The sequence below is a fragment of the Delphinapterus leucas genome, chromosome 13 (assembly GCF_059928025.1).
Source record: "Delphinapterus leucas isolate spDelLeu-1000000601 "Yukka" chromosome 13, BTC_Dleu_Yukka2, whole genome shotgun sequence".
NCBI classification, from domain to species: Eukaryota; Metazoa; Chordata; class Mammalia; order Artiodactyla; family Monodontidae; genus Delphinapterus; species Delphinapterus leucas.
The window spans coordinates 93,805,886-93,877,030 of NC_143141.1; the positions used below are offsets into that span (position 1 = coordinate 93,805,886).

General features: G+C 50.3%; 1 protein-coding gene across 2 annotated transcripts; it reads left to right on the forward strand.

Moving 5' to 3' along the window:
- The first annotated feature begins 12,389 nt into the window (after positions 1 to 12,389).
- Positions 12,390 to 18,161, forward strand: TMEM18 (transmembrane protein 18). Of its 2 annotated transcripts, none has more exons than XM_022561479.3 (5): positions 12,390 to 12,515; positions 13,427 to 13,547; positions 15,849 to 15,903; positions 17,018 to 17,111; positions 17,199 to 18,161. In XM_022561479.3, exons 1-5 carry the CDS (start codon positions 12,459 to 12,461, stop codon positions 17,409 to 17,411), a joined length of 540 nt encoding a protein of 179 aa, XP_022417187.1. In that variant the 5' UTR covers positions 12,390 to 12,458; the 3' UTR covers positions 17,412 to 18,161. The 2 variants fall into 2 exon arrangements, with proteins under 2 accessions (XP_022417187.1, XP_022417188.1); XM_022561480.2 differs by having other exon boundaries at positions 12,394 to 12,515; positions 13,430 to 13,547.
- The last annotated feature ends 52,984 nt before the right edge of the window (positions 18,162 to 71,145 follow it).

Here is a 71,145-nt window from a genome sequence, read left to right on the forward strand (position 1 = left end):
TGTCCTTGATCATTACAACACAATAATCAAGTTGGAAGTTGGCTTGAAAAGGAGAGGAAGAGAGTGTAATGTTTAAATAAGTCCTCAAACTATAGGCTGAATCCATATTGGACAGAAGGAAACACCTTCACCTTGTTTCACATTTGTTTCCTATAAATGGGAAAACATTCTCAACAGCCGTGTTTGTAAGGAAAGCTACAGAAGCAACTGGTGGACGATAGCTACATCATGTCCTTGTGATGTGTGTTCTCGTAGGTGCAGCCCCTGCAGACTTCGCATACAGAGCTTTACAGGCAGGATGGGGTAAGGGAGGGTCAATGCTGGCCCTGCCGTTTCCCCAAGTGCTCAGTGGGTGGTGGGTCCCTAAAGACATAAAGAATATTTTAGGAGATGTAAAGTAGAAAAATAGTTTTGGCCTCAGGGAAAAAATTAAAACACATGAGAAAAAAGGTAAGCTTAACTTCCTAACAGATTGGCTTTCCAAAGGACGACATGCTGCCTGCAGGGGGTGTGGTCCTCTCTCCAGAGAAAGTGCCTGTAGGTTTCCACGGTGATGCCAGAGATGATTCAAGAACTGTGTGTATCCCTGTGACGCACGATTTAATTGAACAACAGCTCATGTTCATCTGACCACTGCCTCTCTCTTCTCTCCCCCCATCCCCTTTTCTCCCCTCTAACCTATGTTACTCTTTTTTGCTGCAGTGACTCTGATTTTTGAAGCAACACATTTTTTAAGACTTGGTTAAATTCCCTCCTCGTATTAAAAAAGCTGTCTGGGTAAAAGAAGTTTCAGAACTAATGTTGCATACATACAATTTCCTTTTAAAATGTCAGACTCTATACCTTCTTAAATGTATACAACACATTAAAATTTAAAAGAGGGCATGAGTGTACTGACAATTAAATTGATTATTCCAAAGTCTCAATTTCTGGTATAATATTCTTTTTTTTTATTTAGAAAAGAGATGATCATTAAATTTGTATACAAAATGTAAGATACCAACATTTTTGCTGAGTCTTGAGAACATGAATGAAGGAACATCAGCTGTCTGAAACTGTGCCTCACGTGGTCTTTAAACTGGTCGGTAATTCCTGGGCCGAGGGAACTCTTAGCAAACATGAGAAATGTGTGTAGCGGCCAGGCGCCATCAGTGTGAGTCAGCTGGCCCTTTTCCACATGGTTTATAATGTGTAGGGATGATGAGACCCCTGATACATTCCCTCGGTGTAAACGTATCGTCTGTAAGTTACTTCAGCTGCATGAGGACCTCCTCCTGGCGGTTTTGGAAATTCCGCTTGTGATGAAGACATGGTTTTCCTTCTTCCAGTACAACAAGCATTACCAAGAATATATAACTTCATGCTTCTCATGGCTGTTTCCAGCAAAGCAGTAACTTTCCAATCAGTGCTAAGCAGCTGGACCCTCATTGACAGAACACGGTACCAGAGACCTGGACGCCCCGCATCCGTCCTGCTCAGCGTGGTTTCCTGACCAGGAATCAGCATGTGTGGAGGCACCTCAGCCTCGCCTGCAGTATCCCGCCCGTGTTTCCATGCTGCTCGCGCCTCCCCAGGCTCCTCAGAAAGGACAGTGGTGTTTGCACCCCGCCCCGGAAGACCAGGCAAGTACGTCCCCCCATCACTCTGATCACAGCCCACCTGAGACAAAGACCCTCCAGGTCACCTAGGGAGTGAGTCTGTGCAGCTTCGAGGGCAGCAACCGGCAGTGTCACTGGGAGTCCAGGCAATTCAGACGCCAGAGGCGCTGGTGCCTACCTTTCCACACTCTGATGGTGCTAGAAAACGGCAAGTAAAAGACCCTATAAGAATGGGTGAGGATTTTTTGTGGTAGATTTCCCAGGGAAAAATGGGAACTATATTAGATTGGACCTGGCAAGAGGGAAGATCTGACCCTTAGGACCTGTCAGAATTCTAAGTTAACCTTCATTTATGCCAGAGTGACTTTTAAATAGGTATATGAACCTCAGTTCACCTCTACTCCTCAATGAAGAGCAAGTATGTAAATGAAATAAAATAAGTACTACTGTTGCGTAAATAATTTGAATTCTATTACAAACTAAGACATAATAGACGATAGAGGAAAAAGAAGCTTGGATCCTCCCTTAAAGTCAATGGGGAGGTTGTAGAGAAGCTAATATCACCTACAAAGAGGAGAAAGTCATTGTCCTCCATCAGGAAAGGAAAATGTGACTTAAGGCTATTGTTGCAGGTAAAGCTTTCGTAAAATGGTTTAATACATCCTTTTTTTAATAAATACTCTCTGTGGCTGTGTGCAGGACGTAGTATTAGGATAGGCTTCACTCTTAAAATGATGAAATTGAGTTCAGTGTAAATTTATAGAGGATAAAGAAAATAAAAATATGCTCTTGTAAGTCATATGGGACAGAGGAATTTTAAAATCAAGAGAAAGAAAGTCTCTAACCTTCTCAGGTCTGAACTGCTCAGTTTCAGACTCTATTGGAAAAGGTGAGTATTAACACTCACTTACATTCAATATCCTGTAAATAAAATATCACACGATAAAAAAGTAAACGCATTCTCTATGGCAGCCACTGGAAAATAATAGATGATTGATAAAAAGATTACTTAACAATAACACTGCTTAAACATCAAACTATCACACATGATTTGGAGTAGATTTATAGATGGTGACTTTTCACGCGAGTGTTTTGTTTTGCTTATTTTTTGAGACTTGTCTCCAGGGAGAACGACACATCTTTCAGCCCAGAACAGAGCAGACATGGAACGGCACCTTTGCAAGCAAAGGAACCTGGCCTTTCTATTTTAATTCTATCCTTGTACCAATGAAATATTAACTGACTCAGTGCATCTAATTCAAAGACCACGAAAGCAGTGAAGGGAACAGACAGTAGCAAGATTCCACGTCTTTTTAACTACAGGATGTAGCCGTGGGCACGTGATAAGGAAGCATCACTTACTAATAGTTACAGGAAAGGAAGAGACCGCTAAGCACCACCTGCAGATTTTCTGTGGAACGAAGTCAGTGTCTGAATGCATGCGATGCGTTTACCCACAGTCCTCATTTCCAAAGCCCTCTATCTGCTGACACAGCTGACCCCTGGTAGGGCTGAAAATCCGTTACCCTATTGCTGCTTCTTCCATGGGGACAGCAAGGGGATTCTGCCTAAACGGGGCATTCATGGGAGACACGGCTGTAGGCAGAGGTGGACCTGGATTTTCAGGCGCGTCCTGTGTCAGATGCACAGAGATTTGAAGAATAAATGGAGGATTGGTGAAGGTGAAGTTTGAGGAAGATTTACCTTGGTCCGTAAAGGATAGGCTGACATGCCAGGCAGTCCTTTCCGCAGAGGAGCCTCCGTGTCAGAGGACATGGGAATTTCAATCAGCACCGTCCCTCCAGCCAGTGGACGGTCACCATGGCCACTCCCTTTCCCCTTTGTGATCTGCCCGTGCAGTTACGACTCGCATGTTCACAGGAAGCAGACAGGTGACAGACCCCCAACGGTCAGCCGCACGAAAATCCCCTCCAAATGGGTGCCTGGGGCTCCCGGTGCTTCTTCCACTGATGCCAACCATGGACGTCTTGACCACTTCATCCACCGTTCACAATTTCACATCAAACATCACTTCTGACAAAATAACTCATTTACAGCAAAACGGTAAAGCAATGTTGGATTCGCTGATCCGATCATGTTCCCAGTAATAGAGTGACTGTATAATTATCATCCCAAACTGGACAGTTCTGCACTCAAAAGGGGGTGCTGTTGATAATCTTATGAGGAAATGTGTGATCCAGGACTTTCCAGCCAGGAGGGTGGCCCTGGCTGTCTCTCACTGGGGATGGTCGAACGCCTAGTGGTGATTCTAGCTGCCAAGACGCGTGGCGCTCCGCTTCGCCTTGAGTGGGCTGACCTTATTCATTTCATTCCTCATTTACACTTCAGCTGTTTTATGAGTGTGGAGGGATGTGTGCCCCTGGGAAAGGCTCCAGCTCACATCACACTAGGAGATGCATCGTAGGGGAAACAACAGAGCAGACAAGTCCAGTATATGTAAGCCCTGGGAACCAGAAAATGGACTGGATTTTCTCCATGGACTCTTTGAGAATTTAACTAAGGATTTAGACATTTTCTGCAGAAAAATTACATGTAAACAGACTGAAGAAGAAACTTGGTTATTTCCAGAGCTTCATGGACCTACTGAGGCCACCATGGATAGCAGCTTCAGAAACCTTGATTTTTGTCAAAAAGGCAAAGATGTATCCAGTTGGCTTTTAGTTAAATGACCAACACATCAAAGTATGTTGTCAATTTTTCCTGCTTCTCAATAGTTAAATTCACTCTGCTGTCAAAGGAGAAAGTGCGTCATCACCATATTATTAATTAATCATTCCATCCATGTCACAACTAACAATCCAGAGACACACTATGCAGAATTACATTTGGACTTGTGTGTGGAGGGAGATTTGTGATTCAAAACAAACTATTACTTCTGTTCACTGTAAATTTGTATTCTAGATTAGGTACTGCATTCACCTTCTTATGATATTCCTTAAGATATTATTGAAATTCAGCTCTAATCACAAAGTTTGTGATAACAAAAATGTCATGCTTCTTGGAAGTTGCATGATTTCAAAGCAATAACTGAAGAAAAGTTACAACGATCACGCACGAATATAGCGACCTGCAAGCCACTAACACGGCCCGGAAGTCGGGTGTAAGGAGGACTCCCCGAGCGAGGCCTCCAGCTGCTGACTCCTGCTGGCCCCCAAGCACCCTCTCCCCTCCTTTGCAGAGCTGTGGAATTTCCATGAGCTGAAGCTGGAGGAGAGGATGACTCAGGACAACCAAAGGGGCCGGGAAGGGACTCTGGGAACCCAGACAGACCCCAACACGGATGCCAGGTGTCGCCAAGTGACAGACACACAACCAGAAGGTGCAGCCCTCTTCCCAAGATTTGTGCACACCCAGTTTGACCTTCAATCGATCACTTCCTTTTCCCTTTTTGGGTTAAAGTCCTTGTTAACACTGCCATTGACCACGTGGAGGCGGGGATAAGCTTGGTGCCCAGGAAGAAGAGGAAAGGGTTTGGTAAAAGCCCAACTCACACCTGCCTCCTGTCACTGGTCAGAAGTGTCTACCTCCTTCCAAGGAGTAACTGTACATCCTATATTCTCGAATAGACTGGAAGCAATTTAGGACAAAGAGAAACATGAACCTGGCAAATTAAAAAATCAAGGAAGCAAAGCTGAACGCTGTTCACATCTTCAATAACAGACCTATTTATTAGGCAACCTAGATCTCCAGCTTCAGAATAGAATATCTGTGTAAATACCTTATGTTTAATGAATGCAGGAATATTTACATTAGAAGCAATAATTTGAATTACAGAGTTACAGTGATTGGATATGAACTGGCTGTAGAGTCTCAGAAAAAAATGTTTCTGACCTTTAAACCTCTTCCAAGATGCACTATTCAATGTGCAATGGAATTCAAAGAAGCAAATAAAATATAATGTTCTATTTAGAGCACCACCGTCCCCAAAATAAAAGAAGCGGCACAGTCATGACGGGAGTAGCTGGTGTATCTCCCTTCACCTCCATCTGCACTGCTTCCCCCATATGCAGAAAAGAGTTGGAAACAGATAGAATATCCATCTTATGCATTAAAAGAAATTTGAAAAGAAGATGCCCTGGGGATAGTTGGGATAAAACAGTATAGAAATAGTAATAGGCATTATTTGGCACAGTGCAAGGCAGTGAAGGCATATCATCACAGTCCACAAAAAATTACATCAGAAAGGCCTTAGTGTGCTCATTTACACAGGAGTAAACTAGTGCTCAGATAATTAAAAAATAATGGTCGCAAGGTCATGCAGCCAACAAGGGAAAAATTCATATTCAAATCGTTTCCTTTGATCTAAAGTCCATTTTCATTCCACTGTTCCCAGTGCTTTATCACATTAGAAAAAAGGACATGAAAGATCCTGTCTCTGCACTGAATGATCCCCCTGGGAGTTGTTATGGGCGGAGTTGTGCCTGCCCAAAATTCACGTGCTGGGGTCCTACCCCCAGAACCTCAGAACGTGATGATATTTGGAAATATGGCCTTTACTTAAGGTAAAATGAGATTACATGGGAGGGCTGTAGTCCAACATGGCTGATGCCCATAAACGAAGAGGAGATTGGGACGCAGACAGGCACAGAGGGATGACCAGGTGAGGACACAAGGAGAAGACAGTGGTCTCCAAGCCAAGGAGAGAGGCCTCGGAGGAAACCAACTTGTGGACACCCTGACCTCAGACTTCCAGCCTCCAGGATTGTAAGATAGTGAATTTCTGTCTTTTAACCCATCTGGTCCGTGGTATTTTGTTACGGCAGCCCACGCAGAATGGCATGCAGAAAATCATCTGGCAGCTCTCACAGAAGGGTTACGATGTCCCACATGAAGGCTATCTTCAGCCTCTCTAAATGTCCCGGGAGACGTCAGTATGAACTGATCACCACGTGTCACGCTGTGATTTTACACCAGTAAGAAGGGTGTAATACTTGGGGAACCCTGCCGCCTCCATAGTGCAGGAGCCCGCAAACCTCCCAACACCAATCTTGGGGTCAGAGCGCCGGCCCTAGCGTTCAAGGACTCCCGAAGGCTTATCCGCGTATCGGAAGCCCAGAAGTGACCACCTGCTGGCTTTTGCTTGAAGTCACAAGCAGCCTTTTCCTGGCTGCACCTCATGCCTTGGGGCTTTTGTCCTTCTGTGGCACCAGGACAATAGCAGTTGCCCCTAAATGAATAAGGTGAGAGATATTCAACAGAATGTCTTTGGCCCATTAATTGGGTAAAAATGAGCCAATGATTGCTTGAAGCAGAGGTGGAAATTTCCTTGTGTTTAACAACTGCATTTAAAATTATATCTTACTTGTCTCAAATGTCTTAAAAATAAGTGAGATGATAAACCCCACGGCCGAGCACAGGAAAGCCCACGTGAATGAATAATGTTGCTGCCGTATCAGTAAACGAATGATGCCGCAGCCATCAAGCCATCCACCGCTACAGCCGCCGGACGCTGAGCCCTGAGGATGCCACTGCCACGCCCTCAGCCCCTGCAGCCGCTCCCTGAAGACGGGGCCCCCTGAGGGCACTCAGGGTTGGAAAGCACAGGACACTGGCCCCAGGTGGCTGAGGTGCGGATCAAAGGAACGATTCCGGTGAGCCCAGGCTCTTGCATCTTCCCATGCCTAGAAAAGGGCTGAATTCATTAACCTGAGATGTCTAGTTTTCTTTAATGAACAGTCATCTTTGATGTTCCGACTGCCTGGTCTCTGTGGCAAAAACCCCTGTAGATCCTGGTTCCTCCCCGACCTCTTCACAGCGGTCCCTCAGCGCTACTGACAGGCTGCGTCCTGGGCTTAAGTCCTCAGTTTTGTCCGCCAAATAAACATCATTCTCAACTTTTAGGTTGTGCATTATTTTTCAGTCGACACCCACAACGCCTTCTCCACTGGCTCTGGACTCTTAGAGGGACTCACCGGTGGCTGCTGTGAAGGCAGCGAGCTCCCTGAGGGGACAGGAGCCCAGAGAGCTGACCCGGTCACTTCCCGGGGCGGGTTGTCATAGGAACAGGAGCAGTGGACAGCGGCTGCTAAGGCATCCGACTTGCCCTGCGTTAGACACAGTCAGCTACTCTAACTCGGCCCTTCTCCAGCGACACTGCCCTGGAGCCGGCGTTGGCAGGAAGCCGAGAACCCTGCTCTTTATGCCCTAGTGTAAGAAGCCATCATTAGCGAGGAGAAAAACTGCCTTTGAAGTCGCTGATTTCTCCAGCCCGTCTCCCTGACAGGTCAGGGTAGTAAATACTGAGTATAAACATCCAACATCAGAGTTGAGAGCAGTCACTGCAGGATGGCAGACTCATTCTCAAACAGCTCTGTCTTCTAACCAAATCCTCACCTGGACAGATGGTTTAACAGTCACAGCATTTCTGGCCCTCATCCCACAACTCCAGCTTTGCCTTAGAGAAGAGCTGAACCTGACCTAAGACTCGAACGTCAGCTCAAGAAAGGCAGGTCGTTGGTCTGCAGAATTGTTGGAGAGTTGCATTCTGAGACAAGGCTGTACTTGCAAAGAGAATCAGGCATTAAACCAACGGTTCACTACTCTGGGGAAGAGCTGTCTCCTATGCAAAGAAGTGTTTTCTAATTAGAGGGGACCATTTAGGAGGAGGCCGATGGGGAAGGCATCTGGCAGAGTCTGTGCCACGGGAGAGTAATAGCCTCTGGAATCAGCTGAGTCTCCCCCAGATCCGGACTGTCTCCCTGGCTGTCACGCTAGGCAGTGTATTTACTTCCCTGAGTCTCAGTTTCCTCACTGCAAAGTGAATCCATAACATCCATCCCATCAATGGTTTAGGAGCATTTAAGTAATAGGTCAACATAGAGGTTTCTGCTTCTGGTAACGGTCAACTATACCCCCATCATGTCAACCTCTTTCAGATGAGGAAGGCTGTGGCCTGTGAAGCAGGACTGAAGTCAATTAAGAGGTCCCAGAAGGAGGTCAGTTTTGAGATGATGCAGGTGTCAGCAGCTTTCGGCAGGAACGAGCTCTCTGCAGGAGGCCCCTTCTGTCTTGTCACTAAACTTAAACCAGTCACCCCCATGCTCTGCTTGTCTCCGACCCAAGCACACCTTTCAAATCTCTTGGTCACACAAAGCCTTGCCTAATCTGTTGTTTCCTTCCGTAGATCAAGGAAGTAAAGATGAAGAATAAGTAATTAACAGATGACCAGATCTTTTCCCCAGCTTCCCCTTTCAGGAATCTTGTGAACAAACTGTGAACAAGACAGCAACTAAAGAAAGAGCCACGGAGTCGACAGCCTGCACACAGTGGGGGATTGCGATGAGTCTGATCTCCTACCTCCACGATTTAACTGAGATTACGTCCCCTCTCTCCCTTTAAAAGCTTGCATGGCCGGGCAGAATCTTCGGGGTTGGTTTTGGGGATACCCAGTCCACCTTCTCCCCAGATTGCTGGCTTTCTGATTAAAAGCAACGTTTCCCATTTCCACCAAAACTTACCTTTTGAATACTGAGTTTTGAGCAGCAAGCAGCTGGACCTGAGTTCCGTAACACAGGTATTATATCCTCGGGGAAGGGAGGACATACATTACTTCCTCCCTAAGGTAGTGGCAATTGAAACCTACATACCTGAGCTCCTACTGAGCTTTCCTTCTTTTTTTCCCATCCACTGTGTTCAGAACCCCTTCTTCCCACTTGCTGTGTCCATTTCCGGAGCAGGCACCCTTGGGTATGGCAGAGCTATCTGTTACACAGGTTGTGGGTTAACTGCGTCCCCCAAAGATATGTTCAAGCTCTAGTCCCCGTGAATGGGAGCCTATTGGAAACAGGGTCTTTGCAGATGTGATCAAGCTAGGATCAGGCTCTACTGGAGGAGGGTGGACCCTGACTCAGTGACCGGTGCCCTGATGAGAAGAGAAGGTGGAGGCACATGTGACAGTGGAATGTAGGGCTTGCCACCCTCCGTGGGAAGCTGGAAAAGGCAGCAGGAACCTTGCCCCCCACCTTGAGGGAGTTTGGCCCTGCTGCCCCTGGGGCTTTGGACCTCCGGCCTCCAGACTGAGAGGGGCTGTCTCCTGCTGTTTTAAGCCCCCTGTCGGGTGTTCCGTCAGTGCAGCCACAGGAAAGAACACAGTGCTGGCTATGCAGCAGGTTGGGCCCCGGAGACGCCCCACGTCCAGGTTCAGTCTGGAGGCACCCTGGGGTGTGAGGTGTGACTCGTATACTGCTGGACGGTCCAGGGCTTCCCGGCTTCACCCCTTGGCCCTTCCTGCAAAATGGTGGAGGGCACGATTTGCTGGGCCAGAAACCCCCCTTTACAGCTGGAGCCGCCTTGCAAAGGCCAAAGCAAACGGTTTTCTGGTTACAATGACTCTAAGACTTGTATAAAATCGAGCCCTTGTTGGGTGTCTCTGATCTGATGGCATCTACTCCAGTCCCTGCCTTTGTAGACCCACATCAGTGACACATGCAAAGGCCAAAGCCCACCTGGCTGAGCCCAGGTCTGCAAACCATCACAGTCGAAACACCTGCTTGCCCCACCTAGGAGCCCACGGCTGACCTGAGTCCACAGCCGGCCCGAGGAGTCCCCAGCCTGGCAGCCCCAATTGTGACACATGAAGGTACAATTGCGACACATGATTTAAACCCTCAACTTCCATTTAAAAAATTCTCAGTATGTCCAGGCAATGCACAAAATGTTGTGAGTTTGACAAAGGTCAATAAACACATCGTCTCCTATGTCTGAGACAGAAACATAAATCAATGGAAACAGCACATGGCGATGTGCCCTGTAATCCATGTAGTTACAAACTCCTCCAAGAGCCCTGAGGTCAGGAGACACTAACAGAATAGTGAAAATATAAATTGAAGATGAGATATTAATTTGTTGTATTTTATCTATAAAGCTTTTATTATCCATAATTATGGACTTTTCACAAGCACATTTCTAAATGACTATAATTTTGTAAAGGCAATCTGTGAAAAAAAGAGTCATAAATAACAGATTTGGCTATTCCATAATTCTCAGAAGAAAAGTATTTCTCCACCTAAAATTAAATGGTATAAATTAAAACCTCTCAATTCAACAACTATGAATATATGAAAATGCATTTGTTGCAAACAACTTTACCTAATTTATGTTTTTAAAGCTGGCTGTGTCTGCGGTATAAAGACTGGACTGTGGGAGAGTGAGGCCAGGAGGACAGAGCCGTCTTATCCAGCGAGGGATGGGCAGGGCGGGGGCGCGATGGGTGGCGGGGGCGCGATGGGTGGCGGCCGCCATAGAGACCTCCCCACACTGGAAGCCGGAGCTGCCAAGTATGGAGTTTCTGGAAAGCTCCTCAGGCAGCAAGGAAGAGAAACCCTGGTGCAGCCTGGCTCACATGTTTGGGTTCAATCCTGGCTTGATTCCCCCAGTCAGGGAGGCCACCTGCCAAGAGCTCACTTTCTCCCTCCCCCCCGCCGCTCTGCAGGTGCCAGGTACCCTCAAGGTGGCGACAGGCTGCAGTCCTTTTCCTCACACCCTCCCCCAGGTCCACCCAGAGAACGGGGTCCGTCTCTTCACCTGACTGAGTGCCTGCGAGCCAGGGGCTTCCCTGTTAGTCTGCAGACACAGGGCAGGATGCCAAGTATTGATTCCATTAATTCTGTGTCTTGAATCAACAGAGAATTCAGGATTCCCTGATTGGTGTGAAAATAAAGGGAACCTCATTTAAGATGGAAACGGGAAGCAGAAGGGGATACGCTCAGGCAGGTACCACTCCGGCCCTCCGCAGACCCAACAGAAGGAATGTCCCTACTTAAGACCGGCAGGGGAGGGAAGATTTTCTCCCCACCTGGCAACAGCCCAGCCAATGAGAGACTGTTACCACTCATCCAATGAGAAACCACCACTGCCCAGCCAATAGGAACCCCTCAGCACCCTTCACTCTCCCTTTCCTCCAATGGACTTTCCTTCAAAGCAGCTCTTTCCACTTCCCCCTTTTTCTTTATAAAATGACACGCTCCTGTCCTTTGTTTGCCCAACTTGCCTGTGGTTTTGCCATAGATTATATGTCCCAAGCTGCAATTCCTTTCTATTCCGGAACAAAGCCATTTAGCTGGTAAAACTACTGGCCGTTTTGTTTTTAAGGTCCATGTGAGCTAGGAGCAATCAGCACCCACTTCTGGAGCTGACGGTAGAGTGAGCATCTGAAGACCCTGATTTCTCAGAGGGGCAGGGGCACTGTCCCCTCTGTCCCACTCCATCCACCGACGTCCAGGTCGCTGTCCCCCTCCGTGCAGGGCACTGTGCCCCTCTCTCTCTGGGGTCCAGGTCACTGTCCCCTTCTGTCTCCCGGAGTCCAGGTCACTGTCCCCCGTTTTCCCCAGTGTCCAGGTCAATTCCCTCTCTGTCCCCCGCCCGAGTCCAGGACACTGTCCCTTTCTGTCCCCGGGATCCAGGTCACTCTCCCCTATGTTCCTAGGCGTCCAGGTCACTCTCCTGAGCGATACCCCCACGCCCCCAGCCCTAGGAGTTGCGGGGGGAAGAAGGCGGGGACGCCCACTAGCCCCCAGTCCTCCGAGCTGCCATTTATGAGAGCCCGCCACATAGGAAGAACTAAAACGTCCCTCTCGCAGCAGCTCGGGGGGGAAAAACAACGCTGGAAGCTCCTCGTAATTCCCTTATATTTATTTTAACACCACGGAATCTCGCGAGATTTGAACCTGGTACCGGGAACTGGAGATATCGCGAGATGGCAGGTTGCCTGCCGCTTCCGGATACAGCAGGCATCGCGATAAGTGGAGATAACGCGAGAGGACACCAGAGGCCTTCTTGACCTATCCGGGCGGGGCGGGGAAGACGAAAAGGTGGTGGTGAGGAAGGGCCTTTCCGGAGGCGATGCCGTCTGCATTCTCAGTCAGCAAGTTCCCCGTCAGCATCCCCGCCGTGATCACGGTAAGTCGTTGCCTCCTTGGCCGTCAGTTCGGTCGCTGTCGGCTGGGGCCTCTCCAAATTTCCCAGCCTCCGCCGGGGACGCCGGCGGCGCCGGAAGGGAGGCGTGGGTGGGGGGTGCAGGGGCGGGGCCTGTACCTGGGTGGGCGCGGCGTGGCGTGGCGGTGGGGCCGGGGCGTCGGGGCGGGACGAGATTGGAGGGCCTTCAGGCTGGTGGGATGCTGAGGTGCAGGGCGGTCGGGGGTCGGGGGTTTGCGGGGAGAGCTGGGACCTCGTGGCGGCGAGGAGCGGGGAGGTGGGCCGTCCTGGGCTGGGATGGGGGGTCCGGGTGGCGTGGACCCGCTGTGGGCAGAGTGGCAGGGCGTGGGCCGCTCCCCCAGCACCCGTGCCCCCGGGGGACCTGAGCCTCAAGGAGGGGGTCCGAGTTCAGGGGTGCGGACGAGCCCACCTCTAGAGTTGAACGGACGTGCGGTCGCAGCACTGTCTGGAGGGCAGGGTGTGTGTCAGAAAGGCGGGAGAAAACCACATCTTCCAAGTTTGGGTGGCCCAGATTTCTGAGGCTTTAATCACTGCTCTGAGGAACTGGTAGCTTTGCCTCTGGGGGCGACCGAGTGCATCCCCGAACCAGGCACCGCTTTCTCATCTCCCCGTGGAGGAGGGTCTTTACATTCTCCCAGCTTGAGGTGCAGTTCTGTTCGACGAGTAGGAAAGCCTTCAGTCCTGTGTGGAGGGACAGCAGGGCACGGCCGGGTGACAGTCCCTGGACGTGGGTGCAGTGGGGGTCCCTGCTCCCCCTCCCCTCCCTGTGTGCTGTGAGGCTTGGCGGGCGCTCGGGACGGGCTCAGAGGAGAGGCAGTGTGAAGCCTGGTCCAGTGCAGGTGGGCCCTGACGAGGTTCTGCTGTGTGTCCTCCAGCAGACGGACTGGACGGAGCCCTGGCTCGTGGGGCTGGCTGCCTTCCACGTGCTCTGCCTGCTGCTCACCTGGTTCTCATCCCGGAGGTACAAGCTACAGGTGGGGCACTTCCTGTGCCTGGGTGAGTACGGTTCTGCGGCTCAATCGCTGTGCGCTGTGGCGGCGCGTGTGCCTGTTCTCTCTGTAGCCTCAGTGATATGTGAATATATTTGTAAGGCCTCCCAACTCTCCTGTCTTGTGTTCTACTTTGATTGCTGGCCACTCCCATATTTCACTTGTGGGTACTATAAAGATAAGGTACATTTTGGATATTGGATTTGAAAGGCGTCTCAAGCACGTGTTGTGTTCCTGGGAGGGTGCTGAATACCAGTTACACAAACGAGAGCTGGGTTAGCTGAAATGCTGACTCTGTACAAGAGGCTCCTCTGGGGGCTTAGCTGCCTTGCGTGCTCTGGGAGGGAGTGCAAACCAGGAAGGAAAGCTCTGTGGTGCAAAAATAACCCATTGCCCGAGTCAGTTTTGAAGGTAAGATCTACAGGGTTTTAGAGAAGACACAGAGCTGTGGGGAATCGTTGAGAAAGATTTCACAGAGAAGGTAAAGTCACGGTAGGGGGTGTAAAGGGTGAGTAAAATCTCTTTTTCTAGGGTAAGGAGCAGATGTCTGGCCCAGGCCTGGCATCTGGGGCGGAGGCAGCCGGTGAGAGCACAGGGGCGACGGACAGAAAGGGTGGGTCAGGTGTCAGAGAAACCACATTCTGATGCTGACTAGTTAGAAGTACGTTCAGCCGGGAAAGCTGGGCCAGGGCCTCAGGCTATGCTGGGCTCTTCATCTTGTGGACGTTGGCAAGATGCTGAAGATCTTGCTTGGTAGTTTAGCAAAGTCCAAAAACTCACCTTAAATGTGATTTTTCAGTTGGCCTTGTGCAAGGTGGGAAATCCAAACAAGAGGTCTTCTTAGGACAGGCGCGAAGCAGCAAGCCTGCACCAGAAACAGTCCTGACGGTCAGGGATGGCTGTCGCTTCATTTCTTTACGTGAGAGCCCTAGTAAGGACCGCGAGGGGCGAACAGGACAGACGGGCTCCCGAGCCTCGTAGAGCTGGGGGGTCCCCGGCGTCCACTGAGTAGCCACAGCCCTGCTGAGCATCATGGCAGGAAAGGCGGGAGCACCGTGAAACCCTGGGAGGGGCCGGACTTGAGTCACTGCCCTGACATTTAAACCGAGGGGAGAAGGATGCGGGGGAACCAGCCAGGCAGCAGGCGTTCGAGGGCCGGAAGGGACACTGCAAGCCCCGGGAATAATGTGTGCAAAGGCCCCGAGGCAGGAAGCACAAAAAAGGTGGTGGCCTCATCCACAGAGCCTCGTGCAAGGAGCCCATACTTGAAAAGCTTTGTGAACCTGGGCGCTACGTTTGGGTTTGTTGTTTTCAAGGACGAACAGAGGGTGACTGTTGTAGCGTGGGGATGATAGATGCTGGTCTAAGTGCGTTTACACATCTGATGGCCCATTTAATTCTCACACCCACAGAAGACTTGGATGTTATTTGCTGCAGTCTTACAAATGAAGCACAGACTGGCTCACTGCTTCCCCAGCTCCTGAGTGGGGTGCATGGTGGATGCATCACGTTGCCCTCTGGGGAGGGGCCCCCCTGGGGAGGGGCCCCCCCTCCTGTGCTCAGGCCTCTTTTCTCCTCTCCCGTCTCTTTTCTTTGGCTTCCTTGATGTGCGCCTCAGGGTCCAGTCGTCGAGGGAGGGGTCAAGGATTGCTCTCCCCCATTTTCACCCCAGGAACCGGGGTTTTGCACATTTTTACAAGGCTGAGGTTCCTGGCGTCCGTCCTCCCCTCCGCCAGCCCCACCCAGGCCCTGAGCAGCTCCTGGTGCTGGGCCAGCCTGCGGTCCTTCTGCCCTGGGCGGGGCTCCCCGCACTCCGGGTGGGACTGCGAGGGCTGACGGGGCTGTCCTGGGCTCCTGTCCCCTCGGGTCGGTGCTCCCTCCATGTCTTTGCCGCCAGCACCACTGGGGGCTCCAGGCAGCCAGAGGGTGTAGGCAGGTGGCCTTCAGCTCTGGTCTCAGGGCCCTCGGGTTCCACTGCCGGCCTTGCACCCGATGTGTGACCTGCGGGGCTGGGAGGTCGGCAGATGGCCCAGTGCGGCCACTGTGGTGTCGGGGCAGGAAGCCTGGCCGTGGCGCCGCTCTGCTGAGGGCTGGCCTGGTCTGACCGAGACCACCGGACTCGTGTGTCACCTCAGGTTTCCTTTCTGTGTAATGTTCCCTCACGTTGTATGTGAAGTAGGAGTTACGTCTCATCCAACGTGGCATTGTTCTGTTACGTCTCTGTTACGTAGCATATTGTGAAGGACGTATAAGGCTGTGGTGGTGGACTGGTCCCCTGGCTTCTCACGTGGGCTTGCTCTCTTCTCAGTGACCTTAGTCTACTGCGCGGAGTACATCAATGAAGTGGCGGCAGTGAACTGGAGGTGAGCGGCCCCGGGCACGTGGACCTTGTGTGAGACCATCCCCGTCAGCAGCAGAACACACCCAGGAAGCCCCCAGCTCTCGCTTGCAAAGCAGCCCCAGCCCCGTCCACATCCCAGCCTCCTTCACGATGAGCCTTGGACGGTGGTCACCGTCGGCCCTGGAGGCCCCCCGAACAGAAGCGCTCTTGTCCGTGACGGGGAGACCGAGATCCACCCACGATTTACTTGGTCCTGAAAACACTGGTCCCTGGTTTCCGGGACACTGGCCATTCTGTCCTCGCCTGCGTGTCCTTTCCTGCTCACACACCTGGGCAACCCACTCCATGTCCAGTGAGCCCCATAAAGTCGACCCTTCCCCTGGCCCCCCCTTCCAGAACCGCCCCAGGTCTTCTGCTCCCTCGGGGCCCACAGCTTCTCCTTCTGGCTTCTCAGGACGGGGTCCTCGCAGGTCAGGCAGGAACCCTCGGGAGGCTGGAACGAGTCGGCAGGGGAGCGCCGCCGTCCCTGTGTCCCCGCAACCCGGGGGATGACGTGGCCCGATCAGCACGCTGCCTCCCGGGTCTGCCCTCGGCACCCTGCCCGCACAGGTCTCAGAGCAGAGTGACAGCCACGCCCCGGCCGCCGCGCCCTCCCGGCGGCTTCAGGCCCCTGTCATTGGGTCAGGAGCCCACCCTCGGCCCCCCCGCACGACCCGTCCCCCCGCTTTGTCTCTTCCGCTTCTAATTAGGACGCGCATCCTGACCACCCCTCGCTGGGCTCTGTTCACTGTGGCCCCAGGGTGATGACGGTGTTGCTGAGTCAGTGACGTAAAGTTCGTGTCCTGCACTGCCACTGAGAGGGACGCTGGGGGCAGCCTGGCCCCGCCACGCTGTGTCCCCCTCTCCAGGGGCTCGGCCTGAGCTTGCATGGGGGCCGCAGTGCCCCTGGAGGGTCTGGGAATCGTCCCCCACGGGGTTAGGAGGGTCGCCTCGTAAAGGGACTGAGGTCGCCATCGTGTGCAGGCGGGGCTCTGCCCGCACCTCGTCCTCGTGTGCGGAGGGGCTCCTGAGACAGAGAGTATCACGAGAACGCCATGTTGTGACACTCCGTGATCTTTAAATCTTTCTTGAAACAGGTTGTTCTCGAAGTACCAGTATTTTGACTCGAGGGGCATGTTCATCTCCATAGTGTTCTCAGCGCCCGTGCTACTGAACGCCCTGGCCATCGTGGTACGTGTGTGCCGGAGCTTCGGGCCTCCGTCCTCCTCACACGGCCCGTGTCCACTTCTGACCGCGTCTCTGCACGGTTCTTTCCAGGTCCTGTGGGTGCGCAAGGCCCTGACCGTGATGACCGACCTGAGGGCCCTGCAGCAGAGGAGGAGGGCCAGGGGCAGGCCCGGGAGGAGTGACGCCTCGGATCCGGCCTCGCGCGCTCCTGGACTGCACTTAGACCAGCCTTTAGGACAGAGTTTGCCGCACGTCCACCAGGGCACTCGCCGGGCCTGCAGGGGGTCCCGTCTCTCCAGTTAAGTTGTAAGCAAACGGAACTGCGCACGTCGCCACACGTCCACGGGACTCCTGTGACCGTGTGAGCTACCAGACATCCGTCCACATGGGGACGGTGACTGAGTGAGGGACAGTGCCATGCACGTGTGGGCACCTCCGTCACCCCCATCAACTCGCATCACCTCCATCACCCCTATCACGCCCGTCACCTCCTGTCACCTCCATCACCCCTGTTACCTCCATCACCCCCTGTCACCTCCACCCCCATCACCTCCATCACTCCTGTCACCTCCGTCACCCCCTGTCACCCCTGTCAACCCCCATCACCCCCGTCACCTCCTATCACCTCCATCACCCCGTCACCCCCGTCACCTCCATCACCCCTGTTACCTCCATCACCCCCTGTCACCTCCATCACCCCCTGTCACCTCCATCACCCCCTGTCAACCCCCATCACCCCTGTCACCCCCATCACCTCCATCACCCCTGTCACCTCCATCACCCCCTGTCACATCTGTCACCCTGGCCTGATCTGCATAGCGGTGGCCTCTCCATGTGGTGCTGCCACAGGACAGAACACGAGGGGCTGCCTTTCCTTTCATCCAGTTAGAGATGTGACGACCCTCGGAGGCCCTGGGTCGGAATCCACAGAAGCAGTGGCTGGATGAGCCCCTTGAGTTGTCTTTAGGAAGGAAAGTTGCCAGTAGAAACAGTCAACATTCACCTGTTTCAACTAACAGATTTTTTTTATAGCAAATACAAAGATTGATTGTATTCCTGTGTTCTACCTTCTTTTTACCCTTTGGGTGTCCTGGGACATGATGCTGTTGGTTTATTGGAGCAGGTGCACTATTTCTTTGTGATGTCCGCTCTGTAAACCAACGTCTGTGCAGGACGCTCGTGGTCTTGTCACACCTGGAGCTGCAGCTGGAGGATGACGGGTGAGCAGAGCACCTGTCTAAACACACAGCGTTCAGTAAAGAGGATGCTGTTGGCTCCTGATTTGGGTTTAAGAAAATAGTTTGTGAATAGTTACCATAATTTTAACAAGATAAGTGAAATACATTCGTCGGATTTCAAAAAGAAAAGAAAATTTGTTCATATGAAAGCTTTAGAAACTCAAAAGGTGACACTTCGACAGATTATGAAATTAAATCTTGAAATCCAGATATATAAAGGTTTTATACGTAGTTATAAACTCTCAGTAGAGAAATTATTTCCTGAATTTTGACATTAGTTGTAGAAGTGAGTAGGTAGAACTTCCTAGATAAATCTACTGGAGATCTTAACCTGAAATTTTTTCCAGTCCCTCCTTGATGTCTTAAACTTCTGTACTGAACATTTTAAAAATTGGCTTAGGGGCTTCCCTGGTGGTGCAGTGGTTGAAAGTCCGCCTGCCGATGCAGGAGACACGGATTTGTGTCCCGGTCTGGGAGGATCCCACATGCCGCGGAGCGGCTGGGCCCGTGAGCCATGGCCGCTGAGCCTGCGCGTCCGGAGCCTGTGCTCTGCAATGGGAGAGGCCACAACAGTGAGAGGCCCGCGTACCGCAAAAAAAAAACAAAAAAAAAATCGTCTTAAAAAACAGCATCTCATGTGAAGTCAGATTTTAAATTTCTTGTACCTGACAGCATGCCTCATTGTGCATTTCTGGAAATTTCCAGTTCAGGGTGTCTAATGGTCTCATGGCTTCAGAAGAGTCCACTGCATCCTGAGTGATTTCCTCGGAGAGCAGGGCCGAGCTGGCTGGTGCCCTGGGAGCGCGGGTATGGTGGGAGGGGCTGAGGGCGGGATGGCTGGTCCCTTCCAGCCGTGCGGTCAGGCCGGGGCCCAGGGGACAGAATACATGGATAGGAACATCCTGGCCTCAGCCACACAAGCCAAGGAGGTTCTGGGGCATTTTCCCTGTCCATAATTATTTGGGCTGTCTTAATATGGGACTATCTGACTGAATCTCAGTTTTCCTGTGATAGTAGTGTAATAGCATTGTTAACTTCGCATAAATTTGGCGTTAATGGCATATCAACCTAAAGACATTACATGGGCCTTTTCGTTCACTGGTGTGTGCAATTTTTTTGGAACAGTTTCTTTTTCACAAACACTATTTTTTAACTGTTTTTAGTAAGTTCACATTCAGTGGCTAATTCAGTGTTAACAGATATTTCTCTGTCCTGCTTGGGGAAATCCTACAAGCCAGAATTGTCCCCAGAGGGTTTGGGATGTATGAGCCTTGCTGTGTGGGACATGACAGGAGAGGTTCACAGGGGGCCTCCTGGCCCGTTGAAGGAAAGCATATCCCCATTCCTGGTTTCCTGCGGTCCCTTCTCACCCCAGAGCTTTAGCAAAAGGGGGTGGATTTGGAGCCAGAGAAGGATGCCCGGTGACGTTGTTTGGGCATCTGATGGAAGTTTGTGTAAGTAAATGAAACAGACCACAAAACACTTACACATCAGCTAACACCTACATGAAATAAATAAGCAAAACTGTAAAGATGACAGTGTGTTTGTGACTGTTTTGCACTAACTGCGTGTCACTTGGCTGTCACCTTCTGCCGGCATCCTTACAGTCTCAGCAGGCGTCCATGAAGGGGTGTCAGGGCCACAGTCTCTTCCTGACGGGTTCACTTGCTGAGAATTGTGGTGTAAACCACAGAAAACAGAAGGTGTTACCGTGAAGTTACTCAAGACAAGCTTTTTGCTCTTTAAATTGCGCTCTGCAGGTTGTTACTGATGTCATAGTTATCAAACCAAAATAGTAAATTCAGTTAATGTGAAATCAGACTTGAGTGTTAAAGTTACATGCATTTAATAGTAAAAGTTGCAAAGTTGAAAAAAGTTGTAAATGCAGACATTTTATATTTTGACAGTATAAAAGTTTATCCAAGAATCTCTCAAAACATACCTGGTATATAATTCAAAGGTCTAAAATTTTGAAATACATTTACTAGAAATTTGTGGGATTTTGTTCCCTTTTCTGCAGCTTAGCAACCAGCCTCAGTCATCACCTCACTTCCTTTCGTGGCTGGTCGCCTGCTTAGGTTGGGCTAGTGACCAGGCGACCTGTCTCTCCAGCCGAGTGGGGGGTGTGTGTGTGTGTGTGTGTGTGTGTGTGTGTGTGTGTGACAGAGGCAGAGTGTCCGCTGCTTATTCCCTGGAGTCTCCATCTGGAGCAGAATAGCTGGCACTGAAAGCGGTCAGAGATGGAAGTTCAGCTGCAGACAGGATGGGTTTGTGTTTGCAGAGCTGTCACATCCGCACCCTGGGTCTTCACACTGTCCTGGGAGTTTTAATACCCCTGTTCCACAGCAAATTAAAATACACAATTATCTTAGATTCCAGAACAGGAGCCACAGAATATTGTTGTGGAGTTCCACGCACTAGTGCACATAATTGTAACGATTAACGTGTTCATGAAAAACTTCTCGGGAGTCGTGTGTGTGTGACGTGGGTCCAGGGAGGGTGCTTCCCGTGCTGAGTCTCAGCCCCGCGGAGGTGCCCTGGGAGTAGCTCCTCTTTGTAAGGTCCCATCTCCTGCGCGAGGAGTTCCCAGGGTCCCAGGGGTTTGCTTAGAAGCGTACAGCGTCACTCCCTGGGAAACAAGAGCCCGGTGGGAAGGGGTCTGCCTTACTTATTTAATAAGATCGCTGTAAGGACCAAAGCATCCGACTCGTGTTAGATCTCCCTGCACTGCTCTTGCTGGGCTGGTGGTAACAGGGGGTTTATCCAACGTCAGAATCGCCTGGAGCCCCCGGGAGCTGTGAAGCCTCGGCTCTCCCCAGGTGCCCAGTAGGAGGACGCGGACAGGTGACCACAGGGCCAGGAGGCTTCTCTGGGCAGGTCGCAGGCGGAGCCCGACCTCCGCCGGTTCCACCGCGCTATGAATCCGTTTCTCAGCCTCCGCTCGTGTTTGCACATGCGACCCCCAGGGGGCGCTAATACACTGTCACCGCCGGAGGCTGAGTCCAGGCCAGGCGGCCTTGCCTCTAGGAGTGTGACGTCTGCCGTCCCGGGCTGAGGGCACCGAGCGGGACCAGCGGCTCTGAGTCCCTTTCTTCACGCGAACTAGGTTAACAGCGTCCAGACTATGTCGTGGCCCACGCACACGTGCACACAGGCACACGCAGACATCTGGAGGTCAGGAACTCGCCCTCCTGTGACACGAGGGGACACCGCCCAGCCGCACCAGCCCGGCCCCCGTCCCTCCCAGTCAGTCAATAAGCACGTTTGCTCGTGAACTGTCTTCTAGTTTCAAGGATGCTCTGCAGACAGATTGAGCCAAGGAAAGGGGTGCTGTGGCTGCTGCAGGGGGGCCTGTGGTTGCCGCCTAGTATCCCTCAGGGATGCAGAAGCAACAAGTTCACTCTTCACCACCCAGCCAGGCCCCGAGGCTGCGAACCGCGGGCTCCAGGCCTGTCTGGTCCCGGGGCGCCGCGGTGGTAGACGTGAGCTGGGAGCTGATGGAGTCCTGGTCATCTGCCTAGCCCGAGGGCCCGACCCCCGTCCTCAGGTAGAGGAGGAGCCCGCCTCAGCCTGGACCCGCCTCCCTCTCCTCAGAATCCCTGTGTCGGTCACAGGCCAGCGCTGAGTCCAGCGCGGCTGGACTCAGAGTCCCAGGGCGTCAGATGGGGACTTCGGCCTTGAATCTCCAGCTCTGAGCGTCCGCTCTGCCCCTAAGTGGGACCAGCCTGCTGTGTGCTTCCATCTCGCAGCTGTTTACACGCGTTCTGCCCGACCTGGCATGCCTGTGTCGTCGCGACACAGCAGGGACAGAGCTTCTGAGAACGCGGCCTCACGTGGCAGCGGGAGGACGGCCGGCAGTCCCGGGTCCCACGAGTTTCTTTTAAGCGTGTTCCAGCAAACGGATGCTTCTGTTTCCACAGTTAACATTTAAGTTTATGTTTCAAAGTACAGTTCTCAGTCTAGAGATGCCAACATTTTTTCCCTACATTTTCTACAATGAAACTAGAAGGAAGGCTAATAACTGGAATTGAATCTACGTGGATTGGAAGCACCAGTGAAGGCTGAGGACAGGGCTGCCAGGACACATTGTACCTGTGACACGTTCATCGGGGGTGCCGGGCATCCAGCGTGAATCGTGATTTTGTGAAACGAGCAGGAATTCAGGGAGAGGGTCCCAGAGCGCAGGCCACAGCCCACTGTTCTAGCAAATGAGAAGCTGAGGTCGTAGGCTCTGGGGCTGCAGAACCGCCAACTCCCCGTCGTCTTAGTTGCCCAGGAGTTTTCACAACAGTGACAGGCCAGGTGATTTATGACCAACCCTAAAAGAGAAGATGTGATCTGGAATTTTCCCAAGATTCAACTCAAAAGCAATAATAAGGTACAGGTTGGTTTGGTTGTTTGTGTCACGATGAAAGGGCTAGAACTTCGGAGTTTACATGTCAGTTGATGTAGGTAACAACCCAAACTGCAATTTTAGGAGAAGACAAAGCTTTTCCATGAGAGCACATGAAAGGTTAGCTTGTCTTTGCTTTCTTCACTTATCGGCTTGCCTGTGTTTTTTTACTTGTTTCCGAGTCTTTGTTGAAAACATCAGCACTTTTAAGAAGACATCTTCATTTATTGCTCAGGCGGCTGGCGCTCCCCAGCCCTTGAAGACGGCCTGCCGTTTCTGGAAGCTCCTGGCCGTTCCACTGCAGCCTCTCCTTCAGCACCACCGGCGGGTCCACGACCACCTCTGGGAGGGCGTGACAGAAAGCCAGCCAGATTGGCGCTGAGCCGGAGGGGACGGCGTTAGGAACGGATGCGTCCTAAGCGTTTCTCCTGCGCACCTTGTAGAGTTTAACAAGGCCCGTGTGCGGAGCCGCCGCCGACCTGGATGAGGTGCCTCTTCCCCACCTGGGGCGCCGCCGTGTGGCCCTCAGAACTGGACAACGGTGTCTCAGGGGGACCCGCAGAGCTGCCCCGCTGGCCCAGCCCCCTCGGACCCCTGGGCCTGTCTACCCATCACCAGGGATATGCTGGAGGCTCCCGGCATCACCTACCTCCGCTGCCAGACCCCGCCCACAGGCCCTGGTCCTCGAACGCCTCCGCTGTCCTGCCCCTCCGGGGCTCCCTGCTTTGTCCTAACCAAGGACGCCCCCCCCCCACGAGGCTGCCCCTCCCAAGAGGGGCACACCCCATCTCAGGAGCCGCTTGCCCTCAGACAGGTAAGTTCCCTCCTCGGACGGTCCGGCTGCCCTAAGATCGTCTCCCTTCAAATACCTGCCTTCTCTGGGCGTGCCATCAAATTGTAGGAATGCTGCCTCCACCCCGTGGGCCCTTCACCCCCGGCCTCACTCTCACGCGAGGCACCAAATCCCGCCACCTGGCCGCCTGGGAGCCTCAGCAGCCGGACTACAAGCGTTTACAACTTTCCCATCCACTTCCTCTCAAGTCCTGGCTGGAGACACACGTGTCCAAGGCTCCAGGGCGAAGCATCAGAGAAGCAGGAGGGCGCCTCCCCGGAGGAGAGGATGCGGTAGCGGCTTGTGCCCTGAGGCCGTCCCGGGGGAATGGTGCCCTCCTCCAAGCAGCTCAGCTGACACACAGCTCTCACTTGTACTGCAACAGTTGTGCAGAATTTTGCAGGGAAATTACAGGAAATAATTCAAGTTTTAGCAACTTAGTTTCTCTGCAGAACAAACACCGCAGTGTAACCACTGAAAACAGGGCCGGGCTCTCCTCTCAGGTCTCAAGGCTGAAGTCGCAGCCCCGCTGCGCCTCGTCCGGGCCACGGGGTCCCCTGCCGAGTGCACGGGGCTGTCAGCAGATTCGGGGTCCCCGGCCTGACCTGCTGCCTCCTCAGGCCTCCCTGGGGCCTCTCCCGAGGAGGTCAGGCCGCCCCGGGGTATCCCCCAGATGGAGCAGGACCCTTCCTTGTTTCTGCAAACCCCTTCACCGGCCCAGGCAGCCTCAGCCCGAGGGCAGTGGGCCGGCCCAGGGAAGGCGCCAGGGCCGGGCCGGGTCCCCCGCCACTGACCCTCCTTCGAGGCAAGTGGAAATCATAACTGTCATTGTATTTGGCTCGCTTTTCAGAAAATTAAATGGCAGTTTTTGGAAACTCTGAAGAAACAATCCCACTTGCAGTCAAGTAAGCCATGGCTTGCAGTAGAACAACTGTAGGGAAGCTCGGCGGCCCTGTAGATAATGTTCCTTCCCTGCAGCACCTAGCTGCAGAGGCTTGGGGGAGGCGGGCGCCTGTCCAGCGCAGTGCCCTGCTGCTCCCGAGAAGCCCGGACGCTCAAGGCCCCGCGTCCAGGAAGGGGAAGAACCAGGGGCTCCTGGCTGAGGACGCTTTCTGGGCAGGATGTGGCCCATGTCCGTGAGAAGGAGGGCGCTGGCGAGAAGGAGGTGCTGAGGGGTCTCGGGCGGGAGAAGCAGCACCAGGGAAGAGGCCACATGAGGAGGCCTGGGGGGAGTTCACCCACAAGTCTGCACGACCCCAGCCGAGGGCACCCTGCGGCACCAGGCTCAGTGCAGGCGTCACCTCATGAGGAGCTCAAACCCTAAGTTCAAGGCCAGAGCGCTGTCCACCCTGAGTCGGGGGTGTGGCCGGGGCTGACCCGTGGCCTAGGAGGTCTGGGACAGTCCCCACGAGGAGAAATGAGGCAGCAGCCCCATTTCCTGCCGGCTCTCGGCTCGGGCCTTTACGTGGCTGTCCCGCCTCCATGGACACCTCACGGAGGCACCCAGGGGCACTGCCTCGGGCCACCCACGCAGGGTCCCAGAGGGCGTTAACAGCCCAGCGGGTTCTGGCTCTGCACCCCACAGGCACTAAGTCTGCATCTTCCAATGGCATCTCTTCACTTCGCCTTGTTTTACATCATTTTGCATGAAATCCCTTTCACAACCTGCAAAGCCTTTCCTTGCACATACAGAAAAAGTCTCACCATCAAAGGCTCATGGGGGGAAGCTCAGGACCTTGGAACCTGAGGGGGTCTCAGGCCCCCTGTGACGTTCCTCATGTATTCTCATCCTGCTTGGCTACAAGCCCGTGGAGAGTCCAGCAGGCCTAGCACGCGGCAGACCCCAAAATGCTTCTTGAACTGAGAAAAGCGTTGGTTGTTTAGTTCAACCCTGGTTTTCCGTAGATGCTGCCGGGTTCTTTGTTGGGAGCAGTTCGAAGGGAACAGAACCAGTTCACGTGGTCCCTTGGTACCAGATGGAGGGGGTAGTGGACCCCTGAGAAGCTAAACCCACTGCAGTCCCAGGGCCAGAGCGTAACCGGGTGTTAAATCTGGACTCTGCAGAGTCATCTTTTCATGTCAGCCCACGGCAGGGGAGCTGGGGAATTCCATCACAGCCTCTCAAAAGGAAAACAGGCCCGTAAGTTCTATTTGTCAACTCCCTTTAAAAGCCGCGGTCTGTTGAGCGGCCCGAACACGCTGTCATGTGGCATTAATTTAGAGCATCGAGCTCTGTAATTGACCTGCACTTTATCGCACGGCCTGACAACGCCCACCCCCCTGAGCTGCAAATGTTTTACAATCCGTTCCAGAGAATCACTCCCCAGACTCTGGGCACAACTGCTAGTGATTTGATTGTGTCACCGGAGTAAACAATAGTCTGAATACTTAATAAGTTTCCCATGGTTTTGGTATCACAGGAACCCCCTAACTGGGCTTGTAGCAGGAAAGGCTGGGAAGAAGCAGTGTTGGGAAACTGTCCTGTCCGCGGTCTCCCCGGACGGTTCCCCAGAAGACGCAGATCTCCTGGGAGCACACGGTCCGTCAGGATGGCCACCAGTCAGGAGCAGAGATGCCTCCAGGCCACGGGGGGCCGGTTGTGCAGGATGACATCCCAGGTGCAGAGTCTGGCCTTTGCGGGAGGGGGTCAAGTCACTCCTCTGGACCGTCTTGAGATCCTGATCTAGAGGGAGAAGGCCCACCCCCACTGCCGAGGCTGGCCCTGAAGCCGGGCTGTCACTCATGGTGACCTCGCCGGACTCGCAGAAGATCCCAGGGCCCCGGCCAGGCGTGGAGCTGCATTTCAGCCCCAGCAGAGCCCTCGTGTGGGCCTGAGTAAGGGCACTGGCCACGCTGCCCCTTGGGGGTCCTTGGGGTCCCTGCAGCTTTGGGGTGTCCGCAGCACCTTCAAGGGCTACCCCCTGCCCCCACCTGCCCTGGGTTAGCTCAGCCATCTCTCCTGGCTTTCGGTCGACCAGGTGTCAAGGGCTCTGCACTTCTGATTTTTAGAGAACATTTCGTTCATTCCTGCCCCCCACCACACTGGCATCTTTCAAGCAAGGCCCTGGCACCCAGGCCACACACTTCAAGGAAGGCCCTGGCACCCAGGCCGCACGCGATTCCTTCGCCTGGAGAACGTGAGCTGAACTTAGCGAAGGGCTTCCAGTGATAAGGACACGGCAGAGCCATGGTGTCACTTCCAAGACTGTGGCCATTTCCTGCTCTGGGGGAACAAGCCACCAGGTTGGAGAGGCCAGTGTAGCGGGAAGCCAAGGGCGACCCCTGACCCGCCACCCTTGAGTCTGAGTCCTGCGAGCGGTTGCTGGGATGACCAGTGAGTGTAGTCCCCGCTGCCCTGTGGCTGCAGCTGAGGACCCACTGAGCCTGCACCCTGAGCACAGAGATGTGGTGGTCAAGGCAGTAACTCCCAGAACAGTGCAGACTGCAGACGGGGGTCACCGAGGCCCCCAAGGAGATGCCCTCTTGTCTCAGGGCCCCTGCAGAGCCCGCAGCGACGACCTGCACTGTCCACCCTTGGATTCTCTGCCACCAGCTCGTCCGTGGCCAGCACCGCTGCCCGTGACAATGGCCTCGATGTCTGGCACGTGGCAGCCGCTCCCACACGTGGAGGGGGGGTCTGGCGGCCCACGGGGGAGGGCGGTGGCACCAACATCCTGGGGTTTGATGCTGGTATTGGCTGTGCAGCCTCTTCTTTCTAAAACGGCCCAAAGTCTACCAGCTATGAGTAAATTCCTGCTTTGTTTTTACTTTACATTTTTTGAAAGGACCCAAGTTATGAAGACACATGACGTCAGCGTGCTGCCATCTGGCTTCTGCCTCGAAGTTCCCAGCAGTTTCACCCTCCAGGGTCACCCCGACGGATTCCAGACCCTCACCTGCCCCCCACCGCACCGTGTTCTGGCTCCACCTCGGCGCTTGGCCCCCGACCCTGTCCCCACTCTCCCTCCGCTTGCCCCTGTCCTCCTTCACGGTCCAGGAGACAGGACAGCGCCTCGGGGTGGCGGCTGCAGCTTGCCGGGCGGCCCTGTAATGACAAGCAGCCCCCAGTTCTCAGGGCCTGAAACAGCCCAGGTCGCCGCTGGGCTCGAGCTGCTCCAGCCTCCTCAGCGCCCCAGGCCTGCCCGGGATCCTGAACCTGCCGACGGGGCTGCCATGTCCCCACACCGTCCCAGCAGAGCCAGGGCCACTGCCCTCGTCACTCGTCACAGGGCAAGCCGTGCCCTGTCCCTCCCGGGGCCAGTCCAGGAGGGGGACCCAGCACCATCCAGTGTCCGCCCGCTACTTCCCTGGAGGCTCGAGTGTGTCTGGTGTGGTGGGAAGAGATGAGCTTGGGTGTGACAACCCGGTTCTGTATCTCAGCTCTGTTTGCTTTTTCTTAAGTTTTGGTAAAACACTCAATCTCTCTGAGTCTCAGTTTCAGTTGGGAAAAGGTATGGCTGATATCTACCCACTGTGTTTCGGCAAAGATTAGGGAAAATCATGGAAAACAGACTTTTATTTGGTGTCCAGAGTATTGACATTACTTAACAAATGCTAGCACATGTTATTTTGGTTTTAACCATCTCTTTAAATGCTTATATATTATCTATCTAACCAGATAATAATTTCCATGAAGGTATAGTCTAGATCATACAAAAAAATCAGATAAAAAATGCTATTAGTTATTTTAAGATTCAGGGCTTATGTCGTTATTTCCGTGTCCTCCCCAGGCACCTGGACTAGTGTCCAGTAAATAGTTACTAAAGAAGTAAAGAGATTCTTCCAATTTGTTTTCTGGATAGTTCTACAGAAGCATGAAGTCTACAGCAAAAAAATGTTTGCACTGAACTATAAATTCAAAAGGGTATTTTAGCAAATGCAATGGCATGAAAATTTGAAATAATGATTTTTTTCCACCAAGACAGACATGCTTGGTACTAAAGCCTGTATTTTGGGAATACAAAACGGCCACGGTATTGACTCCCATGACAACTGAGTGGGTTTTGAGAGCTCGAGGTTGTACCTTAAAGTACGTGTTACTTCAGTCATCTGCAGGTGTGTTGTACTTAATTCATTAAAGATGCATTTCAGAGTCATTTTGAAAATATTACCTCATCGATGTGAGCAAAGTGTTGCCAGGAAGTGTGACCTGCACAGTCATGAACCCACCCGGTCGGTAAGACTCAGGCGTCACCTGTGGTTTCTTCAGGTTCCCCCGAGACCCAGGCGGACTGGCCTTTTGAGTAAAAACCGCCATCAGCTCATCTGTGACCACCTATTTCTGAACTAACTGGTCCCCCATCTCAGCTCTGAGTCCTTCCTTTTTTACTCTTTTTTTTTTTTTTTTTTTGCCAAATCTCTGTTAGAAAAGAATACCACAGTTATAGTTTGTAAATCTGTATTTGTGAATACATAAATATTTTATTCTATTTGGCTATAATTTTCATATAGAGAAAAATAATTCTAAATAAATTTGAATTATGTTTTGATGTTTCTAAGGGATGAATTGGCAGGCAAACTGGAGAGTTTCACTTTTCTCAAGCTTAACTTTTCCGAGACAGATGAGAGCACGGGGAGGTGACTCAGGAAGCAGTGACTCCTTTGCAAAAGGAAAAAGCGATTATTCTGAAAAACTAGAACGCCATCTATGTGAAAAATTTTGGACCAAATTATCTCCTGCACTTCCAGGCTCTAGCTGAAATCTGCTCTACAAATAGAAATGTCTTAATGTTTTTAAAAATTATGAATAAAATGCAAATACTGTTGCATTTCTAATTGTTACTAACCATTCACGCTCAGTGTGAATTTGTTTCACATCAACCCTGCGAGCTCTAGGGCCTGGGAAAGGTTCCTACTGTCTGGAGTAGCGTGTTGCTTTGCTGTGAAGTTAATGCAAAGTTAAGCCCTTCGGTCCATTCCCCTGCGCTGTACTGAGTGTCTGGGAGGACAGCCCCACGCCTATGAGCTGCCCTAACCAACTACACACGGTCCTGCTGTCTTCACGCTAGGAGGCTCTGTCCTGGCTCCGCACCTGGGGGAGGGACCTGCAGGGTCAGTGAGGAGCTGGGGGTGCGCCTGGGAGTGCTGGTGTCTGTCTGCCTGGTCTCGTCAGCCGGAATCGCACACACCTGAGCCCACCTGGGAGCAGGGCCGGGGGTCATCCCCGAGAAGGCGCGGGCCGCCCCTGCCCCATGCAGCGCTGAGCACAGTGACGCAGGTAAACGTGTGTCCTCGTGTCAGATTCATAGTGAAACACACACTGTGTGTACAAGCGCTTGTCACCTGAGCCAGGCGACTTTTCTCTTGGCAAAATCATATTTGTAAAATACATATTATAAAAATATACAAATATATACAGGTATATGTGAACTGAAAAAAATGCACATCTTAAAAGTTGAGAATGATGTTTATTTGGCGGACAAAACTGAGGACTTAAGCCCAGGGCGCAGCCTGTCAGTAGCGCTGAGGGACCGCTGTGCAGAGGTCGGGGAGGAACCAGGATCTACAGGGGTTTTTGCCACAAAGATCAGGTAGTTGGAACATTGAAAGATTACTGTTAATTAAAGAAAACCAGACATCCCAAGTTAAGGAATTTAGTGCTTTTCTATGCATGGGAAGATGCAAGAGTCTGGGCTCACTGGAATCGTTCCTCTGATCCACACCTCAGCTATCTGGGGCCAGGATCCTGTGATTTCCCATCCCGAGTCCCCGCAGGGGGCACCCTCCGGGCGGCTGTAATGGCGGATGGCTTGATGGCCGCAGCATCCTTTGCTTACTGACGTGGCAGCAACGTTTTTCATTCACAAATATAATGGTCAACACTTCCCAGTTATAGTTATCTTTAAAGCTGCAAGGATCTGGTGTAACATTTTAATATTGTGATTTATAGTAAGAAATACATATTTGGTCAAAGTCCCACTCCTTAAACCCTTTGAACTTCCTGTGAGGAGAGCCTTGGGTGTCTTTTGTTACGTGAGTGAGGTGATGTTTGCAAAGCCCCCGAGGGTGGGGGCTGGGAGCGAGGGAATGCCCCCAGCCCCCCGCCCCCCCCCCCAGTCAGTCCCACCCCTGACCTCTGGGAGGTTGAGCTCAATCGCTGACTCAAGTTGGGCGCCTTGCCGAGGCCCCTGCAGCAAGAGCCCTGAAGCACGACCTGGAGGCCCAGGGGGCAGCTGAGGTGGGGCAGTCTTACAGGACTGAGCCCCTCACCTTGGGGTCGGAGGCCGTCTCCAGGCAGACCGTGTCAGGGCTGCGACGAGCTGTAGGGCGCCCCGCGGGCCTCGGAGCCTTGCTTGGTATGAGGAAGAGCCCCAGCCCTCGGAATTTGGTGTCAGAATTGGATGTAGAAGCTAAACGTGTTGTACTTCATCTAGCTCTTCACGCATTCACTCAGAAGTCACCCTTGTGCGGTCAGTGGGTCAGTGCTGCCTGGAGACGCTGACCAGAGAGCGTTCAGAGCAGGCTGGTGTCGCTGACCTCGGTGGGCTGGTGTACGAGCCCGCAGGCCAGTGGAGAGAAGCAGGACCGCAGCTTGCGTTTCTGGGGAAAACAAGAGGGCCCGTGCGTGAGAAATTTAAAGAAAAGAGGTTCGGTGGGGTAAGAAAAATTTCATTGAGCAGTTTCATCATTGAAACTACTGTGATTCATATCGGCACACAATTTCTGTGCTGAAATAACGTGAATGTCAACCATCTTTGATGGTCGGCAACGAGGGAGCACGGACCTGGTGACCCAAGTGCTCTCAGGATGAACCCCCTTAACTCACTGGCTCCAAACCTGGCAGCTGCTGCTGTACTGATAGATGTTCATCCCTGTTTCTCTAAAATCAGGCTTGGAAAGGACATATTTACACTCAGTTTCACACAAACCACCCGTAAAAATAAGCTCTAGTCTAACCCCGTAATGGGAAGCAACAGTCAGGACCGTGATTTCTCCCCAGCTGTGCCACCAGGGGCAGCAGGCCTGGTGCAGACTTGCCTGGGCAGTGAAATCAGCCCCAAGGCGTCCGGCCCTGCCCCAGGGCTCCTGCTTCTCAGACCGCTGCCCCTGGCTTGTTTGGAAGCACAGTCTGTGTTTCCCAATCTCAGCTGCAGGAGGTGTGACGATGCAAGGCCCGGTGGGCCCAGATAAGGGCAAGGGCCCGTTGTTTTGCGGGTTTTGAGGCACTGGTTCTCACAGAGCTCCCCCTGCACCCCGTCCGCCCTGGGGCCACTGCCGTGCTCACAGGCAGATGTCTGGGCCTGAGACTCACCTGAAGGGATTGAGGGGGTCTGGCCACCTGGGAGATTAACCAGGGCTTCGAGTCCGGGGCGGGAGTGTCCGCTGCCTGAGGGGAATCTGAACGTGGGCGATGGGCAAAGACCGTCCACCCAAGCCTCCAGGGGCCGCTCTTCTCACCGAAGGAGCAGGACGTTTCCTGAATACACGACACTTCTGCGGGTCAACCCTCAATCAGAGAGCACACACGCAGCGGCCGGCAAGGTACTTGTTTGGAGCCCGACCTCGCGGTGTCTCTGTGTTAATTCGTGGCCCTGGGTGCACACAGCAGGCTCCCTGGATCTGTCCCCCAGTTAGAGCTGAGCCATTTGTGCCCAGGGCCCAGCAGACCCCCGCTGCCCAGCTGCACACCTCCCACCAGCTGCGTGTGCCCTGCTTCCCGCGGCCTTCAAGTGCCCTCGGGCGACCTGGACTCCCAGCTTGCACTCTTTTCTGTGGGGTGTACCTGCCCCAGTCCCCAGATCTGGGTCCGCCTCTGCTAGGTTGGCTCCAACGATGTCAGAGGTCAGGTCTGGAATAAGATGTGTTTTAAATCCCAGGATTCCATTTGCACGATAATCTCTGACTTTATTTTACTGGTTGGAAAGGCTGATCTTGCAGTGATACTTAGTAATTGATAGAATTAATTAAATACATTTTAGTTTTGTGGGCCTATAGTTCTCAAGTTAGTTAATTTGGGGAATTTCCCCACATTTTGAAGGGTCAGTACCTCACCCAGGTTTGAGAAAAGCTGTCTGCCAGACTCAGCTTGTCTCCTGGACAGGGCCATGCCTGGCTCCTCTGACCGAGTCCTGAGCCACGTCTGGGTGCAGAAGATCCAGTTCTGCCCGAAGCCCACCAGCTACTCAACTCATCTCACTTCCTGTCTGAGAACAAAATAGCCACCCCTCTGCCCCAGGGCCAGCTACAGAAACAAGGCAAGAAAACGTGGAGGTGCCGGGCCCACCTGAACATCCTCACGACCTTCGGCAGGTAAGCTGTGTTCCGGGATCTCTCTCATTCACCCCAAGAAGGTGACCCTTCACTTCAAGGTCGGCCCTCCTCAGGGAGCTCAGGGCAGACTCGGAAAGGGTTAAGGAAACCAGACTCAGGACGTCGCCTGTGGTTGCTATGGTTGGCCCGGGGTGAGCGGCTGCACTTCCGGAAACTCCTCACCCACACACGCCCAGACATTCACACCTTTCGTCCCAGAATTAAACTGAGGCCGCCTGGATGCACGGCCACGAAGGCGGACGGGAGGTTTCTGAGTTCCAGGCCCGCGCACAGCGGATGGCAGGCGAGAAGTGGATTCTGGTCTCACGTCCGGGAACTATGATGGAAGATGCAATAAACAGTGCGGATTTCTCACGTTAGAATGAGTGAAGGGCAAACCCTGGGTGGGTTATGGGCGTGTTCACCCTGAGACCACCCTGCCCTCAGAGAGGGCTGCCGAGGCCCCATGGGGGTGCTCTCCTGATGGGGGCCGTTCCCTGCAAGGCCCTGCCCTGCCCACATGGCTCCCCAGCCCTGCCCACCCCTCCTCAGAAAGGAGGGCCCCCAGGAGGAAGTGGGCTCCACAGAACCCACGTGTGCCCTGTTTTCCTCCCAGGTGCGTGTAGGAAGCAACCTGGTGACACGGACAGCTCCTGCCTCACGTTTCCCCACCTTAGTGAGCGACTTTGGCTCAGACATCTTACTCCGGCGCCTTCAGGAGTCAGGCAGCAGGTGGCACTGCAGGGTTTCTCTTCCTAAGTTGCCCTTGGGGAGCCTGCAGTTCCTCGACGGGCCCAACGCTGCTTCTCCCCGCTGCCCTCCGCTGCTGACCAGACGCCCATCGCCCACATCAGCCTCACCCTCGGCGAGGCTCCAGGCCAGCGTTCCCACCCTGACGGGGTCACAGGGACTTCGTCACCGCTTCAGTGGAAAAGATGGGGTTAGCTTCTAGGATGTCACTTCTGAAGCTAACAAATCCGCGGCTCAGTGGCCCTTGCTGGTGAGCTCCGTGGTTTACCACCTACCGCACGGAGCGCATCTCCTCTTATTTACCTTAAGTTCACATTTTCTTCAGTGTCACATGTTGCGCTAAAATCCCTGAACTTGAATTTGATGATTCAGGCCATTCTGTCTTTTCTCCTCTGTTTGGTGATTTCAGAGTCTTTCTTGGCTGGTCTTTTTAGATGAAGGGACCCTGGGTTTTCGTCGCAGCGAGAAGCGAGGAAAGTCACAGGCGTGAGGACAGCGTGGTGATAACACAGACCCGAGCAGCGGGGAGGCTGGAGAGCCAGCGGGTGGGGGTCCGACGAGTCCGGGCAGCAGGCTGCGTGCAGGCCGGGGATGCCGCAGGGAAGCCCACTCTCTGCAGACACGATGGCGAGGCTGCCCTGTCCCAGGGCTGTAACCACATCCACTCCTGTCTCTCCAGCCACGCGTAGGTCTGTTCTCTTGGGTCCAAGCTTGAAGCCTTTCCTGACTTCCCCCCTTATTCTCTCCATAAACCCTCTGCCCCAAACATCCCTCCTCCCCGGTCCTTCCCTGGCCACTTTGCAGCTCTGCCACCGTCTCCAGGTCTGGTCACTGCCACGTCCTCCATGTTTGTCTCAGTCATCAGTTGTTCAGACCCACAGGGCTCCTCAAGGTTGGGCACTCCCCACCTCCCACTGCTCTGGGGGACCAGCCCCCACACAGCACCTGCCTGGGCTTTCTCATCGTCAGTGTTGGTCACGGAGTTTCCTCCGGATGAAAGGTCCTCCTCGCTGATCTGCACCTACATTGAACCTGCCTCAGCTCTGCTGAGCTCCCACCTGCTGTGGGAAAAGTCTCCGAGTGACGGCAGCCACTGGGTCTCGTGTGGAGGGAGCGAGGATGCTGTGAATACGTCTTGCTGAGCAGCTGCACATCGGCTGCCCGCTCCTCTCCCCGACGGAGGGAGAACAGAACAGCCCCCAGGGCGGCGGGAGCTTCCCACCCAGGAGGGAGGGGTCATTGGGTGGAGGTGTTTGATTTCATCGAAAGCTGGAGCTTCTTCCCATCCCATTACCAGCAAGAGCCCCTCAGAACGTTACACCTGCCGAAACCTGGGAGTCACGTGGCCCCGTCATGAGCTGTTTCCTGAGAGATCGGGCTGAGGACGAAGCCCTGGGTGTGGATGCCTGACCCCGTGTGGTCCTCGGACCAGCAGCTCCTGCCTCTCCCGGGCGCCTGGAAGCTCCCAAATTCCAGCCCAGCCAGGCCCGCAGGTCAGAACCCTGGGTGGCCGGTGTCCCCACCACTTGCTCCCCAAAACCACCTACATCTCATCGTTTTCACTCCTGCGGGAACGGTTGTGTCCCATGGGGCGTTCAGCACCTGCAAACCCCGGGGGCTGTCAGGGCCAGCATCTCACCTCCATTCCAGAGTAAACGTGTCAGCCTTTTCTAGAGAAACACAATAAGCCACATTTTGTTTGAACATTCTTCTGTCTCTCAGACTGTCCATTCTAACAAGATAGCTTGTCCATCAGCTGGTGAGATCATCACTTTGACCCCAACTGTAACATTAATTGTGAAAAGTAGCAACAGGAACTAGTAACAGTAAAACTAGTAACAGTGCTTTCTTTGGATTTATTGCTAAATACGTGTGTACATATTACCTGATACACACAATATTGCACGAATACACATATGTGCAGTATGTAAAGGCCAAATAAGTGGTCGATGTGAGGTAATATTTCTAAGTCCCTTAATTTCGTCCAGCAGGATGCATTCATCTACCGCTAAAATTGTCATTTTAAATAGTAAGCTAAACATACCATTTAAGAATAGGGTTATAAAGCTCTTTTTATTTACAAAATAATTAAAGCCAATTTCATAGTATAAGAGGGATTTTAGTCATTGTGAAATAATACATAAATGTAAAGTTGTGATTTTTAAAAATTCAGTGTCAGTGATAGATATTTAAGGTAGCAGATTTAAAGTCTTAGTAATACAGACATAATTGACTTTAAATGTAATGTTTTATGGTGTTTTCACTTAAATAGGTAATCTCAGTCCTTGGCAGTTATTGTAAGTAGTGAGGTGTATGGTGTGCATTTCTTCTTGTAATACATGTTCAGGACCACCTCGTATATTACAGGAGACCAGGACCCCTCAGGAAGGGACAGGAAGAATGAGAAGGGGACAGGAGCTGATCACAGTCCAGATGTGTGTGTTCGGGGCATCATTATTCCTTAATTAAGGCCGACATAAACCGCACACCACGTTTGCTGGAAAACAGACTCATTCATACAACACTGAGACAGAGACAAGTAGCTTGATATTTAAGTCTTCAGGTTCTAAAAATGTGAGTGGAAGCAAATGCAAAGACTCAAAACTTGGAACGGGCACAAGGCGATATGATCCTGAGGTCAGGCACCCAAAACAGAATGGAATTAAAATAAAAGAAACAAATTAAACTATATGGAGGATATCAGTGTGAAGTATAGTGAGGGAGACGGTTTTATTAGGAAAACACCGAGACCTGAAACTTGACCGCAGGGACTGAGTAGTGGACAAGCAGGACGGCAGGATGGATGGAACCACGTCTCAGCTCCGTTCTTCCCTCCTCCCCTCCTCTCTTCCTCTCACTGGGTCTCACTCTCTACCAGAAGGAACCACAGGCATCTGATGGTCAAAGGCATATAAACAGCCATCGGCGAGCAGGGTGACTGGAGCCACACATTAGGGAAGCTGGTAGAACATCTTGGCTAAGATGCACTTTGGAACTTTTTGGCATTTGAATGGAAAATGAGGAAATACAGGAATACATATAAATATAAGTAAATGCATAGACACGCCCTCTCGTACCCTTTCAAGCGATGCCCCTCCCCTGTCCCTGGAGGCCGGCCTCACCTCCCGCCCACGTCGCCCAGGTCTGACCTCTGAGACTCCTGCGCCATCATGTGCAGCCCCAGTCTTGGGGCTTCTGCAGCTCAGGGACCCCAAGGCAGGGGCAGGCTCTGAAGACCCCAGGAAGCTGACTTAGTGCACATGCGGTTCTGGCGCTATCCTCCCGCCACAGAGACTCCCATCCAGGCGTTTTCTAAGCCTTCACATGAAGTGTTCAATGTAACAAGATTTTTTCAATCAAGAATTCAAAACTCAGAATAAAATCTCTGTTGTCTTAGTTAATAACCCAAACACTTGCAATCATAGTACTTACACACTCCATGCTTACCAAGACAATGCAACAGTATTTGCTTTCTTTCATAATCTTTCATAATCTATTTCTGAGCATGATATAAACTCTTTATACCAGAGGGTCAGTAAGGTATAATTAATACAAGCGGGTGGATTTCAAGACCTGAGGGTCACAAGAAAAATCCCGCCTGGAGTGAGTGCTCTGTGTTTGCTGCTTCTCCTCTGAATTGCCCCAATTCCCACGGGCTACAGCTTCCTGGTCAGGTCAGAAGGCTCCTGGTCTGACAAAGTGGTGACAAGCACCAGGGACAGGACGACCACCTGCCAGGGCTGTTCACTTCTCCTTATCTTGGGACTGGAAGCCAAAACAACTAGGTTCTTTATCCTAGCAAGACCAGGAACAGGGTGTCTTCTGACAGGTACAACGTCTGCCTTTCACAGGGAGCGGGGCCAGGAGGGTGAGGGGCGACTCTGTCCGAGCAGAGCTGTTGAGACCTTAGAGTTCACTTACGCGTATTTCCAAGGCCTCACAACACAATCCGGGGTGTCTAGAGACAGTTTCAATGGTGTTGTGCTGCAAATATTCGGGTCTTGCTTAAAATCTAAAATGTCTTTGCGACTCTTTCCTCAGGAGGCCCCTTTTCCTCCTGAGCTTCAGTTTCTTGCTACAAAATTAGAATTTTGTTCAGACAATGTTAAAATTCTGTTCCTTCTTTAATGTTTTATTAAAGTCCTTTGCTCCAGGTCATACAAACAAAAATTGGTTCGAGGAATCAAAAACCCTGCATCAATCACACCTGTGCTTTTCCTACATCTAAACACTTCATCGAAAGCTTCATTGATAATTGCATTAAATGCTGTGTCTGAGTGAAGTGGTTTAAACCAACAAAAAACCGCGATTGAAGAGACACTGCTCTCAAACACACATGGTTTTGTGGTCATTCACGGGGACATGCCCACCACACGGCTCTAATCTGCACCCAACGCTCACCAGGGTGAATTAATTAACTTTATTTGAAGAATGTCTGAGTTAACTTTATTATGATTAGATCTATAAAATAGCTATATTTTTGTGAGGAATAACAAAATTCAAAATGGACTGATTTTCAGGATAGCTCACACGCACACACACTCACTCAGAGAAGTGCACAGCAGGGCAGGGAGCAGACCCACCGTGTCCCTCAGACACGTGGACGGAGATGTTCATCACTGCAGGCCCGAGGGTCGAGCTGCCCGCACGACGGCCTGAGGCTCCTGGAGGAACTGCCTGGCGGACAGGAAGCTGCCAGGTCACACTCCCTGCCCCCCGAGATGACAGTGCTGGCGGCCGGGTGGTGGGAGCGCTATGCGGGAGGGGGGCAGTGTGAAGGGCTGTCCCTGTTGCTGGGAGACGTCCCCCGACAAACCTCATGCAGCGTCTCCATCTCAGAGCCTCTGTCCCGGGGGAGCTGATAACCCACCGGAAGCATCTTTTCTCCAGGAAACTGTAGACACAGAGTCTAGGAGTTCACAGAGCTTGGCAAATCCACTCTTCTGGTTAGCCTTTGTAGGGACACACACGGGCTGATCGCAGGCACGCACATGTATTAGCATCTGGACCCTGGCGAGTGTTAACAAGGACTATAGGATACAGAGCAATTATATAATATACAATATATTATATGGTGCAAAAAGTTATTCTATATATTGTGTATTTAATGTACTATATTAAATATAAAACACATAAAAATATGATATATTGTTTTTAAGAATTAAAAAGGAAACATAATATACATTATAATAGTGCCTCTAGTTGTGTATTACAGTATATCATATACTTCCTTTTGCACCACCTCAGTCCGTGTGGATCCATGGTTGGTGGGTGACGGCCTCACCCTCGGTTTTCCCAGATCTTGTGAAAGCAGAAGGTCACACCCAAGGTCAGGCTGGGGCCCTTGATCGAACGCGGACTGATGGCAGCTCTGTTTTAGCTCCAGCAAAACTGGTCCATGGGGATGGGACCCCCTCTAGGTGAGTGCGGCCTCTTCTCCAAGCCTCAGTGCATTGACCAGCCAAGAGGAGGTGGCCTGGAGGGAGGGAGAGGCCGACCTGAGCCCACCCGACCCTGCTGAGGGTCCTCCAGGAATTGGCGGGTGTCCCTGGAGAGTGCCCACCTCAGCCCTCACCTCAGCGGTGATGGGGAGATAGATGGACGTATGAACGAATAACACAGAGAAGGAAAACAGAAGTGAGGATGTGTAAGGTGCTGGGATGTGTAAGGTGCCACGATGTGCCTAGAGCCCGTGCTCTGCAACAAGAGAAGCCACCACGATGAGAAGCCCCTGCACCACAGTGAACCCCAACACGGCCAAAAATAAATAAATAAACAAACAAATAAATAAGTAAATAAATTTTTTTAATTAAAAAAATAAGAACTGGAACCTAGACACACGAGGGTGAGGAGTGTTTAGTCCCTTGGGGACCATGGTGGAGGGATTGTTGGCTGTACTCTGAGATCCAGTGCTGGTGGACAGAGAAAGAGGCAGGACGGCACTGACACCCCAGCTGCCCTCTGGTCCTCTCCTCTCAGGATGAGCTGCTGGGGGTGAGCAGACAGGTTCACGTGAGTCTACCTGTGGGACTTCAAGGTGTAACCCTGTTACTGTGACACAATTACCAGGGCCTCTGACAACACGATTAGTCTCTGTCATCACTAATCGACAGTCAGCATCTAGCTGGTAAATAACCACATTTAATTAACACTCTAGAGGGCTGGGAAAACTCGATTTCCACGGTTCTCTGTCCTTTTGTGCAAACACAATTCTATTTCCTGTGCTATTTAGGATTTCTGATAACATGTAAAGTCACCAAATGAAATTTAAAAATAAACAAAGTGAATTGTGAAAGTCTTGTGGTGGGATTTTTTGTCTAAATCCGAGAACTCGCCTTTCTCTCCCCAGGCCAACTGGAAAACCATAAGTACAGGTAACTCTGCGTAGCGGATGGAAATGTGAGCTTTACGTCTGGGAGAACAGCAGGGCCTCCTGCATCTCTCTGAGAACTCAGCCAGGACCCCCTCCATCCTGGCGCCTCTGTCCACATGCAAGTGTGGATGCTGAGGGAGTTGGGCGCCTCAGACGGCACACCTGCTGCTGGCCCAGGGGCGGGAGGCATCCCAGCCTCCAGAACGCCCCGTCCTCTTCCTCCTGGAAGGTTGAGGCTGCTTCCCCTCATGAAAGTGTGAGGGAGAAACAGCCACAAGTACCATCTGATAAAAGTCCCTTCCTGGGAAGAGGAAACAAACACGGAATTTAGTCTCTAGCGATCAAGCAGGGTTCCCGTTCTTTACGAGCTCAGGTTACTCCCCAGCCCCCCGAGATCTGTAGCAGGAGGACACCCTTGGCTGAGAAACCTGATGGAAGTCAGCACAACCCCCTTGTCCCTTCAGTCGACACCAAAAGCCCCCAGGCCCCGTGACAACGACGCAACCATTCCCTGTGACACCAGCGTCACACCCACGATGGTCAGGTGTGGACACTGGCCACCCGCGGGCCTGGCCGTGTGGAGAAGGGGGCCCATCATCACGAGGACCCTAGGAGGCTGAGGGATTTCACTATAAAATGAGGCCCGGTCCTGGAACACGGACCAGTGATATCTTGCGTTTGCTCATGGCCCGGCGAGAGTGCTGGGAGGGGATGGAGGGTGGCACATGGCTTCTGAGCACACAGTCCTGCAGGGCAGACCCTCGGCGAAGCCACTTCCCCGGGAGCCTCCATTTCCTGGCAGAGGCGGCAATGGAAGCAGGCGTGGATCTAGAGGAGGCGCGTGTCCGAGCAGCGGGGCAGAGCCTTCCGGCCTCAGTCTCCTCCATGTAAATGACCATGCTATCTGCACCATGTTCATGATGGCATTGTCACCAAGATCACACAGTGCAGGGCTCAAAAATCTCTCCAACACCAACAGAGGCCCATCCACCTCACTACAAATAACTCAGTTTCATTTCTTTTTATGGCTGAGTAATATTCCATTGTATATATGAAACACACCTTCTTTATCCATCCATCCGATGATGGGCACTTAGGTTGCTTCCATCTCCTGGCTATTGTAAATAGAGCTGCAATGAACATTGTGGTCCATGACTCTTTGAATTATGGTTTTCTTAGGGTATATGCCCAGTACTGGGATTACTGGGTCATATGGTAGTTTTATTTTTGGTTTTCTAAGGAACCTCCATACTGTTCTCCATAGTGGCTGTACCAATTTACATTCCCACCAACAGTGTAGGAGGGTTCTCTTTTCTCCACATCCTCTCCAGCAAGGAAATATAGATTTTATTTTCATTTTACCCTCAGATATCCATGGGCCCCCGGACCCCTAACAGCTCGGGCATGCGGCTCTTGTGAGGGATGCGAAAGGCCAGGCCTGAGTTGGGTTCAGTTGCTGATGAGATGCTTGGGTCCCACTTCTTCACCAGAAGCCAGTGCCCCTTCCTGCACTGCTGGGAGGACTGAACGATCTTTAAGGACCAAACCTTGGCTGTGTCCCTTACCACATGCAAATCAAACTAAATCAGAACTGGAAGCGCATTCCTGATAACCGGCAAGATTGTGTAGCTATTTTGCCAGCAGCCATTCAGTGACGAGATGGACACCTAAGTAGCGTTGATGATTTATTGTGACATTCATTCTCGTGAAAAGAGGCAAATTCACTTTGTGAGATTCATAGAGAGGCCAAGCGAATTGAGTTTTTGTTTGAAACTAATACTACTCTTCATTTTGAAGTGTTTTTTACAATCTTGCTTTACTTTGATAGCAAATAAAAGACGTCCAACTTTTAAGAATTTATACCATCTTTTCATGGTGTGGGATTAGCTCCTCCTGCATTTGGATTGTTTATGCTGTGGAAATGGAAATTTTTGCACATGGAAGGGTTTGAGAAAACACCATAAATACACGATGGGGTTTATTTATGTTGGTGCCTGGGGATGCACAACGATGTGTTTACATTAAGTTTATAGTCATTTACAATAAAACACAACAATTGTTTTAATGGAACTGTGGGCGGTGGCAACGTAAGGGAAATAGATTGTGTCCTATGCGCCTGTAGCCTTAGAACCAGGGACCCCAGGGGAGCCTTCCGGCTCTCCAGGTGGAACCTGGTCTGCTGGCTCTCTGGCAGTGATGCTCTGGGCGTCTGGGGAGCCCACCCCGCCATGCCCTGTGATCTGCACTTCATGTGGCTGCTCTGATCACCCTGTGCTTGTCCAGCTTGATGAGCAGACGGTGTGAAAACTGGACCACCTTCTTCTCTCTCTCCAGACACTTCCAAATGGTCCCACAAACACAAGTTTTAGGAGACGGTATTGCCCACAGGTGTGGCTCTACTGCAGAAAACAGCCCTTCGGGACGTAAACATCAGGTGCCTTTGGTTACTGGTGACAGAACAATTAAGCGGCCTTATTTTATTTGCTGGAAAGGAAAGAGTCTATTCAGGGACTCTGTCACCTCGCTCTGCTCTGGCCCAGTTCTCTCCTAACAAAAACCTTTTTCTCTGTTACCACCTCCACGTTCGTGTCACCAAACTAAGAGAGAGGTTCCCTTTTGATGCGTGTGCATCCTGGTCATTTCCACGTCAAAGGGATGGAGGCTCCCTTGGGTGCACGTAGCAGAATCCACAGCCTGCAGGGGTCAGTGGGTCAAGCAGTCTCCACAACTCTCCATGGATGGGCTGGAGCAGCAGTAGGGGGCCCCTGGCAGAGACAAAGGGGGCACGCGTCTCATTTGCTCCCGGGCTGAGAGCCTCTGCAGGGCACTCACTGCACAGGGACGCGGGCAGAAGGTGTTCAGCGTGCTCCCCATTACAGCCAGCAGGAGGGCACTGTCTCGCCCAGTTTACAGAGGTGGGAGAGGCACATGGAGGAGGCTCTCGCTGCGCACCGAGGAGGTGGAGGGGCCAGGGTCCGGGCTCTTAACCATAACGTCTGAATTTGGGGTAGCAATACAATTTCCACTCGTTAGGAAAACTCGCGACTAAACTAGCGTCCTAGTAATAATGACACTGGAAGCACAGGGTAAATCCAGCCAAACGGTCCTACCTTCAGTCTCAACAGTATTTCCGTGAACACATAGAAGACCTGCAACTCAGGCGTCTGCTTGGTCACCAGAGCACTGGCCATTGACGCCCTGTTTGTCACTTAGGGAGGCCTGGATCCCAAACAGCTGGGGACCCAGGAATGTCCACGCCCAGGTGTCTAGAAAACCTCCAGGTGGCCTGTCTAGCGCCACATCACTAACTTGTACAGTATTCATTTTTCTGAGTCAGGAGGGAAAACAAAGCTACTCATGCCTGCTTGCTTGTTTCTTTTCCCCTTGTAAACACGAATGCTGAGATCTCTGACGATGGTCAAGGTTTTTAAGATAAATGAGTGATTCGTTTTGTAAGCTGACTAGAGCTATTTATTTTAAAATGAGCTCCTGTTTTCTTTTTCACCAGGTTTTTGGAATTTCACAGTTGAATGATTATACTTTCCTGAGCCATTTATATCCTCCTCCTTTTCACAGGTTAGTGACCCCTCTGAATGTCAGCCCTGCTGAAATCACGTTAGCTGCCTGATTACCACCTTTTTCAGATCATTAATAACTCGATTAAGACTATTTGGAGGCCCTAAACCCGACTCCTAGGGCACTTCTGGGCAAACGTCCTCCAACTCAGAACATGTCCATTTATCAACTCTCCGAATTTGGTCTTCCAGTGAATTCTCTCCCTTCCAAGGAGTGGGCAGCATTACGGTCAGATGCAGACACACATGATGTTTACCCTTCGGCACACTTCTCAGAAATTCTCTATCCCCTGAGCGTGGTAACTTTACATGATTTAATTCTTCATCTTTCTTTTTAGTTTGTAGGTAGGAAGTTTGCTAGAGGGATGGTACGCATCTCAGCACCCTTCCCTTCTGCTCTCCTGCAGTCAGGGAAGGAGCTGCCTTTTCTCCAGGACAGTCGCTTCTCAGAGGCATTCTCAGGGACACAGCGGGGAGGGGGCCCCAGGCTTCTCCGTCTCTGACTTCCTGTGCACACTGGCAGCGCCTCCACTCAGCTGTCAGCACAGCATCTCTGATAAAAATCTGGTGTTTGGCTGGAGTGCACGGTGTCTCCCCAAAGGACCAGCCCATCAATGGGGTTTCATGCCTGCATCCCAGCATCCTTTAAGGACAATATGTTACCAAAATTAAACAAAAACAAAACTCTTCCCTGTGTGAAAATTGTGACCTCAGGAAGTAGAGGGAAGTGTAAAACACAAACATATAGAGTTAAAGCTTTATAATCTATACACATATTTTGAATTTGGTCATTTTTGTTGTGTACTGTTGCCACTCCACTTGTCAGGTATTTATTGATATTATTTAGCAACGTAATATGGTGCTAAATAGTGTTGGCTCAGCAATACCAGAAATAAAATTACACATGTTAATGAGTAACAAGAAGGATGAAAAATATCTTTTCAAGTACTTTTGGTAAAAACTGAGAGCCACTGCCGGCTTCTGTCCTGCTCTGTTGCTCTGTTGTCGTGTTTCCCAAACGGTACCTGAGGGCAGAGCCAGGGCTCACATCCCTCGGCTCCGACCCAGCGCCGTCCCTGCTCTGTGCGCATCAGGGCTCTGGGGTGTCTTTTCCCTCTGTTCCCTGGCTCCACTCCCCTCCTCTTCCTTCCTGCCCATCAACATCCTGGAGTGTGCAAGACGCATCCCTTCTGTCTGTGTCACATAAACTGTGTGCTCGAGGTCTGTGGTGTATACTTAATAAGGCCATTGCTTCAGCAGGGCCATCCTCACCCGGAGCTGGTCCACAGGACATCCTACAACCAGCACAGTTTGGGGCCGCTACCACCTTTGCACTAAGGCATCTGCCATTCTACCCACCATTGCTTTGTGCGTGGTTGGTTTTTGCTTGATTTTGTTTTTGTTTCCCTATCAGTGGCAATATCAACACAGTAGAAAAAACATATCCAAGTATTATTTTGAAAATAGTTTGGCTTCAGGAATCTCTCAAAAGTGTTTCAGGGACCTCAGGACCCTCGGATGTAGCCTTGCAATTTGGGGACCACTCTATTCAAAGTTATGTTAAAGAAGTATCATATTTTTAATGTGTTGGTACATTCTTTTTCAAATATTTAATTTTCTGCATCATTATTACTAAATAAAAGTGATTTGTAGTCACTTTGTTTCATTCTGTTTCTGGAATCAATGTTTTACTCTCAATAAAGATAATATGGAAGTTTTCCTTTTTTTCCTGTGCTCTAAAATAATTTAGGTAGCATTGGGATAATCAAATTTATAAAGTTTAATGGAATTTGCCTGTTAGACTACCTGGGCATTTTGCTTTCTATAGGAGGATTCTTTATTAACTCAATTTCTTTTAAGGCTATTGGTTTCAAGTTTATGACTCTACCATGGTCAAATTTATAAATCTATAAAATGAAGTTTTTAATTTCTTCTGGTGTTTGCATTTTATATGTATAAAGTTGCACGAAGTGTCACCTTGCATTTTAAAATTTTCTTCTGATCCGTGGTTACTTTTCTAATTTAATCCATTTGTCTTTCTCCTATTTTCTGGATTAACTTAGCTTATAATTTTTGCCTATTTTGTTGATTTTTCACAGAGATGTATTTCTGATTTCTTCTGCTTTTTGTGTTGTAATTCATTCATTTCTTCCTTGATCTTTACTTATTCCTGACTTGTGCTTTCTTTTTTATTTTAGGAGAGAAAATGTAATATAAAGAACCGGTTAAATCGTATTAGACAAGTAGAAAAGCAGACAGTGAGCTATCAGAGGTAGTAACTGCAGGAAAGAGATACACCCTGAAGGGTGGGAAGACAGGGGAAGAAGTAGGGGCTCTTAGAAATGGGGACCCAGACTCCTGAGGGGACATGCCTGTGGTGGGTGCTGGTATATCCAGGGGCCCATGATGAGCTGGTTCCGGGGACGTGGAAAACCTGGAAATTGGAACCAGTTACTACTGACACCCACCTACTCTATTCTGACCCTTCCTTTTAGTTGTTACCTTTTGAATCTTTTGATTTAGGAATGTCTCTTACATACGAATTAGTGCTGAATTTTGCTCTGTTAGTCAATGTAAAGTCTTTCACTAAGTGCATTGAGCACATTTACATTTACTGATCTTGGCATTTTAATCTCAGTTTTGTCATCTGTTTTGTGTTGTATTTATGTGTCCACCAGGCTTTGAGATGGTCTCTGTCTGTCCTTCCCACTTAAGACATGTCGTTTGGTTTACAGAGAAGTTTGTATTTCTGTTGTATTGTTTGCTTTATCCCAGTACTTTTATTTAACATCGTCGGATCCTCTTTATTTTGAATGTTGGTTCTCCCCCTTCCTCCTTCCTAGTATTTAATTTGAAGTAACATCTTTTTACTGGAATTCAGTGTTTCTCAGGCAACTGACAATTTTTTTCTAACTTTTCACATTCTCTTTCAATTCTGCCCCCCCATTTTTAAATGTTCTCTATATTATCCTTTATTTTAGAAATATGTATCCACTGCCTATAGAATTTGCTCCCACATTCATTTGCTTTTCTTGTTTCTGAAGATGCCTTTACAGTCTTCTGGCTTCTTTTGTCCTATTAAAAAGTGAACTATCTGTCTCAGTTTCTGCTTTTATAAAATGGAATAGGTCTTTTCTTTCCCAGGCTGTTTTTAAGATTTTCTGCTTGTCTTTTTACCTTTATATTTTGGAATATTATTTTGATGTGCCTTCTTTTTTGTTTATTCTTGTATGCTTATTCTGACTGGGGTTTATGGGAATCTTGAATCTGTGGCTTGATGTCTTTCAACAGTTTGGAGGAATTTTCATCTTTTCAATGATTACTTCTCTCTATCCATCCCTCCTGTCCTTCCAGAACCCAGATTACAAATACAGCAGGGCTTGCACTTTGTTCCACAACCTCTTATGCTTTTTGTTCTTATGGAATCTCTCCTGGGTTCTCTCTGTGCTTTGTTCTGAGTATTACCTCTTTACTGTCTACTTCACTAATTATCACTTGATTTCAGCTATTGATTTCAGCTATTGATTTTTTAATTCTAGAATTTCCAATAGTCTTTTCAAGCTTCCAATCCTCTTCTAAAATTTTTTAGTTGATAATTTCTAGCACATACTAATCACAGGTATTTTAAGTTTCATTAATTCCTACTGTGATATCTGGAATTCCTTTAGGAGGTATTCTGGCTGAGATCATCCCTCAGGATCCAGGACACCTGCAGCCCCGCCTGTCAAGCTAGTGAAGAAGGATCCTGCTGCTGCCTCTGTGGCTGCTGGACAATGCCAGGCCAGCAGGTGGTCAGCCAACAATCTTGGAACCTCACGATGTGGAGTCCTGAGCAGCTGCCTGGCATAACTCAGCCCCTTCATTACCATGTGTTGGATTTATCGAATGTTTGCTGCATAATGTCTCTGACGCACCTAGGCCGGTAACTGGAGTTGAAAGCCAATAGGGCCCTTTCCCATCCCTGAGGAACTCAGAGGAGTGGCCCCTGCAGGCACATGTCAGAGTTACACGGCAGCTTCAGTCTCTGGAAGGAGCTCACAGAGCACGCTGGTGTTCTGGGACTCCGTGCTCTGAGTGGGGTAGATGTATCAGGTTATCCATGCACCCTTATTGTGAGAAGACCTACCTCCCTGTGTCCAGCATGCTCACAGGCTGTGTGCTGTCCCTGGACAGACCCCTAGTGAGGAGTGAGGAGTGCTGTGTGTGGAAGGTTGCCTGGCCTCTCCTGCTCAGGGCAGTGGTGATGGAACCCAGTGTTTCCCTGAGAGAAATCAGGGAACAGAAGACCACGGACACTCCACAGAGCAATGGTAACTCTCTCAAGTGCCCCATAAAACATTTTGTCGTTCACTTCTCCTGCTAATGCTTGAAGGTGGTACTGCAACTATGTGTCAAGGGGTCATTTGCGATGTCCAGTAGCCCCTGGAGGTCCACACGGCTGGTTGCACTGGTGCCCGGACTCCCCTCAGCAGAGTCAGGGACCTGCTTCCTTCCCAGTCACCAGTGAGGAGTGATGGTCCACACGACACCCACACGGCTGCCTGTCTGACTCAGACCCCAGTCTTCCTGTGTCTGAAGAACACAATTTTTGCATTTGTACAACCTTTTAAAGAAGGTCTTTTTTAGGAGACTCATTTCCCCTTATTTAGATGTGTCTTCAGCCTGTTCCATAATTAAACATTGAAAGCCCCCTCATTTCCATGGACATAAATGTCTTAAGAGGATGCAGCTGTGTCATTCTTGGCATATTTCAAAGAAAATACACAGATTACAAGAGGGGCTCGCTGCTTTCAGCAGTTCCTCAGAGCTGCCCGCCTTCGGCTTTCTTCCCCAGCTTGAATCAGTGATGTTCAAGCCTGCCCAGTGCAAGAGAGAACCTGCCCGTCCCAGAGCCGAGCCTCCCTTGCAGAGTCCTGGCTGGGAGGTCTGACATTCAGCAGGCATGAGATTGTCCAGGCCCCGAGGGATGAGGAGACATAAACTTCTTGCTTTGACTCGTTAGTAGGTTGGCTTTGGCAATTCTAATTTATTCTTCATGAAGGGATAGATCACTGGGTGGTGGTGGTGGGGAAGGTCGTTTCCGTTAGCAGAGTCATGAACCTGATAAGAGATGATTTTGTCTCTTCAGGCTACATGTCCAGTTGCTCAAGTAGCCATTGGAGTTGAGAACAATAACATAGAGTTATAATAAGTAAAGCATAGCCTTAGCTTCTCTGGATATGTGTGAAGGAGCAAACGTTAATACCTACTTAACCCATAGAGTTTATATTTAATATTGCCCCCAGTGAACCAGAACATTTACTTTTAGATAGAACAGAGGTATTGAGAGAAGAAAATGCCCGACAGTCGGGTCCTTATGAAGGTGCCGTGTGGACATAAGAGGCGTGTAGACACATTTTGTCCAAGTCGGGATTAACTCGCTCTCCTCAAGGTTTGGCAGACACACCTGTCTTCATCAGGTGAGAACCTTCGGGAAGAAGCTGACCAGGTCACTTTGCACACTCAGCGGCAGATGCAGAGTGAAGGTGGGTCTCCCTGGGTGGCGCCTCTTGCCCATCTGCAGGGACCTGGGATTGCGTCCTCGCTGACACCCCTGCCCGTGCACACGGGGTTCAAGGCCTCACTGCATCCTGGTGGCTCCAGTTTTAAGTTTCTTCTCGATTCCTACCTTTTTCACTTGGGGCCTCTCCACTACTTCAAAGACAAAAGGGGCCCAGGGTGTTGCATTACAACAGTGTTCAAACTCTTTAAAAAGAGTGAAGGAGGCTGATCCTTAACACATAGAAGCGACGGCAGGGGCCCTGGCACCAGAGGTCACCTGCGCGTGGCCACGGGCTCTGCTGATGCCAGGCCTGCCATCAGCTGCCCCACGGTCGACCCCCCTCCGCCACACCCCTCGGCTGGAAATGTTTCTGCCGTCACAAATGTGCCACGGACCCCAACCTTCTCCACGTCCCCAACGCAGTATACCAGCTAATGACCACCTTCTCACAGGAGTATCCTGACACAACAAACAGAATCCATCCTCCCAAACAAGTTTCCACATGCTCAGAAAAATCAGCCAAGCAGAACAAAAGTAACCCACAAGGGAGTTGAACGACTTCCTTGTCTTGGTAACCTTTCCAGTAATTTTGCAAGAAATCCACATTTTGCCAAACGTTTTATAAAAGCTCAGTTTTTACGGACCTGCATATATTGAAAAATTGAACATGAAACAAAAGAAATCTTGAGGAGACAGAAAGGAGAGCAAGTAACCATTTGTTTCTTGCCAGTTTTTTGACGCACGCTCCCAGTTAGATGCTTGTGTCTGTTCCCCAGGCAGCCCCTGTGTCAGAACCAGGTCTGAGCAACCATTGAAACCAGTGGGATCCGGGAAGAACAGACATTTAGGAACAATGTTTGGTTTATTATGTTAAAGCACAGAGTCTCCCCTTTCCTCACAACATTGACCTTCCAGCCTCCCGTGTGCATCTGAGGCCAGAGAGCTGGGGGCTCCGGGGCCCAAGAGCAGGAGCACAGCCTCATCTGCCTTATCGCCTGCACCTGGGGCCACAAAATACTGAAAACCATCGAAAGATATAAGATTCAGAGTTCGCGTTGTTTTAAAAGCATGAAGAATATCCTATAAAACTGAAAAGACCATAATCTTTCCAAAATCCACCCCTAGTTTACGGGAAAGGCTCCACTTCTAAACATTATGTGAATTTAAAATCTTCCATTTAAAGTGACTTTTTTAAACCTTTCATCAAATCCAAAATTTCTAATGGTTTTCATGAAAGCAAACGTAACAGGCTTGACACAGCACAGACCTTAAAAGTGCAGGTGATGATTATTTCCAGAACCATAAGCTCTAGTTTTCTTGGCACAGAAGGAAAACTATTTCGTTAAAAAGAAAAAAAAAAAGAAAAGAAAAGAAAGACAGACAGAAAAGGAGGAGAGTGGGCAGCTGTCCCTCCTCTGCGGGCAGGGTCCCGCTAGTCCTCTGCCGAGTGTCCTGGCTGAGTCTCGGACACCCAAGTCTGGGGCTGAGTCCCCCTCGCCTCACGGGCTGGCAGGCGCAACGAAGAGCGGTCAGACCCCTGCCCCCCTGGGTGATGCTACCTCTCTTCTCAGATCTGGAGCCCCCGGAACACAGGGTCCTGGGGCAGCAGCATCTTCCCAGCCTCCAGGTGTCTGACCCCATGAACACCTCCGGACACCTTGCTCCCCATCTCAGCTCCTGGCAGATAAAGGCATTTTCCCCTCTACCCCAGATTACCTATGAATCACACTCATAGGATGTGTGATTGTCTGTCCTCATCTCCCGGCTCTGGGCCCCTCCAGTGACAGGACTGCCTCTCGGCTGCGTCTGCAGCTTGTGGTCTCTTCCTAGACACAGTAATGCTCCAGAAATGACCACTGAGAGGAAGTGAGGGATCTCTGCAGACACCCAGCTGTCGGCTGGAAAAGAAAGCACAACGTGAGAGCTGTGAGTTAAGTTTTACTGGGGCAAAATGAGGACTGTAAGCTGGGAGACAGCATTTCAGACAGTGCTGAGGAACTGCTCCAAAGAGGCGGCGGGACGGTCAGTATCGATGTGATTTTGGCGAAGGGGGGACATGCCATCAAGCAGATACTTTTTGCAGAAGGTTCTGTTCGTCTGGTGAAGGTCACTGCTCGTCATGGGGTGCTGACATCATCGTGAAGGATTTTAGTGCTTTTCTAGACATGAGGAGATGCAAGAATTGGGTTCATAAAATCTTCCCCTGAAAATATCTAATAATCTGAAGGTCTGTTCTGCCAGTTTTTCCCAGAGCACAGAGGGCCTCCTTCCTGACTTCCACCCGGAGCTCCTTTCTGGGGGTGTTGAAGGTCAGGGGTCACAGCAGCTTGTGATTTAATCCTTGTAGAGGTAGATGGCACGTGCCAACCTTTAGCTGGCTGAAGTGGGGCAGGACGAGGCAGAATGATTCCTATGCAAAAATCAAGCTTTGTGTTTCACGGCTGGGGATTTTGGGGTGATGCTACAAACCAATTCCAGTTAAAACAATTAAACTTGATAGCCTGAAATCCTGATTTCTGTCAAATTCAAATCCCTAGGGAGACTGCAGAAATGTAGTATGACATTCTGAACCTCCAGCTAAAATATGAAAGGGAGTTGTGAGTGAATGTACACTGGCCTCTCCTAAAATGTGACACTTACCTTTATTCTTTTAGGCAAAATAGGAGAAAATTCTGATGTTGAAGGGAGGCTTCCCATTGTTTGGGTATTTGTTCTAATGTCAGAGAAATTGATGCAATATGTAAAAATTAGTGCACGATGCTGCAATATGTGTTTATGTTTTTAAGGGAAAAATACTTTTTCTTCTTGTAAAAGTAATTTATGGTCATCATAGACTATTAAGAAAATGAATAAAAGTAAACTAAACTAAAATTAAATCTTCCATATCTTATCACCCAGAAATAACTGTTCTTAACATTTTAGTGTGTGTTCTTCCAGATTTTGTCAGTCTATATGCATTATAGTTTTCAAAAATAGGATACGATTGTATTCACTGTTTTGAAAACTTTCTTTCACTTAACAGTATATTGTCAGCATTTTTCTAAGTCAACCTGTAATTATGATTTTTGGTGCTCATAGAATTCTACTGTGTGGATTTATCATAATTTATTTAGCTACTCTTTTACTAATTGCACTTTATTTTGTTTCCAGGTTTTTTTTTTATAAAAACTGTGTTTTTTTAATAAAAACTGTGTTTTTTTTTATAAACACTACTGTAAAAATTATCTTTAAACGTACACATTTGCTTGCTTCTCCATTTTTTCCTTACAGAACTTTTCTGGCACTGTTGTACTTGTTTTTAAAATTATTAGTACACATTTTCAAACGGCCCTTCTGTGAGCTCATCCCAACATCCCTCCGATGGATACACAGAAAGGTGTCCTTTGCCTGCCTTCACAGCCAGAAGACTGCACTCTCTTTTGTTTTGGGCAATTGGGCTGGAAAAGGAAGAGCAGACAATTATTTTAATTTTCATTTTTGGAAATCTAGTGATAGTAAGCTTTTTCTTACATTTCTACTGGCTATTGTGCTCACTTAATAATTAAGAACAAGGGTAAGAATGTCTTTGCTAAGGAAAGTGCTATAAGGACCACTTGGAAGAGAAGACATCGGGGCCACAGTGTTGCCTGGGGCCGGGAGACCAAAATGACAGTTAACTGCTTAGAATAAGAAATGGGGCAACATCTGTTTTTCACATCTGAGAAGGGAAAGCGATGGTGCTTTGCTCTGAGCCTGGGGTAAAGCGCCCAGTCAATCCCCAGTTGTGAGGTGGTCCACCTGCATTTTGGGAGCAAGGCTGTTCACACTGCAGGACACCTGTGTGTGTGTGCGTGTGTGCACGTGTGCGTGCGTGAGTGTGTCACATCACCTTCATCCACCTCTCACTGTGAGGAATGGGAAATGTACTCACCCAGTTACAGCCGCCAGGGAAGCTACCCCTGCCACACAGAAAAAGTCCAGAAGTAACTCACGGGCCAGCTCAGCACCTGCGGTCTCTTCCCCAGAACTCATCAGGGCTTGGAAGGTGTGCGGAGAATAAGAGGACACCCCCACGGGGTCACCACCAGCAGCCATGGGGGCTCCAGAGCCACCTCTGCCTCATTTCAGAACAAGACTCCAGGGCCACGCCAAGTTACCCTCCAAGGGCATCTGGTAGTGAGAAGGGATGAACTAAAGGTGCTGAAAACAAGAGGAAATGAACCCAAATAGGGCAGGTCCAAATCCACTGTGGAGGGCGGATGAGCGGTGGGACGCAGGTGAGTCCCGGCTGGTCCAAGCCGACAGCAGCGGCGGCGGCAGCAGAGCAGCTCCTCTGCCTGGGTGACGGCGCAGACAGGGAGGTGGCTGCTTCCACCTCCTCACGGGACAGGAATGATCCTCAGGGAAGAGTTTAAGCTACAGCCACTCAAGTCCATTGCCAGACAATCCAGGGAAAACTGTTGTGTCAGGAATTATTGACCTAGGGTCTACACTTAAGGCCAGTCGGTAAATAACTCTTAACCCTGCCGTCCTGCTGCCTCTATGGTTGTGACAAGAGGGGCTAAACTCAACCGTCTCACCTACAAAGTCAGTTCTTAGGGAGTTGGTGCAGGTGGTGGTTATAAGGGATTCATGGCGGATGAGGGCCAGGATAAAGCATCCTTTGGACTATTTGCTGGGGGTTAACTTGAAAAAATCTAAGAGGGGATCTCAGAGCTCCTTAGGAGCTACTTAGGAGTTCTACTGTACTTGGATGACACCATTGTCTTTGGTAGAAACTCAGAGAAGCACAGGAGACCTTCAGGGAACTTAGTTTAAATGTCCCTATAAACTCCATTCTTTCATTTCATCGTCAAATATGTGATGCGTTTACCACCACGGAAGCAGGTAAGAAGGATGGTCTCTTAGAGGTGAAGTGATGCAATTTCACTTAGCATAATCGGGATCACCCGTGTTGTTGCAATGGCAGGGTTTCCTTTATTTTTAAGAGTGATTAATATTCCAGTATGTATATATATATATATAACATTTTCTTGATCCACCGGAGACACTTAGGTTGTTATCATATCATGGCATACGAATAACGCTGCAGTGAACCTGGGTGCAGGTATCTCTTCAAGATGGTGATTTTATTTTTTTTGGATACTTACCCAGGAGTGGGGTTGCTGGAGCATATGGAGACTCTATTTTTAAGTTTTTAAGGAACCTCCATACTGTTTCCAAAGTGGCTGCACCAATCTACATTCTCACCAACTGAGCTGAACACCTGAAATTGGTTAAGGTAGTAAATTTTGTGTGTGTTGCTACAATAAGAAAAAGTTGGAAAAAAGAAAGACGGCCTTTTAGCAGCAGACTTGTTCAACCAGGTGCTTTGTGTCACTGACCCTGAGGCAGAAAAGCATATAAACCCTGCATAACTCAATTCCTCGCCGAGGTCGGCCTGATCCCGAGATCAGTCTCGGGGTGCGAGACCGCTTCTTGTCAGTGATGACTGCTGCATATTTGTCACTGTGACCCTAGACCGAAATGAGTTAGAATAGAAGCAGAACAATCAAATAACATATGTACCATGAAGTTGAGCTGTTTGTCAAGGATGCTGAATCGGTGAATAACCCGGTGGGGAGGCCGAGGCTGCTGCCCTGCCTCTCGCTGCAGGAGGGTCCTGAGTCCCCGGGCCGCGAGGAGGGGTTCCCGGGTGGGCAGAAGTCCCTCTGGCTTCCGTCGCCTACTGGACACCGGCAAATGCCGCCAGGTCGCCTCGTTCTCGGCATCCCTAACCCTAACCTTCAAAGGATTAGATCAGGAGAGGGCGCTGCCCCGCAGCCTTGATGGCTGTACTTGGCGCACAAGTCCTTCCTGGAGCTGAGTCTCCTCCGCAGGTCCTGGGACCACGATGACTCAGCCCCGCCACGCTCCTCTGGCCCAGCCTGGACTCTTCACAGGTAATGCTTTCGCTTCCTCCTGGCATCTCACAGCCAAGGCTGCAGGGGATAAGCAGCTGATCCATATAGCCTGGGTGTATTTTTGCTTTGCCAGCTGGGCTCCTGTGAATAATGCACCAGCTGCACGCGGACAATGTGTGCAAACAATGTGTAAATGACCAGAATGGCATCAGGACAATGCGAGAAGCTCGGCGTCAGCAGATGTGACACTGGTGAGAGTGACAGAAATACAGCCTGGGCGTGGGTGACGGCGCCGCGCGGCCTCCCAGGCGGGAGCGACGGTGCTGGGCTTGGTTCACTGCGCTCCTGAGAACAGTCACCCATGTCCTGGAATAAAGGACGCGGGTAACTCACTTACTCTGATTTACTTTTTGAGGAAAAAGTAACTATGGATCTTTCTGTTTCTAAGCAGCTGTGAGGAGTGTAGCTGCAGAACCGTGGATGAAGGATTCACAGTGTCGTTGTTAGCTATTCACCAATGGGTTCACTTCTTAGCCTGCAGATTTGCTCATCTGTGTACATGTTTGTGTGTCAGTATAATAATATGTGTTTATATAATTATAATATATATATAATCTATATACATGTACACATATGAAATAATCTGTTCTCACGCAGCACACCATTATTTTAGACTTTAGTTCTTATAGCAGTTTTAGATTCACAGAAAATTAAGAGAAAGATACAGAAAGTCCAGTACAGCCTCTGCCCACCCCTCACCAGGAACAGCGTCCGCCATCGCCAACAGCCCCAGAAGGTAGAGTTACTGAGGCTGCTGAACGCACGTTGACCTGTGATCCTCACCCAGAGTCCGTAGTTCACACCAAGTTCGCTCTTGGGGTTGACATCCTGTGGGCTTGGACAGATGTACGACAGGTGTCCACCATTATATAGTCACACGGGGTAAAGTCACCACCTAAGCATCCTGTGTGCCCCCCTCAACCCTCGGCAACTGCTGCTATTTTCTTAACTTGTCTGCATAGTTTTGTCTTCTCCAGAATGTCACAGAGCTGGAATCACGTAGTGCGTAGCCCTTTCAGACCGGCTTCTGTCACTTAGCCTATATACATTTAAAGTGCTTCCATATCTTTTCATGGGTAGATAGCTCATTTGTCATTACTGCTGAATAATATTCCGTTATTATGTCTGGATGTAACAGTTTATTCATCCATTCACCTACTGAAGGACATCTTGGTTGCATCCAAGTTACGGCAATTATGAATAAAACTCCAATAAACATCTGTGTGCGTGTAACTTTTCAGCAGCTTTGGGTAAGTACCAGGGAGCATGACTGTTGGATTGTGTGGTAAGAGTATGCTTGTTTTGCAAGAAAACACCCAACTGTCTTCCAAAATGGCTGCACCATTTTGCGTTCCCACCGGCGGTGATGAGGGTTCCTGTTGTTCCATAACCTCACCAGCATTTAGGGTGTCAGTGTTCTGGATTCTAATAGGTTTGGCCATTCTAATAGGTGTGTAGTGGTATCTTGTTGTTGAAACAGTGCATTTCAACATAGTATTAAGCATAGTAGTACTAAGAAAAATAGGAAACTTACATGCTACTACATTATATAGGTTGCATTGAAATCGTTTAAGTTCCCCGAGCCTCAGTGCATCAATGAGAAGTGAGTATAATGTTAACGCCCACCTCATGCGGTTTGTACAGATAAAAGGTGATGATGTAAACTTGGTAAACTGTGGATTGCTAAATAGACATCAGTTGTTACGCGTATTATATCAGAATCACTGGTCATAAGATAGAATACTAACTAGAATAAGAATGTAGATAAGAGAATTTGAATAAATTGGTGAGTTGGCACCCCAACAGGACCCTGACAATATGTCAATTCATTCATTAGTTTATCCAGAAATAAATATTAAACATTTTTGCCATACTTGGACCTTGGGACACAGCACCGGCAAAGCAAGCCTGAGCTTTGTCCTCACCGAGGTGGTTTTTATTTATTTATTTATCTATGTATTTATTTTAACATCTTTATTGGAGTATAATTGCTTTACAGTGTTGTGTTACTTTCTGGTGTATAACAAAATGAATCAGCTGTACGTTTTAAACGACTGTAGCAGAAACTGAGAGAAATGCTGTCATTCAACGGATGGTTTAACTTACTAAGTAGCCCACATATAACAAGTCTCAATGATAAAGGCAGAGCATTCCGGCCTCTGGGCCAAAACTATAAACCCCCTGCGAGTATCTGACCTCTTTCCGTCAGACCTCAGCGCTCTAGTTCGAAGCATCACTTTAGCCTCTGCTACGTTTACTGAAGACTCGCACAGGTTTTCTCTCCATTCAGACAAGCTACCCTGAAAAGTGCTTCCGGAGGGACGGCTGTGACTCAGCGCGGCCTGGGCTCGGGACTCTGCACTGGGCTGGGATGACTCAGAGTCGTGTGCTCAGACCTCCGGGCTCGGAGTGAAGGATGTGGTCATTTGGCATCATGTAAATGATCCAATTTCTTAGTCTTTGTAAGCTCGGTGCAGTCACAGTCGAGAGAAAAGTGCATCTATTTATTCCTCCGCAAACAAGAGCAAGTGAACATATCTTTTTAATGTCACCATTTCTTCTTAAACCGACCATGGAACTTGTTTGAGTAGAACCTCCTCTTGGTGTGAAGTTACCACACAGTGTGGTTTGATAAAACTTCTTCCCAGGACTTTTTAGGTTGAAGCTGTTACTCTATTTTATAAGAAAATCTATTTTTGAATAGAGGGTGGATGAGCCCACATTTTCCCTGGAGTGTGTGACCCTCCTACGAGGGTCAGGAGGGCCCAGCTGTCTGGGGAGGGATCTGGGGGCAGGTACCATTGTTCCCCAACAGGTTAGTTTATAACTGCTTTTTCTCTGACTGGGAGCTGCACATGTGACCAAAGGGCCCTTGGTTGGGCAGAGTTGGTGGGATTTCTCTCTGGCTCTCTGCTTTAGTGCATCTACCACTGTTAACCCAAAGCTGACCCTCATGGAGCCTCCATACTGCTGTCAGAATGTTCCTTTAAGAGGGAGGTTCTGACCCTGAAAGAGAAGGGAATAGGACTTGCATTAGCTTCCACTCACAGAACCACGACCAGAGTGCTTTTGTCAACCCCCAATCCCCTCGGCTCAACGCGCACCTGCTCTGGAAATTTAATCCATCAGAGCATCCAAATGAAAGCACTCTGCTGAGGCACCAAACTGCCCAGCTGCCTATGGTCCTAACTTACCTCCTCAGCTTCCTAACTCAGCTCTGTGGTCCTAACTCACCTTCTGTGGTCCTAACTCACCTTCTGTGGTCCTAACTCACCTTCATTGGTCCTAGCCCACCTTCTGTGGGTTCTAATTCTCCTTCTGTGGGTTCTAATTTACCTCAGACTTCCCATCATGTGATGTTTCTCAGTGATGACTCACCTACACCTACACCTGCCCCAATATTGAGAAAGTATAGGTGCTGTGGGTGAGTTGACTGAGTTATTTAAATTCCTTGAGCTTTGATGTAATACTATCTAAAATGGGACAATAATACCCTCCTCCGTGGAGGTGAGAACCCCCATTTCATAGGGACCAGAAATGCCAATGTCTCTCTTGTTTCCCGGATGGCACAGGAGACCCTAGGAGTTAATACTAAATTTGGATTTGTAATTGAGTTGCTGTGGAAAGGCTTTTTCTCCCAAAGAGAAAAAGTTCCCGTTTCTTTAACTTGTATTTGTTTTACACTCTTGCAACATACTCTGTGGGCACTAAGTGAAAATGAGGGAAAGTGTCAGAGAACATTTCAGATGAAATGAAAACTAATTCACATTTTCTATTCCATTAACCAGCTTGAGCTATTTCTTACATGGCATCAAATATTTTGTGGGGATTTGCTGGGAGAGCCCCTCTGCATTTTTAAGGGGCAGGTTCTGTGGTGCTGCCTCTCTAGATTTTGTATGCGCTTTGCCTAAACTTGTCATTTCATTTTGGGGAAGAATTAACACGTGAAGAAAAAAATGCTGTGTTTTGCATCTACCCAGGGCGCAGGCCAACTCTGCCTCCCCTCAGGTGCTCTGACCCTCACTTGGAGAAGAGGGACCTGCCCCACCTGGCCACGTGGGGACCCGGTGCTGCCAGCGCTGCGAGCACTTAGCAACAGAAAGGATGTTACAGACTTGGGAGCAGCTGTTTCCCTTGGGCATCCGAGCGCAGCATTTCCATACGCATCGGGCTCATTTAGAACAAGCTGCTCCACTGAGGCTCACCGTTGTCTTGGCGTCTTAACACCCTTGACCTTTGGGAGGTCGCTGCCCGAGTCAGGAGTGGGAAGCTTGACGTGGATGAATATTAAAAGAGTTTTGGCTAAAAGAGAAACCGGTGGGTTTGTGAAAGTTTAAATTAAAGGAAAAAGGACTTGAATGCACAAACGTCTCTAAAACCTAGCTCTCGGGCTTCCCTGGTGGCACAGTGGTTGAGAGTCCGCCTGCCGATGCAGGGGACACGGGTTCGTGCCCCGGTCCGGGAGGATCCCACATGCCGCGGAGTGGCTGGGCCCGTGAGCCATGGCCGCTGAGCCTGGGCGTCCGGAGCCTGTGCTCCGCAACGGGAGAGGCCACAACAGTGAGAGGCCCGCATACTGCAAAAACAAACAAACAAAAAAACAAAAAAAACCTGGTTCTTACTTTGTCTTTTGTTTTCAGCCCTTTTGGTGCATCACAAGGCCCAGGAAGGTATTAACACATGAGGTCATCTTCAGATTCACCCAGTTCCTCTGTCTTATCTTGCAGTAGGTTTAGCAATTTACAGGCCACAGAATTCTGAGAGTTGGACTTTTGACGCTGCCTGGGGAAAGATTGTGCTTCCTGTTAGTTGGTCCCCTAATTGGAAGCGTCAGACTCTCACAGTAGAAACACTAAATCCTGAACGGCCACACTCACCATGGCATCCTTTGTCATTTCTTTGAGGGAAACACATATTAGTAATTCGATGTAAGGGACTCCGCTTGGCCGACTGCCCCCAACTCCCACTCGTCACACCAAGCAGTGATGCTCTGGCCATTCTGCCCCGGCTGCCTGAGGCCACCTCTGAGCTTTCCAGGTGTCCCTGGGAGGCAGGCAGAGGCTGGCCAGGCTGTGGACCAGCAGAGACTGCTCACAGGTAAAGTGAAGTGGGTGGCCTGACCCGCCAGCCACTCCCATGGCATGAACATTTTCTTCATCACCAACTTCAGGTGATTGGAGGGATTCTGTGTAGAAGTTTCTTGTGGATGTCATGAGCTCCTCGGGAGTCTTCAACAGCAAACCCCACTTATACGAAGCTTCTGCGTGTGTCACATTTCTCACCCCACCTGCCCAGCACTGTCCCCACCCCCACAGAGCAAGCCCTTGCGTGGACTCTGAAGCCCCCCATTAACCCGGATGACACAGCTCCTGAGCATAGCGGGCCCTGGGCAGGCATCCAAGTACACGAATGGGCAGTAAGTCAGACCCTGTGAACATTGGGGTGTGAGTCCAGGGTGAGCAGTGGGGTGTGTTGTCTGTTTCCTCTCCCCCGGCGGCCCTTTTGTCTCTACAGGGCACAGCGTCTGTACTGGTCAGATTCTCCAGAGAAACAGAGACAAGAGGATGTGTCCACATAGAGAAAGAGGTTGAGATTAAAGGTTCGGCTTCCACGACTGTGGAGGCTGACAAGTCCCGAGATCGGCCAGGCGAGTTGGCAAGCTGGAGACCCATGACAGCTGAGTCTGGAGGCAGAGAAAAGCCGATGTCCCAGCTCCAGGCCACCAGGCAAGAGGGGTTCTCTCTACTCAGGGCAGGGTCAGCCGTTTTGTTCATTCAGGCCTTCAACTGATTGCACGAGACCCACCACATCGGGAGGGCTATCTGCTTTACACATTCTGCTGATTTAAATGCTAATCTCATCCAAACACACCATCCCGGACACACCCAGAAGAATGATTGACCAGATACCTGGGCACTGAGGCCCCATAAAGTGGACACATGAAATAGCCACCTCAGCATCTTAGAAATGTGTCCTTTCTTCTCACATCAAAGCCTCCAAAAGTGTTTCTGAAAATGGGCTCATTGTGGGGCATGATTACTGGGGAGTGTGTTCTCCAGGACTTTCCTTCACTCGGCCCCTCCAGGGACAGCCAGACGCCCACACTTCAGATTCTCTCGGTGGCTGGTCACAGCCCACAGTGAATACCTGCACCCAACCTACTGTAGGGGAAAGAGATCCAGACGTTTAAGAGAGCCGCTCAAAGCCGAAAGTTGGCAGGTGCTGAGGCAGACGTACTGCAGCCTGAACCAGGGTCAGGGTCAGGGTCAGGGATTAAGCCCCCTGTTGTCCAGGCCCTCGCAGAGGGTGAGGTTGGACACAGAAGGGGGTTTGCCCCCGGCCCAGGCCACCCTCCCTCTGGAGGCCGTGCCTCAGAAACCTTCAAATAAGTTCCTGTTTCTGCTTAAACCGGCTCCAGGGAGTTCTGCTCTTGGTCACCAAGCATGTCACCAACCCGAAGACCTCCTTGCCGACCTTGCTGGAACTATCCACAGAGGTTAGTACTGACTGGCTGTGAAGTTGTGTTTCAGAACTGTTGAACCCAGACAGCCAGTCTCCTATGCTGGGCCTGTGGGTCCCCACTCCCTTCCCCAGTGGAGATGCTCGGTGGACTGTCCTGATTTTTCTGTTACTGACCAAATCATGCCAGGGCTCTGTACTCATGTCGCTAAGCCTGCAAGGGCTGAAACCCAGGTGCACGTCCTGGGTGGGTGCGTTTGTAGCCAGGGCAGCCCTTACATGTGTCTGAGGTTCCTCACGTGGGCATCACCCCTGTACTACCGAGAGCAACTGGCCCAGGACACGATTCCCTTGACCTTGCAGCTAGAACGCTCGAGGCCTGGATTTTCCAAAGCCTGAGGTCTTACCACCCCCCAGGCCCTGTCAGATCTTCATGTGCAGCCACAGCTTTCCAGGACCAACCCACACCTGCAGAAGAAGGTGACAGATGACCTGTCATCTCCGTTTGAGTGTTTGTACAGACTTTGAGGAGAGACTTTTCATAGGTCAGGTAGTAGCAAAAAGAAATGACCTTATTTGAGAAAACACAATGTCTCAGGACTTCAAAGCGTTTCCATCAATATTCAAGTAGGATTCTTCCAGGATATAACAGAATTAAGAAGGTGAGGAGACACAGTGAATCACTGAGCTGACGCATCTACTGATTTCAAGCAAAAGTTGGAAATTGTATTTTAATGCAATATAGGTGAGGCAATTTGCTTAGTGTCCAAAGGCTGAATCTCGAACCCAGTCATAAGCTTCAGCAAGAGAGGGGCGAGCAGTGTGACCCTGCTCCCGTGACTCTGCGCTGTGACCGCCCGGGTCCCTGGATGAGCAACGCTGCCCTTCCTGGGGCTCAGTTGCCTCAGGGGCCTCAGAGTCAGAACCAACCTTGGGTGGAGGGGCAGAACCCCAGCCTCCTCACAAATGGGATTCAGGAAAGATTAGGCTTTTCTTTAGAGATCGCTTCTGAACCAGCCTGAGCAGTGAGTCACTGCCCTTGACAATACTTTTGAAAATGAGATGTGCTTTTTGAAGTCTCTAACAATTTACAAAACCAAGTTCCTTTGCTGCAGACTAGAATATATATACTGTCGGCTCACAGCAATTCAGTTCTGCGGTCTTGAAGTATTGTGGTGATGAATACAATGATTTTGCTACACAGACTTTTAAAGTCAAAGGTTACTTTGTGCCTCTAGATTGGAGGACCTGCAGCCCACTCCCCTCGAAGGAGAGCAAACGTCCCTCTCCTGCCGGCTCCCAGCCAGGCACCCGCCTGCCTTTATCCGGCCCGTCTCCACCACAGGCCACGCAGCCGCAGGCCTGGTCCCAAAGCACTTGGGGGCTTTAGGAGAAAGTCCTGACCCCACGAGGCCCCGTGGGACCTCATCTCTGGCCCCACCACGTGGATGGCACTTGTTCTCCTTCTTATGAATTACTGTGCTATTAGGTGTTATTCATTATTAATGCATTCAGCACAGTGAACAATGCACAGCTGAGTGACCACAGCACTGCTCGTGGCATCTTTAAATAAAACATTACCAGACCCCGAGTCGCTCCTGTGTGACGCCTCCCCACCTCCCAAAAGCTAGCTGTTATCTTGAGTCCTGTCATCAGCATCGTGGTGTCAGTTCTGTGCGTTTTTGAACCTTGTAAAGATGAATCACACACTCGTGATGTCGGTCATTGTGTCTCAGCTGTTCCAGATGGTGGAGCGCGGCCTCTCACTGCGGTTTCAGTGGGAGGGTCCTTGGTGAATCTGCTTTCTACCCTTTGCGCACCGTGCCCGTCCATTTCGACGGGGCCCAGCCAGTGCCATCACACACTGTCTATGGAGAGCCCATCTTATTGTATCCAGGAGTTCTCTCCTGATAACAGACAGGAGCTTTTGCAAATATCCCTTCCCAGTCTGTCTTGCTTTTTTTCTTTCTTTTTTGTTACAATATTTTGATGGACAGATGTTCGTAATTTTATTTATTTATTATAAATTTATTTATTTATTTATTTTTGGCTGCATTGGGTCTTCGCTGCTACATGCCGTCTTTTCTCTAGTCGTGGTGAGCGGGGGCTGCTCTTCGTTGTGGTGCACAGGCTTCTCATTACGGTGGCTTCTCTTGCTGTGGAGCGTGGGCTCTAGGCACATGGGCTTCAGTAGTTGTGGCTCGCGGGCTGTAGAGCGCAGGCTCAGTAGTTGTAGCGCACAGTCTTAGTTGCTCCGTGGCATGTGGGATCTTCCGGGACCAGGGCTTGAACCCGTGTCCCCTGCATTGGCAGGCGGATTCTTAACCACTGCGCCGCCAGGGAAGCCCCTCATAATTTTAATATAGCCCCTTTATCACTACTTTCCTTGATGGCCACTTCTCTTTTTGTCTGGTTAATAGACGTTTGCTACCTCAAGGTCACCCAGATATTTGACTGTTACCTTCTATGAGTTTTATTATTTTGCCCTCACATTTATATCTACTATTCCCCCGGAAGGGATTTGATTGATGGTGTGAGCTGGGAATCACGTAATGTTTTTTCCATATGGATAATATCCACGTGACTCAATGCTCATTTTTTTTTTTTTTTTTTTTTTTTGCTGTATGCGGGCCTCTCACTGTTGTGGCCTCTCCCACTGTGGAGCACAGGCTCCGGACGCACAGGCTCAGTGGCCATGGCTCACGGGCCCAGCCGCTCCGCAGCATGTGGGATCCTCCCGGACAGGGGCACGAACCGGTGTCCCCTGCATCGGCAGGCGGACTCTCAACCACTGCGCCACCAGGGAAGCCCGCAATGCTCATTTATTGGGAAGGTTGTGCTTTACTATTTCTCTGCAGTGCCCTCTGCCCTCAATTGAATGTCCATCTACTGTGGGTCTCTCTGAACTGTCTGTGCTGTTCCTGTGTCTGTTGTCCATGCTGTGACAATTCCTCACTGTTGTTAATTGCTGTAGCTTTATAAGTCTACAAGATTTTCTTAACCTTATAAATTATGCTAGGATTTTATATTAAACCCATAAAACACTGGAGAAAATTGACATATTTGGAATGATTGAGTCTTTCAATTCAATTAGGTCTTCTTTAATTTGTTCTGTAATGTTTTCTGGATTTTTGCTTAAAGGTCTCATGTATCCTTTGTTAGATGTGTTGCTAACATTTGACTTTTTCTGTCCTTATAAAGGTCTCTTTTAAATTGTGTTTTCTCACTGTCTCTTATTGTAGAAATATAATTTTTTGTATGTTGATCCTTATCCAATGTCTTGCTAAATTCAGTTATCAATTTTTAAGTTTATCTGTTTACTTTATTGGATATTTTGCATACATAATCAGTTTAACTACATACAAGGGCAGATGTATTTTTTCCTTTCCAGTTTTCATGTATTATTTCTTATTCTTGTTTTATTCCCCTGCTAGTTAAACACCAGTAATGACGGTGGATTTCTAGTCTCTTTCCTGACCTCGAGAGAGAGGGCAGTTCATCTTCTACAACCGTGACTTTGCTGTAGGTTTTTCACACGTCCTTCTGGGGGCTGAGGAAGTTCCTTTTGTTCCTAGTTTGCCAAATCCTTTCTGTTGATGTTGTCGATTGTGTGTGTGTGTGTGTATGGTGTGTGTATGGTATGTGTATGGTGTGTGCGTATGTATGGTGTGTATATGGTGTGTGTGTATGGTGTGTGTGTGTATGGTGTGTGTCTGTGTGTATATATATGTGTGTGTTATTTTATCAAGTACTTTTTTCTGCCTTTATTGGTGTAATTTCTCTTTGTCCTGTTAATGCGGTGACTTACACGATTTGTCTTAAAACATCAACCCTTTCATATCCTTGCTAATTCCTTGTCTGACTTTTCTATTAGTTACTGAAGATGTATTTTTAAACCGAACAGTACAACTGAGGATTTGTCCATCACTTTCTTGTTGTTTTCTTTTTTCCAGCTTCGTTGAGGCGTAATTGACAAGAATGGTATACATTTAAGGAGTGCGGTGCGATGCTGCGATTTCTGTGCCCATCGTGAAATGATCACGGAACTCAGGCTATTTGACACAGCCATCACCTCATGCGGTTACCATGTCTTTTACTTGTTGGTGTGGTGAGAGCACTTAAGATTTATTCTCTCAGTAAATTTCAGGTGCACAGTACAGTGCTATTAACTGTAGCCCCCATACTGTGCATTAGACCCCCCAGAACTTCCTCAGTCACTAAAAGTTTGTACTTTCTGACCAGCCTCTCCCCATTTCCCCCACCCTCAGTCCTGGTAACCATTTATTTCATAGTTTCCAGCTTCCTGCCGAAACTTTCCACTTTAGTGTAATTCTTGTACATGTTATCATAGTTGTCATAAAGTCTATGTCTGATAATCCCAACCTGAATTCTCTATGGGTCTGACTTCTTGTTTTCCTCTATTCTCCTTGTATATTGAACATTTTATATAAATCATCTTAGGAGTAATTTGACGCTCTGGCTGAATTATTCCTTCATAATAGTTTAAATTTGCCTCTGATATCCTCTGGTCTAAAGGGACAGGCGACTTTAATATAATCAGGGAATGGAATAAATAATTAGGGATTTTCTCTATTTCGTATTTTTCCTTATTTCTAGGATGAGGCGTTTGGACACGGATCCCACAGCAAGGCCTCGACTGTTTCCCAGTGTCCCCGCTCCGTGATGAAACCAAACCCCATTATTGTCCGTCTGTCCTTTGAGACTTCGGGATCCCTAATATGCGTTTCCGTTTTGCATGGCTGGCCTCAAGTGAAAACTCGCCCTCAGAAGCCAGCTTCTGCCTCTGGGTTCCCTCCTCTGGGCCCTGCCCAGGCACGTCCTCCACCCTCAGGCTCCCCAGAGCTTTGGCCGGATTTGAGAAGCAGTGTGTCCAGCTCCTCTACGTGCGTCCACCCAGCAGTGTGGCCCGCAGCTGCCACTGCACGTGGAGCCCTCAGACGTGGTCTGGACACGGCACTTTCTCCTTCAGGCTGGAGATGCTTCTTCCTCCTTCCTGGGCCGTCTGCGGGCCTGGCCATTGTGCCCGGGCCCCATCCTGGCACGCCCCCGAAAGTCACAGAGCCTGAGTTGGGTAACCCACTTTTCCCTCGGATTTAAGGATCTGTCATTGAAAACAATGCAAAAACGCGGAGGTCTGGGCAAGCGGTAGGGATGAGCCTCAGCGAGGGCTGCGGCTCTGACTGTCAAGGGCACCCGGCCTGCTCTGCCCTTGCTTTGCTCTCACCTAGTTCTGCATCTCATTTGTCGTCACATTTTAAATAAGGAAAATCTCTGTTTTCCTTAACAGAAAGTAACCGGAAACGCCTTCCTTAACGGCACTCCCCATGGAGCGGGGACCACCTTGTCGCTTCAGCCCCGAGTGAGTCACCTCGCCTGGGACGGGGAAGCTGCACTGGACCTTCTCACAGCATGAGAGGATGCTGAGCCGTCATTCACCACCTTGCCAGGTGCCTCGAGAGCATTTTATCCTTGATAATTGTTGAAATTTTATTTCTAAAGGACTTTTTAATTGATTCTGAACTTTTACAGAGACGGGAGTGTGCTATTTCTGCCATGGCCGGTCTCAGAGCAAATCCCCTTGCTTTATCTAATTAGCAAGTGAGTCATACCTGAGGGTGTCACACAGGATAATTAAAAACTTAATTAAAAACTTAATGGAAAATGGGCTCCATTTCCATACCACAGCACGCAGCACAACTTTTAGGGTTGGTGGATGACAAGGAAGTCTGTTGTTCTAGGCTTTTGGGGTCTGTGCTCTAGCATCGGTGAAAGAGAATCAGCTGTGTCGGTGGGGGGGCCCCTATGATCTAAGGCCTGGCTTTATCACCCTTCTAAACCACTAGTACGGACGATTCATCGGGGACGAACGGGGCGGCCCAGGGAAGGCTCAACTGTGTGTTTAAAGCTCAGAGGAGGTAACAGGGAGGGAAGGACCCATCGATCAGTGACAGTGTTGAGCGACTCGTGGGCTTCTGACTCAGGTGGTTCCCGGAGAAGCCGCCTGTGAGCTGGAGACCATTGTGCAGGGCGTTTACCAGGAAGAACCCTATCCGTGGGAGGAAAAAGGAAGGGCTGGGCCCAGGGAGGGGTGGAGGGTGCGACACAGCCCCACCGAGGCCCCTCGGACCCCACAAGGAGCTCCAGAGCTAAGGGCCCTCCAGAGCCGTCCCGGCTGAGGAGGGAGGCCCAGGTCACTCCGGGGGGCGGCCCCTGGAGATGCCATCTGGGCCAGACGGACCCTGGCCCCGAGGGCGGCTGGGGCACCACTGCTAGGACCCTCTTCTTCACATGAGCTCCGGGGGCACCTTGCCCTCGGGCGGGGTGTCAGGAGAAGGCTGCAGGCCCTGTGGCTGCCTCAGGTTCAGGTCCACAGCATGAGCATGACCAAGCTCCTCTACCTCCACTGCAGGTCCCCTGCCCACGGGTGTGTACCCTGCCCCCGGGTGTCCCCTGCGCCAGTCCTGGGGATGGGGCTCAGGCCCTCGTCCCCAAGGAGCTGAAGCCTGCTGACCATGCCCTTCTCGGCCAGGGTTGGTGCCCGGCCCACTTGCCGTCCAGTCACCCAATACCCCTCCCTGCCCCCTCGTCTATCCCCGCCCGTCGTTCCTGCATCAGGACCCGAGGCGGTGGCACCGCAGCCCGTGGTCCCCCAGCTCCTCGGCACCGCGGCTCCGGGAACCATGGTCTTTGGCCTCCGGAGGCCCCTCCGCAGCGACGAACATGCGGCCCGGGGCAGGTGATGGGAGGATGGAGAGGGGAGGTGTCTGGCTCCCAGAGTGATTTCCCTGCATCCATGTGCTTTGCTCACGGGACCAGGAGCTGCGAAAGGGGAGGGAGATCCGTGCATGCTGCCCGGACCCCCCCCCCCCGCCCCCACCAGCTCTCAGCTCTCAGCTCTCACCTGCAGCTGCATCGCTCAGCCTGGCCCCTTCTGGAGGCGCGTGCACAGGGGGGGCGGGTCCCCTCCCCCAATGCTGAGAAGTTGGTCACTTCGCCCGGCTGGGTGGTGTGGGGATCCCATTTTGGTGGATACAGCTTTCTATGCAGTCTCAGGTCGGGGTGCTGGCCGAGGCCCGGGCAGGAAGGCCAGTACCTGGCACGAGTGTCTACTTTTGTCCAAACGCATCCGTGTGCCTCCAGGGAAGGATGCTGGTGTAGGCATCCAGCACGCTGACGGCCTCTCATCTGCCCGCCGATGGTGGCACTGTCAGTGCTACGTGTCCTGTGGACGTCCCGCTGGCTACACACTCTGACTTACGGCAGAGAGGGAGACGGTCTCACAGTTCTGAGACTAAAAGGTGAATATATATTGTCTTCTCTGCTGAGGGAAACGAAAACCATTTCCGAGGGCCTTTTGTGACAAGGATGGAAAAATGCATCCATGAGGTGGATGACTGCCTGCTGCACACCTGGGCCCTTGGGATTCTGCCCTGGAAAGCAGGTCGTATCCGCATCCGAGAGGGGCAGCAAGTGAGGGTTTTATGTATCTTCACTCACCTGTTAAAAGGTTCTATTTGTTTCTTTGTTCAGCTTGTTTTCTTTTTACGCCTGTTGAGTAGTCATTGAAACATAAGAATTCCTGGAGGCAGAGACATTGCCCTGGGCAGGGCAGGCGCTCCGAGGCTGTGGAGGCAGGATCAGGGTGGTGGAACCTCACCTCTACCTGGGACACACGCGTTCTCTCTGTGGACGTAAGGACTTTCATCCCCTGATCTGAAGGCCTATTTACAGCTTTCTTAAGTCTGTCGGCATGTGAGAGGCACAGACAGAACCTGGAGGAGCCCGGTAAGTATCGGCAGATACTGCAGACCCGGCGTGTGCAGTGCTTGGTACCCAGTGAGCTGCATGTCAGGAACTTACAGAAAAATTACCTTTGGATTTGGCAAGAGACTCACAGTAACAGGAATTAAATCACTACTGCAGTGTGCAACATTCTTAAATGATTGCTTTATCTTTAACTAAAAAGTTGCAGAAGTTTCTCATCGATGAGTTGTTTTGTTCCCTTAATGGTCCGTTTCCTAGGAGCCCTGGTGACACGGACTGTCTCTTCTAAAATTAAATGCTGCAAGTACTCCAGAGCCAGGGTGTTGGAAGAAACCAGAAACCTGAAACAAACATTGGATCTCTGTCAGAAAGGATGAAGCAAAGTGCCTGCCCCTAAGCCTGGTGGGACCCCAACTCTGCAGGTAAACACGCACTCAGGGGAGGGAGCTCAGAGCCACGTTCAGAAGTGTGCCTTCCAGATTTGACTCGATTTAACTAGTTATGTGATTTGAACACGTCTCTCAGGTTCCTTGAGCTGCAGTTTTCTCACGTGAGAGTGGAAATATTGAAAAATTCTAGCCTGACTTGTAACCTTGTATAAAGATCAGATGAAGCAGCGTGTCTGAACGCATTTCAAAGCCATCGTGGGTGTATGCACGTGTGTGCACGTGTGTGTGCATGCGTGTGACGGCTTCTCACCCGCCTGTAATGAGTGTATCTTGTGGGTCCTGCTGGCACCACTGCTGCTTCTCTGTCTCAGCACCATGAAATATTCAGAACTTAAACATCCACAACAAGTGCCTGTCAACACCTTCTACGCCCAGGGTCAGATTTTAAACCACTGGACATAGCAGTACCTTAGATTCTTCTCTTCCTATGAAGGTTAAGATCATTTCCTTATCAGTACGTATTGTTGTTTGCAGAGCAAGTGGGCATATGACTTGCCAATTTGTGCGCCCGTGTCTCAGGGTTGGCTCTTGACGCTGGCAGCTCTGAGACCCACGAACAGCTGTTATTTACGGTGCCCACCACAAGACCTCCAGAAATCCAGCAGGCCTGCAGGACCCAGGAAGTTCCCGGGCAGGAAAGCTCAGCTGAGCCACCTACAGATGACACACACCTTTCCCCTCCTGGCGTCACCCTGTGGTGCAGAGTCTGCCTGGAGGGACTCAGCATGGACCTCCTCAGGCTGGAGCTGGCCCTGCCCAGGGCCTCACCTCCCATCACCCCGTGCTTCATCTCCACCCGGATTTCATCATTAGGTTAAAGTTACGTATTGATCCCTTGCATGGCAAGGAGGAGAAGGTCTTAACCAAAGGGCAGTGGAGGGTGCCTGTCCATTCACCCTTGCCAGAGCCTTCTGGCTCTGCTGTCTGACAGCCAGTGGACTGCACGTCTTCCTCCACTGCGTCATCTGTTTTCCCACCAGGTCTCATCCACTTGTACCTGTTTCCCTATTGTTACTTATTTTATTTCTGCAACTCCCCAGACACTTATGACCCCTCCTGTATAATCAATTCATCTTTAGATGAACATTTCCAGCTTACAATAAACAAACTGGCATCGTGTTTTCTATTAAACCGGAACTAAACTCAGGATGTGCTGCTGTCTGATACATGGCCACAGGCAGGTGTGGTTATTTCGATTTAAATTAAAATTTAAATCCAGGTTCCCAGTTGCACTAGCTAAGTTCCAGGTTCCGGGCCACTGGCCAGGAGGTGGCAGCGCCTGGGAACATCCCCAGCTGGAGAGTTCGGCTGGACAGAGCAGGAAGGGCTACAGTCAAGCCAAGGCTCAGCTGGCTCCCAACTCCCTAGACTCCTGAACAGAAAATAGAAGCAGAGGAACGCTTTCTAACTCATCCTCTGAGCCAGCATCAGTCTAATACCTAAACCAGAT

Bases quoted from the DNA above. Each gene is read 5' to 3' on its own strand.
- TMEM18 (XM_022561479.3), top strand. From the start codon at position 12,459: ATGCCGTCTGCATTCTCAGTCAGCAAGTTCCCCGTCAGCATCCCCGCC. The intron at 12,516-13,426 runs GTAAGTCGTTGC...TGTGTCCTCCAG, and splicing joins GCATCCCCGCCGTGATCACG to CAGACGGACTGGACGGAGCC. The intron at 13,548-15,848 runs GTGAGTACGGTT...CTCTCTTCTCAG, and splicing joins GGGGCACTTCCTGTGCCTGG to TGACCTTAGTCTACTGCGCG.